Raw genomic sequence first — 72,089 nt, 5'->3', positions numbered from 1 at the left:
TTACTATAATTAACAGTGGCAGGATTTAATCATGAACCGAACTGAAAGTTAAAATATAAATATATAAGTATAGACACACACACACACACACACACACACACACACACACACATAAATTAAATTTAGAAAATTGATGACCGTTGGATCGGCTGAGATTTAATCTTGGTTGTCCAATACCTTTCTCAGCCCTAAATCAGACTCTCTCTTATTCTCGAAGGCTTAAATTGAAGTAGCATCTCTCCCTCTTTTAATGAACTCCTGAATCTCAGCCTCGAACCATAACTCCGGCTAGCCACGAGTCCACAACCACCCTCTTAATTCTTGTAGTAGTGTATATTGATGTTTTTTTTATTAGGCTCTTATTTAGGAATATGTAGTACTTAACAACAAATGTGTTTTTATATTTTGAAGTAATATTTATGTTGCAAAGTGGTGTGTGCAAATTTAGAAAAAAAAATATTATTTTTCTTAATGGGCCGGGTCATTTTACTTGTTGGGTAAAATGACCTGACAAGTTAAAAACCCGTTAAAATAATGGATGTCACACGACATGACTCATTAAGATAACATATGTTATATGAACTTAGCAAACATGGTGCTGTTTGCTAGGCCTAAACATGGTGCCATTTGCCAGGCCTAGCTTGAGTACAACATAAACATTAAGCTAGTGTTAAGCATGTCACATAAGAGTCCTAGATGCAAAAACAATGAATACATTCTAGTACCCATAATTGACCCAATGTTAGTGTAAAGATGCGACGTGAATGTACACGTAAAGGTGGTCTTGGCCAGGATAAGTACTATACATACCACTATAAGCATGCATGATGATCAGGTACAATATTTTTGACCAACCATCATAATTTTACAAATCTCAACATCATCACTAGCACTTGTGTCTATGAGTAGAAGAATGACATGATATATAAACATTCCATAAAAGCCATTATGTAAACTATAACTATATAATATAGGTTTGAAAACAAAACTCACTCACTACTACATCACCGAGTCGTAGCACCTACCTTGCTTGGCCTCTGATATCTTCAGGGCTGGCCTCTGATATCTTCAGGGCAAGTCTCTCCTATACGTGGCACCACTATACTAATCAATAAACTACTCAATGCTCACAATTACTAAGGAAGGACTTGAAATTCCCTTTGTTTGCTTAAAACGAGGGTTGAAATTGTTTAAACTGGGCTCACGCGTTGCCACGCACTAGCTATGGAATATATCATCATCGTTGGCTAGAATATACTAGATTTCTATCATCGGACATCTGTCGACATTAATGAATTTTTAGACAAGCAATATACCTTTAGTTAACGTAATATGTTGACGCTATTCGAGAATATTTCGTCACTGTTATGAAATATGTAGTCTTCTTCTTCCTCTCGCCAATTCCAGAGTCATTGACTACTATCGTTTATCGGTCGAAGTTTAGCCAGAAACTAGGTTTTCACCAGAATTATTCACAGATACCTAACAAGGTCAAAACTAAACCAATTTTCACGATCTTTATGTTACAATGAAGCTTACGAAGAGAAGAACGCGAACTTACCTAACCCAAGGTCAAAATGTGACCAGAAATAGCAAGAAACCACTAGGAGAATTTTGGCTTGAACTGGAGTTACGGGATCTCCTTGATTTCGAGATAGATTTAAGCATACAATGCTCAAATCTTGCTCTACAAATGATGATTAGTTGATAGGTGACTTTAAACTCGCCCAATTTGATGGGAATCGACCGAAAATCGTTGCCGATTTGTTACACTACTTCGCTAGAAGCTGCAGAAAATATGATCTTTGTAAATCTGCTTGGTAATGAAGCCAATCAACGCAACCCAAATATGAATCTATATCTACTCAATAATATAAAACGAATGGTGATGGTGGTGGAGCTTACCTTCGCCAAAAGCGGCGCAAATTTCACCGTGAAAATGGGATGCCGTTGGAGCCTCAAGATCGGAGTTTGTGGCTTAATTTTCACATAATTAAGGTTTAGTTCGATAGAGAACAACGATTACTTCACCGATTTCTGTGTTTTTATTGAGAAGAAATAGAGTGTTGAGAGGGACCAAGAAATAGAGTGTTGAGCTGAATGAGAAGAGAGAATAAACTAGGTAAGGGAGATCTGTGGGAAAAGAGAGGGAACTGGTCCTGGTGGCAGGCAAACTAACGCAAAACTAAAATAAAATAAGAAGCATACAGAAAAAGAATAGAATTACCAAAATACCTTTGATGACAACATTTTATAGAATCTTCGATTAACTCTAAATTTATTTCATTTGCGCTCAAGTGCTCATGGTGACGAGTACTTTAAGAATATGGCATAAAAGGAGATAAAATATGAAATGTGCTCAAATGTATGTGGGACCATGATTTTCTAAGACTAATCTAAATAATGTTATCTCAGAAGTTCGATCATGGATTCACCAGCTCTGAGTGGAGCTATGTCAGATAGAGTAAGATGCCACCATTATCCTACTTCAAGTTAATAGGTGGAGTCCAAACGACTTCGGTGGATGACCTTGATTGTTCCACAAGACACGTGATTTGATTTGGAAATGGACTTAATCAAGTCCAATAAGTTTTGGAGTCCTTACAATCTAGGGATAGGCAGTGATCAAGTCAGACACTTCTTAAGACTGGAAAAGTATTTGCACTATGAGGAAGGTCATCAATTCGGGCTCTAGATGGCAAATCAGCAGGGGAGATTCGATCCCTTAAACCTCCTTCATGTGGGGTGCATTATGTCAAGGATCTTATCGATCATAATGGGTGCTGGAAGGTATCACTTGTTAAGAGTCTCTTCACTGATACTGAATCTGATACGATTTTGTCTTTTCCACTTAGCATCCGTTATCGGTTGATCTGGCATTATGACAAAAAGGTTCCTTTATAAGTAAGAGTGCATACCATGTTGCACGGGATTCTTTGCAACAGCAAAGGGAGGCTCCTTCGATGTCCCCTAATGCAAATTCCTCGGGCTTACTCTGGAAGAAAATATAGGTAGCCAGGGTACCTGCTAAGGTTAAAATTGTTGCTTGGAAAATTGCTAGAGATATTATCCCCACCAAGATGAACCTAAGAAAAAAGAGGGTCGATTATGATCTTCTTTAATCCTTTTTTAGCACCCCTAAAGAATCTACCCTCCATGTGATGTGGGATTGTGCTTTTGCCAAATGCATGTGGTTAGCCTTACATGTTGGTCATCCCCATGTGCCTCACCTTTCGAATGTGTTGAGTCGTATGGTTCTTTGGGCTAAGCACCTTTCGCCTCTAATTTCGAAATTTTCCTCATGGTGTTGTGGGCTATTTGGGGAGCAATGAATGAAAAACTCTGTAATGATAAGGTCGAAAGTTCGGATATTATTTTATCTCGCTATCTTTGTTGGTGGCAGGAGTGTAATTGTTCCTTGCCTTGTCGACCCCCTTCATTTTCCTCTTGTTAGTTGCCATTGGTCTCTCTCTCCCACTTCCATTTTTAAAATCAACACTGATGGTGCATGGAATGAGGGGTCCAAACGGGGAGGTATTGCCGTGGTGATCTGGGATGATAAGGGTGTTTTTGTGGCGAGTGTGTCAAAAACTTTTGATCATATTGGCTCTCCTATGGTTAGTGAGGCATTGGCTGCTAGAGAGGGTGCTTTGGCGACTCAAAGGGGTTTTCAAAACTTCATATTAGAAAGCGATTCCCTCCAGATTGTGGCTGCGCTCAATGTTCCTTCCACTAATTTGTTTATCATTAGGCATATTATTGAGGATTCTAAGGCGCTTCTTACCTCGGTCACTAAAACTATTTCTACTCATGTTCATCGTCAAGCAAATGGTTAGGCCCACTGGCTAGCGCGTTATGCTCTTCTTTCAAATTCTAATTGCACCTGGAATGGGATCCCTCTGGATCTTATTCTTGACCCCCTTTTGAAAGATGTTTTGTTGTACTGTTCCTTGGATTTGAATGAATGAAATACTATTGCCCTTTCTTAAAAAAAATAAAAATAAAAATTGGATTTGAATGAATGAAATACTATCGCCCTTTCAAAAAAAAAAAAAAAAAAACACTTCCACTGGCAAGGTGGACGGTAAAATTCAATCGATCAAGAATAATGCACTCCTTTTTATTTTAATATAGATTTTGGTAACTAGCTAGTAAGACATATGCATGCTACGGTCAAAGTTGCATAATTACTTGCCTAGGTTGAAGTCCTACTATTGCCTTAACCAAGAAAAACCTAATTTGCATTATTTGGCTGAAACGATAAATGTTTGTGGAAAACTCCTCCTGCCCATCTACTACACATATTCGAAAGTAATTATAGGCTTATGATTAGGCAATCATTTCTTGCTACTTGTTTTTTTATAGATATAATGTCGATTGTGCAAATCCATATATTTAAAGAGTTCATAATGACTTTTAAATGCTAATGATTTTAGCACCTCAACTTTGAGTTACATAACAAACTCATACTTGAACAATTTAATATTCTACATCAGCGTACTAATTCTTTACAATGTCAGACATCCATTAAAAAATCCGTCAGTTTAACTATTAATTGATGAATTGGCAAGTACATGTCTCACATATTAGCCAACCATCAAATTTGTTCCACGTGGAAAACATTTAAAAAAAATTTATTACTTAAAAATGACAAAAAAAACTAATTGCAAGATATAATTACTTCTTTTTAAAGAAAAGAGAAATATAATTACTTAATTAAATATAAATTAGCGAAGGTCACACACTCCATACATGAGAAATATAATTTTTCGTTTTCCCAAATATTTTTTTTTTATGGTAGGAATTATGGCAGACATAAAAAAAAGGTGTTGCCAGTTATGGCTAGAGAAAGAGAGAGGGTTTAGAGGGTAGTGACAGAATGGAGAAAAACTTGTGTGGAGCTCAACTTGCCACTATACTGTGCTGACATTCACTCAAAACTTACCATTTGTTAAACTAAATTAATAAAGGACTCCATACTAATTCTAAGTAAAAATTAAAAAAATAAATTAGTACATAATTAATTAGTTATTAAAATTGAATAACAAACATAAAGGCTTAATTTTCTCGTGCACCTCCTCCCTTCTCCTTGCCATTCCCACACACTCCGATCATTAAATCAATCCATAGTGTGGAGATAGGTAGACAGTCATTTTCGATTTCCATCGCGTCGCCTGTCAAATTTCTAATGAAATAAAGAATTTATTATGCAACAACTTTCCCCTCGTTTGTTCGTTCCTTTGCTTTTACGGTAGTGGGAATACTGTAAAAACCCACAAAACACACAACTTTGAAATTTTGCATAATTCCAAGTCTAAAAATTCAAAGATAATGTCAAAAGAGTCCTCTTTAGCCCACTTCGTATTATTTGGTTAACAGCTTAGGAGTCTTCAACTGTATTAAGCACAATTACGATTGGCAAACTACGGGCACGGGAACATGGTCCCCAACCAAATGTCCAATACACCATTCGGCTTCTGGACAGATTATACAACCTAAGGATTGTGGGTTATGACATTCAAACCTGGCCTCTACGTCATTGGAAGGAATGATCAAAAGGGCGATTCAAGAATCTTTCAAGGGGTGGCTCTGAGCCTCGAACCTGAGTATGATTAATTCTATCTCGGACCGTGTTTTAAGTCAAGTACGTTCTACAACACAATGTTAAGCAGGTTCGAAAGAGGCATCAAGACTGGCAAGAGGAATTTTGTTCTAATGGAGCTTTGATACTTAAAAGTGCTTTAGCCAAGCCAGTTAAGCAAAGTCTGATAGAAAACATTTAGGTCTAGCGCATAGGTTCTGGAAAAAAGGATTTTAAAGGTGTTTCGGACCAATATACAAGCGACCAAGTCCTCAACGAACTTTTATTTAAGATTCACTAAAGACAAGCACGAAATTCGAATTGAGAAGGAAGTCCTCTTAGTAACACGCAATCTTTAAAATTCTAAAACCCAGAATGGGACAAGGTGAACGGATAAGCATGTGAAGACCTACACGTTGCAATCTTATGCAAAGACTAAATCCCCACATAGGCATCTTAGAAGTACTCATTCAAAAGAGCATTGGTAGAGTGTTCCAGGCTTGACTACAAGACAATGCACGACGATGGTAAGGTCAAGGCCGAGCATTTCTTTGTAGGTCCAAGCAAAAACATATTTGTACTCTAAGAGCAGTTGACAGTACTCCTCGATCTCATCCGCACTTAGTAGTGCACTTACGAAGATAAGTTTTAGTTCCTTGCTTATGCCTAAGTTGAGCTCCTTGAGATCATCAACTGTGGCTTGCCCTCTATCCTCGAGCTATGGTGGCGCAACAGTCATTACCTCCTCAAGGATTTCATCTTCTTTGTTTTCTTGGATTGTGATCTAGAAGACGTCTTTGATCTCCTCTTCAGTACCATCCCCTTAGGCTTGTTAGCGTGATGATTGGTGATGTGTTATAAACTAGCACTCAAATTAAACCTTCTTATTGACAATTGTAGTAAAGATGTAAGTAGGGGTCGTTCTAGGCTGAGGATTAGGAGGGATTACTAATCTACTTAAAACTAACTCAAAAACACAAAACTAGGCTTGAAAACACTTAACTAGACTAAAAAAACTCAAAACAAACTAAAGACACTCAAAACAGCACAAAATAATCAAATAGGCTCAAACTAGACACTAAAGGGTGATTTGGACGACAATTAATTTTAACTTGACTCAAAACACTTAAAAACACAAGTTTGGACAGATTCTAACTAATTTGACACAACAAAGTAAAGGGGATTGGGTTTTTGACGAATTTAAAGTAAAGACAAGTAGATTAAAGACTTAAACAAGTTTGGCACGAAATTGGGGGGAACTTTTGGGTGATTAGCTAGCTAGAGGGTCATTCTCCACACATAATACACTTGCATACAAATTGATTTCCAATTGCTTTTCAATAAACCATGAACCTCAACGCCCCAGATTAACCGTGAATAGCACTAATTAACCCTCATATTTTCCTTAAGTCATTGAATTGGATGGAATATGCATCGGCAACAAAATTATTCTTTAATAGTTCCCTGCATGAACAACATAATAGAGATACAATCAAAGATCATTAAGCCTTGTGAAAATCATAAGCATTGACAAGGCATTCGTAACTATGAACACCATGATACTTATGCCAGGAATTTACTTAACACGATTGTGACTAGTAACCTGCACTACTTATGAATATAACTTCATAACAATTAGGTGAAACTCCCTTATATTCTAGCATCAAATTCATGCATGCAAACTAAGTATGCATCCTTAATCAACAAACAAGAATAAGTTCTGAATCAAACAATTAAGTAAATTGCATTCACGATTTATGAAATCACAACTGGAAGTAATCAATTCATATTGCAAATATGTTCATGGCTTTGAATTCTCCTCCAGCTAAAATGAGTTTAGCTCCTCATGTTTGCAATTAAACAAAGAAAACTTAAATTAAACATTGAAAACAAAAGATGGATTACACCTAAAAACGATCCAGCAATCCAACAATATTGAATGGCAAGCACGGCTCCAAGCTATCATCTCTCCTTTCTCTTTGCAAAGTTGAGGCACATATGGCTAAAATTGGGTTGTGATGTATTATGGATAGGTGGTGCAGATTTGTGTGATGGATGATGGATGAATGAATGAATGAATGGTTGTGTGAATGGGTGAGTGAATTATGCTTATTTGTACGACAAAATATATAAATTATATGGAAAGGGGCATGGCTTTAATTAATTGTTTTGGGAAAGATTTGCACTCCAAATCCTCAAGGAAAAAGGCTAATTAAATGTCAGAATCCAAGAGAAAAAAGGAAAGAGAGGTGCAGCAGATCCTAGAGGAAAAGGGAAAGGATTGCACAGCAAGGGAATTGGGTATTCTAAAAGGAAGGGTGTGGCACCTTTTAGGAATGGGATTAGGACTTCTAGAAACATATATTTGGGTGTCCTAAATTAATTAGGGATTCTCTTGGCAACTGGAACATAAGTAGGAAAAGATTAAGATTGACTAAGTCAAAATAAAGTGGTTTGACTCATGTTTCCTTTTTTGTAGCTGATTCCTTGATTTCTTTTGTCTTGAATTTATTTCCTTCATTTCTTTGCTCATTCCTAGCCTTTCTTGAACTTCAATTTCGTCCATCCACCTTGCTCCATGTATGTGCTATCCATTCCAAGCCCAAAATTGCTCCAAATTGCCTTTTCTTGCCACTTTAACCAATTGAACCTACAAACACACGAAAATAACTTAAATTACTATAATAAATAGAAACTAATAACATAAATGCAAGAAAACAAGCTAACGAAGTCACATAAATATGCTTCTATCAATTGGCAAGTGTGGATGATGGTGCGCCCCTTTATCTTCAGTTGTCCTTTTGTGTCAACTTTCAAGGTTGCTTGGCTCTTCATCCTTGAAGGAATCGAGCTTCAAACATCGTCGTTTTCTACTAGACCGTCGAGCTTTTTTCCTTGGGCGTTGTCTTCCTCTTTCTAGAAGGCTTCTTAGTTTCTTCAAGTCTTTCCATAGCCCACCTTCATGGATGAAAGCCAGTTGAGTTGCTCTGTTTCTTAGGTTTTGACAACCATTCAAAAATAGAGCTTTGGGGTGTTGGCATGTTAAGTCACTTGAAGACAAAAGTTTAGTCTTAACCACCAATGCGATCAAGTGCCAAAATTTTGGGTTTTGAATAATTCAACCTATCAAAAGGCGAGTTTGCTTTTCTTGAAATGTTCACGGGCGTGTTTGGTGTGAAGCCAAGTCTAGCTTTGTCGTTAATGGTACTTGCATTCTTCTTTCTAAGATTTGAAGGGGAAGGGAAATCGTACCCAACCTTTGACATGAGTTTATAGGCGTTTGGGAGAAAACCTTCTCTGGTCCTCTTGGTTGGAAAAGAGCTTGGTTTCGCCCTTTTTGGTAGAGGTTTTACAAAACCTTGTGGTGGTTCTGAAACTTTAGCGTTGCCTAGCTATGTTAGAGGTAAAACTACATTTGTCTTGAGCAGCTTTACATTGTCCTCGTGCAGCTGTGTGTTGGCTTTGCTTGTTCCAGTTTTGAATGGGGATTGCCCATTATTTCTTCTTGACATTGGGATGTCAGAAGATAAGTGTGTTTGGTCCTTTTGAGGGCATCACACTCCTTTTTGTTGTTGTGGGTTTGGCAGGTTCATCGTCGTCTTTGTTTGAAAATGGCATGACTTCCCATTTTTGCTCCTTGGGCATGGCTTCCCACTCCTGTTTCTTAGGTGTGACTTTACCTGTGGATTTGATCTATTTTGGACGAGCTTCAAGCACCATGTCCTCATCCATGTAAAACTTAGCATCCAGGAAGTGTGATGTGACTTTAGTGAATAGCTTGGTGTCGCCTTGTATCACCTTCACTCCTTCTTGGTAGAATTTTAAACATTGGTGGAAGGTGGATGTAACCACTCTCCATTCTCATGGATCCAAGCCCTTCCTAAGAGCAAGCTGTAGGAAGTTCTCGTGTTAATCACATAGAATAACATGTTGGACTTGAGTTCACCAATGGTCATTTTGACTCGGATCATACCCATTGCTCTCTATCCTCTTTGGTTAAAATCTTGATTTACAAGGTGGCTTCGGGACAGTTCATCCACCTTAATGTCGATTGTGGTCATTGTTGACTTTGGCATGATGTTTATGGCTGATCCATCAACCACATGCATATGGTTGACTTTGTGCTCCTTCACGTTCCTAGAGATGAAGAGAGAACGATTATGCGGCTTTGACCCTAGCAGCAAGTCTTCGTCAGTGAAGTTGATTACGTCATGGACAGGCACAACATGTGGTCAAAGCTTCAAGCCTTCATACTTGATTTCTTACACCTTGTGGTCGTCAGGACTAGCCAAGACCGCTATTAGTGCTCTTCGCATCTCCTTAAGCGTGAGGGTCTTCTCTTCCTCGACGGCAATATCTTTGCCTTTTAAGGGCTTTGCTATCTTTCTTTCAACCATGTGACAGCAACAGTAGTGCACGGTTGAAAGAAGTTATTCAGGAAGTACTCGTGCAAAGAGACGGGAATGCGTAGCTCTTGCTCCATAGGTTCCTCAGAGTACGTTGGCTTAGCAGCTCTTACGTCTCTTTTAGGCTTTCTATTGTTGGGGTGGCGTGTTTTCTCCCTTGTTCCACCTTTGGTTGTGTGACTTGTGGTCTTGGCTTCCTTGTCTTTTTGTAGGTCACTAATTGATGCGAGATTTACTTGACACTCAAATTAAACCCTCGTTTGACAATTGTAGTAGAATGGATAAGTGAGGGATCGTTCTAGACCGGGGATTAGGAGGGCTTGCTAAAACCTTCTAAATTGACTTAAGAACGTAAAAACAATATAAAACACTAAACTAGACTCAAAGAATGCAAAACTAAAATTTAAAACATTAAGACAAACCAAAAGACTCAAAACTAATTTTGGACGAATTTAAGATTATGGCTTGATTCAAAATACTTTAAAACATAAACTAAACAGATTCTAAGCACTAAAGAACAAGAAAGTAAAAGGGGGGGGGAAGTTTTGATTTGACGAAAATTGAAATAACAAAACAAAGTAACAAACTAAGCGGAATGTAAATATGAATTTGTGATGGAATGAATGGAATGAAGGCTAGCTAAGGGGTTCTTCTCCACACATGTTATACTTGCATACAAGATTGATTCTCAGTTGGTCTTTCGATAAATTATGAAACTCAACACTCCAGATTAATTAGGTCCGCTTAAATTAACCGTCAAGTTTTCCTTAAGTTAATGAATTGTATGGGTTTGCGCAACGCAATTCACAACATTCTCCAAAAGTCCTTTACGTGAACAGCACAATAAAGATACAATCAAAGATCATTAAGTATTATGAAAACTATAAGTGTTGACGAGGCATTCGTTACTATGATGAGCATGAAACTCGTGCCAAGAATTCATTTAATGCGATTGTTTATAAGCAACCTCCACTACTTGTGAATATAAGTTCATAACGATTAGGTGAAAATCACTTATATTCTAGCGTCATATTTATGCATGAAAATTAAGCGCGCATTCTTAATAAACATTCATAAATAAGTTATCAATCAAACGGTTAAACAAATTGAATCCACAACTTATGAAATTCCAACGAAAGTTAATCAATTCATATTGCAAATATAAACATAGTTTCGAATCACCCCCTAGCTAAAGGGGGTTTAGTTCCTCATAACTTTGAAATCAAAGAAACACCTAAACATTCCAACAACTCAAAACTTGAATTGTATGAACGTTTAAGCACTCTTCTCTTCCATTCCTTATACGTACAAAACAAAGAGAATTAAAATGAAACTTTGAAATCAAAGAAACACCTAAACATTCCAACAACTCAAAACTTGAATTGTATGAACGTTTAGGCACTCTTCTCTTCCTCGTTGTTGTAGCACAAGGTTTAAGAATAGGTTGGTTGGGGGGATGGAAGTGTGGAATGGAGTGGAAATGGAGAAGATGGAGAAGGGGAAGTGTTTGTGTATTACAATGGAAAATGAGATGATTTGGTGAATGGAATGAATGGGTATTTATAGGAAGAGAATGGGTGTTAATGGATGTTTGGTGGAAGGGAAAAGGTGTGGCTGTTTGTGATATTAAATGGGATAGTGCGTAAGGTGGCTGCATGTTAGAGTTATAATGGGAATTATGGAATGGAATGGTGGGGGGACTGCACTAATGGAAATTATGGAGAGAATGGAATGTTATGGTGGCTGCGGATTGGAATGAATTATGGGATATGGTGGATGTGTGGCTGATTATTGTATTAAGGTTAATGGAAAAATGCACGGATTGATGGAGTGAATTAGGAGAGAAAAATGGAATGGTGGGATTAATGAGAATTAGGATGCATCAATTAGAATGCATGACGGCTAAATGGAAAAGAATGGGATAATGGCTGAATAATATATATGGGATATGATAAGGTGGCTGCGTGTTAAATAGAATTAGGGTATGGAATGCACGGATGAATGAATAATGGGAAATTGGTGGCTGATTAATGTTTTTAAAATGGATGCACGGTTTAGAATTAAAGGGAATTAGGGTTTATGGATGATGGATAGGAATGGTGGGATGGGAGAATGGCTTGATATTTTATTTAGGGTTAGTGGAATAATCATGGCTTAGCAAAATTAGGGTGAATGGATGGTGTGGACGGATTGATTGAATGGAATGGGAAAAGTATAAAATATGGAATCAATGGGATATGGTACGGATTATGGAGGGATTTGAGGGTTAATATGTGAATGATTAATGGGAGAAAATAAAAGGCACGGCAAAGATGGATAAGGAGCCTAGGGTCTTCGTTTTGTGTCCTAAGGTTGCGTTTGGTACGCGGGACGGGACGGAACAGAGTGGGACGAGGCGTTCCGTCCCGCGTTTGGTGCGCCTAAAATGAGTGGAACGGGCTGTTCCATGGAACAGATTTTGGATGATTTTCTGTTCCACACCCCCACCCTGGAACGGGTTGTTCCACGCCTGTGGGACAGAAATTTCCAAAATTTTAAGACAAAAATGCCCCTTGTCTTTTTCAAAATTTACATCAAAAATCATATAACAAACCCTAAAAACTATCCCTCTTCTTCTCAGCCGTCGTGTTCCTCCCTCTGCATCTTCCCTTTCCTCCTCATCTTCTTCCCTGTAGCCTCTTCACCTCTGCATCTTCCGTGTAGCAGCTCTGCGAACCTTCCTCCTCATCCTCTTCCGTAGCATCTTCAGCTCTGCATCTCGGTTCCAGGTTCGATCTGTTTTCGTGTAGCTCTCGGTCTCTCTTTCTTCGATTGTTCAAATGTTTTTTATTTGTTCTCTGTTTGTGTTTGATATTTTGTATCAACTAGAGTGCAGCAAAATACTAGTTTTTTTTGGCGATTCTCATCTGGGTCTGGTACATTTTTTTCTTTGGTTTCTGTTTCCGCTTTCAATCTGTCTTTCTGTTCTCAAATTCAATTTAGGAAATTAGGCATCTTGCAAAATCTCAAACTTTTTGGGGAATGTCATAAAAACAATGATATTGGAAAAATACAGAGGCTGCTTTGTGCTCTTGTGATTCCCAGTCGACCAAATACATTGGGGAGCCTGCACCCCGAAATCTACGCACCTCTGTCAAAGTTTCAAATGTGAGTTTACTGATTCATTTTGTTTTTGTGAATGAATGTTTTCATTCATATCTTCTTTTCAATGGCGACATCATGGGCTGTGAGAGCCGAGCTCCCCAAAGCTCCTGATCTGTGCGCTGACCGCTCCATTCTGCGAAATGGGTCTTCCTCCTCTCGCCGCCGCGACCTCGTTTTCGTCGTCAATCCCAGCGGTCTCTCTCTCTCTCTTTCTCTCTCTCTCTCTCTCTGTTTCTGTGTTTTTATAAGTTTTGTGGGTGTGTTTTTATGATTATTGTGGGTTATTGAAATGGGAAATTGGAGCAGGTGCGAATGGGAGGACAGGGACGGAGTGGAAGAAGCTGCTTCCGTATCTAAGGTCTCGCCTTGGCGCTGATTGCAATGTGAGTTTCTTACCCAATTTTCCTCTCTTTGGTTTTTTACCCAATTATCCAATTTTGGTTTCACAATTCGTTAGAGGTTGGAGATTGAAACCCACTAATTTATGTTAATTTTGGTTGTACTTGCGTTGCTTGTATTAATCTTTTGGATTAATTAATCTTGCTTGGCAAGACAATTGGAAATCCTATGTTATCTTAGATCATATGTTTTTTTTGGTTGAAATCTTAGATCATATGTATATCCATGAAATTCATGCTCTTTTGTAAAGCAGTTTACTATGTTATTGTTTTCACTGTTATACCTGGGAATCGTTTTCAGTGTTTGTCCCAAGTGCTCTGCGGTTTGGAATTTCTTCGCTTTTTGTTTCAATTTTTGGGTCTTGCTGTACACCACAAGTTTTAACCAATCACTTCACCAATTACTATTCACCACGCTTGTGTAAATTTGTAAAAATGTAGAACCATTGAATTAAAGGCTTGCAGTGGATTTGGTGATCTCCTCTCTGTCTGTCTTCCCCACGCTTGTGTATGCAATTGAACAGATCACTCTTTTCCAATTATTTATTTGAAGTCCTTGTTGTATCTGTTTTGTTTCCCCATTGAAACACACATGTTGAACTTGTCTAATTTTACTTTCTCTTCTTATCGGCAGATATGTGAATCTTTGACATCAGGTCCTTCTCATGCGATTGACATAACGAGAGAGGTGGGATTTTGTACTCTTATGCGATTGTCAATGGACTAATCCATCTGATGCATTTTGTTTTCCAGATTCGGAAAACCGTCCCTTTCAGATTTTTGGCCAAATATGGACTCAATGGAGGGATGATCTTGCAAGAGAAATATATGATGAGTGGAGAGGAAGGAGGGCTTGAAAATTGGTTAACATGGTAGTTGTTGTAATTGTCTTTTAGATGTGGACTCAATGTAGTTGTTGTAATTGGCTTGAAAATTCGTAACATCAAGACTATTGAGATGTTGGTTATTGTAATATGGTAATTGGGAGTTATCTAGATATTATGGCTTATTTGATATGTTTATTTGTTTTTTAAGTCAGGACGGATGTTTGATTTCGGATATTTCATGTTTAAGTTATGCATATTTCATTTTCTTTGTTTAAGTTCTAAATGTTTAAACCCTAAAATGTTTACGATATGCATTATCATTAAACTTATATATTTTTCAACATTTGTCATGTGCTCTTATGTGGTATGCCTTGTTCCTACAATGAGGAATATTTAGAGGGGTGTCCTTCTAAACAAGGCCAATTCTAATGTTTCTAGAACCTAACCCTGAACAACAACCCACAATTGAAAGGACCAAAATTAGGGACTAAAAATTGAATTGGGGTGTGGGTTTTGCAATTTGCACAATAAAATTTGATGGGTTTGTGGTGAAAATTCGAATGAAGGTGTAGAAAACGGGAAAAATTACAAATTTTAAAGGGGTTTGCATGTGAAACACAACATATACCTATTAAAATTTGGACCAAGAAAAACAAATAATGGATAATAGTGTTCAAATTTGAACAACTTATTTAAAAAAAAAAAAAAAAGAGTTATGTCCCGTTCCGCCCATAAAATTGTACCAAACAAGTGACGGAACATGGGTATTTTAGTCATTTTAATCTTTTGGTTCCGTTCCGTCCATGTGCTACCAAACACAGGACGGAACAACCATCTTGTTCCGTCCTGCGCGTACCAAACATAACACATAACATCTGTTTCGTCCCGTCCCGTCCCGTTCCGTCCTGTCCCGTCCCGTCCCGTCCCGTCCCGTCTGCGTACCAAACGCTACCTAAAGTACCTACAAGGTCTTCAAAGTGGCTAGAAAATACGGACGTTTAGATTAGGAAAGGTTACCAAAACGGGAAACTTAGGGTTAACTTTCCTAAAATAGGAAACCTTGTTTGAGTAGGATTCCTCGTTTTGGTAAGAATTCATCGTTGGCGTAGGAATTCGTCGTTTCTTCACGTCTTCAACTCATTCATTCCTCTTTCGCTCCAAAAGGCTCCAATTTGCATCTTCTTGCACACTTTGGCCTTATAATCTGAAAATACACAAAAGTGACCTTAAACACTGAAATAGATAAGTAAACACAACATAAATGCACGAGAACAAGCTAATTAAGTCGCATGATCATGCTCCTATCACTAATGTCCATATTTCTTCATTATCGATAAGTGCATTTCGGTCTCTTGCCCCCAATGATGGTAGTGCAAAAGGTGTTGTGCGGTGTGAGTTACGGCCATGTCTTCAAGGTCAAGCTCAAATTGCCCTTGTTGTGCCAGCTTCATGATGAGCTCTTTGAAGACAAAACACTTGCCAATAGGTTGGCTCATGATACGATGAGCTCTTCAAGGTCAAGCTCAAATTGCCCTTGTAGTACCTAGGATCTTTAACGCAATTCATCTTTTCAGGCCGCTTGCATTCAGGTAACTCAATCACCTTCGTTTCCAATAAGTCATATAACATTGTAGCCGCGTCAGAGTTCGGAAAAAGGTATGTCTTCTACTCCTGTTCCCTTAAGGTGTTTTTGTACTTGTCTTAGGTGTGAAAAGACTCACCTTTTTTCATCTCCTTTGCTTTGTTCTTGGAGGAGATCTTGACGGGCACAGAGTAAGTCTTGATGGGGGTCATATTGATGGTAAAAGCTTCATTGGCGGGCTTTTTCCCAGTCTTGTCTAACTTTACAGCCAACACCTTATCCTTCTTGAAGTCGGTGATCGGCTCCTTCTTCCCATGATTGGAGATACTCAACTCCATGTTGTGGGAATGAGTTGGCAACTTCTCAAATGTTCTCGGTTTTATACCTTGGAGGATGTAATGTAACCCCTAGTGCATGCCTTGAACGCACATCTCAGGGCGAAGGCTTCAGAAAGCCAATCTTTGCAATCTAGACTTAATGAACGCCATCTACTGATGTACTCGACGATAGGTTCATCTTTCCACTACTTTGTACTCGTTAGCTCCGGTATGCTTATGGTGCAACTAGTGTTGTAGAAGCAGCTAAGGAATTCTTTTTCAAGCTAGTCTCAGCTATTAATAGACTCGAGCTCAAGGTCGGTGTACCAATCAAAGGCATTACCTTTTAGTGAGCACACAAACTGCTTGACGAGGTAGTCTCTATCTGGGCCAAAATTGTTGCAGGTTTTAATGAAATGGGCAATATGGCTTTTAGGATTGCCTTTTCCATCGAATTGCATGAATTTTGGCGACTGATAACCTTTTGGCATCTTTAAGGTGTCAATCTTCTTGGAGTATGGCATTGAGTACAGCACGAAGTTGTGTGAGCTTCCTTCATACTACACCTTGATCGTGCTAATGATCTCTCCTATAGCTGTTGGATAGAGAGATCCCATTAGCATCGTTGCTAGTCCGGCATCTCCTCGAGCTTTTCCATCAAAAGCTCATTGTCCTCATTGATTTCCTTCTTTTGTAGATCAACCTTTAGGTCGGGGTCATCTTTTTCGTCATGCTCCTCCAGTCAATTGACGAGTGCGGCAATTTGCAAGTCATTTTCCTCCATAATCCTTGTTAGCCTTGTAATTGCTTCATTCTTTTGAGCTAGCTGCTCCTCAATGGAAGTCGCACCAGTAGTCATGACTTACATGGCTATAGGATACGAGCCACTACTTGAGTCTGCATTAAAAGTCAAGGACTCGGAGTACCTCCTCGGGCTTTCCTCCCTTGGCGTCCTTAGTGAGGCAAGGATGATCACGGGCATATGCCTCGTGTGCTCTTGCTCATTCGACAGAGTTGATGTAGGGGTAAAATGCACGGCAGAGAGAGCTCTTGCCTTGTTTTGGGTTGTGAAGCTGAAAATGCCACCACTCACGATGACTTGATCTCGGACAAATGATTGAACAATTGCTTAAAGTTTTGAGCTTGAACCAACGCTTGGATAGTCTTCATGTCAAGGTGCGGCAAAGATAATGTTGACGTGGGATTTCGTTGATTCAAGGGTCTTGGCGACTTGATTGTGAAACGAACGTCGTTACAAGTTTTGAGCTTGCAACAAACTCTTGAAGAGATTGGCACAAGTGCTTGTTGATTCTTCAAGGGAATGCTTCGGCTTTGGTACACTAGCTCTCTTAAAGCCTTCCATGCAATCTTTTTACCACTCATTTTGCAAATTCTCACTTCAATGAGGCAATCTTTCCGCAGTTAAGGGAAGATAAGAATGTCAAAGTTCCTGTAAAATAATGCGGATTTGTGTGGATGTTGCTCACTATGTCTCATCTCAATCCTCGTACCGTACAAGTGTGATGAGTAAGTGCGATGTATTCTAGCTGTCAAAATGTTGTTCTAAACACAATCATTTGATTTAGCTAAAGTGACAAGATCATATACCAACTGCAAACATGCCTGTAAGGATAGATAACAGAGGTCGAGTCAACATCCCTGAAGGGTGTGCCGCCTTTTTGGAAGGTTTGGCTGCTTCTGTTGGAAGGTCCAATACACTGATGTTTATCTAATCAATATGTCTCGGCCTGAAGCATAACAGGTCACTCGGTTTATAGGATTCACTTTCCTCGAAGAGGAATCCATACTCGAATACTATCTTAATCATTTCCACCTTATGAGATTAATCCAGATTACTCTCGAGACTTGAAATTCTTGGTCTAGTATACTAGTTTGGATGAGATATGGAATTGGAATGAGATTATCGTCGATGATGTTTTCACTTATACGATAGCTACCGACATAAATGAAAAGCGATGATATCAAACCGTGTTATGTTGATTAGTGACAACGTAAAACTGATTAGACAACTGAAACCACAATCTAGGTTTAAATTCCTTATTAAAGTATGTTTAGACCTATCATTCCTACATTGCCCAAGGTAACCCTATTGTGTTACAAATGGGAAAGAAAGCGTAATGAGATGAATGAAATAGTGCAAAATAAAGCACACCTTACGGCGCTAGATTTCTCTCAAACATTATGTGATTGATTGCAACATTATGAATGTGGTTAGTGTTTTTGTGTAGGGATACTGATATGAAAATTGACATTTAAGTTCTCGAAGAATTACATAGACTGGTTCAATTAGTTCCAAACCATGGATTAAAGCAATCTGGTGGATGTGTTCATTTACAGATTGAAGCAATCTAGTGGATGTGGTATACCCGCATCTGAAGACAGAACTTAAGATGAATGATCTTAAGAAAACTCATTTATGCCTTTACTTGAAGTTCAAGCGTTATTCTGACGGTACATTGGTCCACTAGCCGAACTACACCTTGACGATGTTACCTGTGAGTATACCAATGATCTTCCATATGCGATTTGCAAATGAGACCCTTGAAGAGGCTATAGAATCCAAGGTTCCATATTTGAATTCAACTTTGCACTTTGTTGTACTTAGCTCATTGCGTTCGACATGACAACTCATTCGATGTTAATCTATTGGTAAAGATGCAACACCGCACCTACACACAGCCACTGAATTGGTATTAAACCCTTGCAACGCACAACCCCGAATGGTTATGTCTTTACCATTAGGGATATCGCAATATCTTTGAGGTCCACAATATGATCTTAGTTACAAAATCTTTGAACCGTTCCAAGGCTCACCTTGCTTCACTACGCTACACATGAGACATGATTAAGAGCTCTTATTGAGCATATTCGAAGTACTTGCTAATTTCATCCATCATTGAGTCCCAACGATGATCCATGAAGACTTTGCCACATGTATCAACCCAACAAAGACATGATACATCAACGAAGTCAACGCGAAGACATATTACACCTTCATTATCACATCAGCAAAGCATCAGGAGATTGAAGTCATGCAAGTCGATCCCAAACAACCTTGCAACCTCTACACAAAGTTATTGCCGAAGTTAACTTTTCAGAAGCTCGTCCGAGGAATCTATATGCCTAAATTTTCATATCCAATGCTTGTAGTCCTTATTTAGAAGTTTTGTCAAACTCAAGGAAAGCATCCAAAAGTATACTCACTTAATCTCAATGTACTTTTTTCCCTACGATTAAGATCACTTTACCCACTGGGTTTTTGCTACCTAACTAGGTTTTGACAAGGCACCCATCATGGGCCTGATCTTATCCTTGTGAGCTATTCTACTTACGTCCAGAAGATGTTTAGCTTTGACTTAATGCAACTTCTCACTTTTCTTCTTAGTTTATAGGCTTTTATCCCACCTTGGGTTTTACCATAGCGAGATTTTATGTGTTTTACTTTTTATGCATTCTTCCATTGATCTCAGACTCACATTCGCTCGTTGTGCTGACGACTTCATTTACTAATCTACTTCATTTGCTAAAGACCTGATGCGATGCTTTCTTTGAGTATTTACACACTCAAAGGGGAGTGATATAATCCTATTAGTTTAGGAATATGATTGTATAAATCATTTCATATTTGGGATATCCTTATCGGATTCTATCATATCTCTTAGACTAGATATTATCCTATTAGAGTTCTAATCCTAATCGGGTAAGGAAATTGCCTTCTCGACTACTATGAATAAAGGCACAATGGGATGAGATAACACACCTCACAATTAAATCTCTTGTCTCTCTCTCTCTCTCTCTGTGCCACTGGTCACCCCCTATTTATCCTCTATAATTGTTCAATAAAATAGTCCTACAACAAAATGTCCAAAATAACCGTGATATATTTTGTTTTAAATAACTCCAATATGTTTAATAATATTTAAATAAATAAATAAATAAAAAGGAAAAAAATGCAAGACTTAGACATCCAACATCTTCAGAAAGCCCAGTATTCACACTTATCGTCGCTCTACAAAGACCTGAGATCCCAAACCACTCTTCTTCTTCCTTTTCTATCAAACCCGTATATCTCACTGCCAAGTCTCTTTCTCCTTCATTGAAGTTTCTCACCTCCGTCTAGGACACACTTATTCCTTCCTCTAACCTTTCTATGGATTGTAGCTCAATCTTTCCCAATCTCTCTACCACAAATATCACACCCCACCCACCACTATTTATTTATTATTTTAAATTATGTTTTGATTTTTGTTTCAAAATTTTAGTAATTAATAAAGTAGGGGTTTATGTGTGTGACAAATTAACAATCACTATTTGCAAGCAAAGTTTTTCACCCTCTTCCCCTTAGTGTATAAAATATCGTTTGTTAAAAGTTAAAAAAAAATTAAAAAATAAAAAAGAAAAGAAAACATCAAGGAGTCCTATGTGAACGTCCAACTTTGTTGGTCATGCAAATAAATTTCCATATTCACCGCTACTATAGATAAATAAAAAATAAAAAATAAGAAAAAATAAATAAAAGAAAAGGTCAAGGAGTCATGTGTGAACGTCCAACTTTGCTGGTCATGCAAATAAATTTCCACACCGCTACTATAAATGCTCCACGGTACCATATATAGCATCACTGCTATCATAAATACTCACACACCATAACATCTCAACTTCCCATCCACAACCTAATAATTCAGTATAGCAAAAGGAACAAACTATTAACATGGGGTTGTGCAAGATTTCCTTATCCCTCCTTTACATTTTAGGCTCAGCCCTAATCCAATCGACTCATGCCCAAGACACACCCCAAGACTTCCTCAATTCCCACAATTCCGCTCGCGCAGCAGTAGGCGTCGGTCCCTTGATATGGGAGGACAATATAGCACGCTTTGCACAAAACCACGCCAACCAACGTACTGGCGACTGCAATCTCACACACACCTATGGGCAATACGGTGAAAACCTTTCCACAAGCACGGCTGACTTGCCGGGAGCGGAGGCTGTGGACAGGTGGGTGGCGGAGAAGGTTGACTACAATTATGAGTCAAACTCGTGTGTTGATGGCAAGATGTGTGGGCATTATAGGCAGGTGGTTTGGAATACGACAGTTCGTGTAGGGTGTGCAAAAGTAAGGTGCAATAATGGGGGTACCTTCATTGGGTGTAACTATGATCCCCCCGGCAACTATCAAGATGAGAAGCCTTACTAACCATGGAAGAATCAACAACCACTCTGGCAGTTTTTGCTGATTAATATATCTATTAATTAGAAATTATTCGATACGATCCATATTTTTATGGAAATCTCTAAAAAAAATCTGAGAAAAATAAAGAAATCGACAGATATTGTTGTTATTTCTAAAAAATTTATTCAATATCAGAGAAACTCTCATATTTTGTCCAAATCAATGTTTGAAAATTTCTAAAGTTTCCTTTTAAATTTTCATTATTTCCATTTAAAGCAACCGCTTTCGATGTTGATATTCAATATATCCGTCGATATTTACACAAATTTGCACATCAATATTTTTATCGATATTGATATTTTAAACAACAATTATATCTAAGAAGATAAGCTATATGTTATTAAGAATAAAATGAACTAAGAAGCAATGACCGATCATTTGTATATAGCTTCCACTGGCAAGGGTGATCTTGTCCGGCGTCCAACTCCCACCTACACAAGGCATATACAACATGGCATCTTACTCTTCGATTTTCCTGAGTTTTCTTTGGCATAATTCAGGCTACTTAACCATGATAGTTTAAGGGTGATCCTATCTGGCGAGCTTTGGTGACGGCTCCTGGCGTACCAAACGTGGGACGAGGGAGTTCCGTCTCACCACGTTCTGTCCCATCCCATGTACCAAATGGTACCTTAACTAATGATTGAAAGCGTTTTGGATAAAAGTGTTTTTGTGTTCCAAAAGCACTTAAAGTGCTTTTTTCAAGCATCAGTTATGTGCTTCTTGCATGAAACAAGTGCTTTTTCCAAGATTCACTTGCATAATAAGGATTGATTCCAAAAACATTTTTATCAAAAGTGCTTTTAATCATTTTAAAAGTACTTCTACACATTGCCCTAAAATTGGTTGGTTGCCAAAGACATGGGATCGTTAGGCTTTGGGCTTATACCCTTTCCATACCAGTATTAAGATGGATGAATGGTCACGACATTTTTGGGCGCGTCTATTTTGCGGTCAATTAGCGCGGAACAGAATCCCCTCCTAAGCATGGGGACTGGAGCCTGCTGAGCAGCCCAACTGGACCCTTGAAATTTGATCCAACGGTTACAAATAAGTGGCCCCTCTAAAAGTTATAATAATTACAACTGTTGGATTAAATTTTAAGGACCCCAGATGGGCTGCTTAGTAGGCTTCGATCCCCATGCTCAGGGGGGATCCAGTTCCAATTGGCGCGGACCATCCGTGTGGACCGTATGAATCATTAAGAATGGTTTGAAAAGTCATTTGTAGTGGGCTATATTTTTTATAGTCAGTGTAATATGTCTAAGGGGATGAACTTTTGGTTTGCAGTGGGCAAACTTGCAAACTTGTATGTTTAGAATATATCTTTCTGCTACGAGACTAATGGATTGTGTGATACACTAAATGTGGCTCGTGATGAATGTATATAACTAAATGTGACAAGTTATGAAAGATTATGAATGAAAATAAATACAATCACTAAATAAACGTTTAAATGAGATACTGACTTTATAGACAAGCATACCAAAATACATATGGATTTGAAAACGATTTCGGAGAGATATGCTACGATAGACTTAATCGGATGATAAAATGTACAAATTAATGAGGCAACTTCGACCACTGCAACAGGAAGGCAGATTCCACCTTGAGGATCCTGGAGGCCTATACGAGCAGCCTTTGTGTGCTCGTGCTCCTCATACTCACCACCATTTATAATGATGTCTACCACTTGTGAAGGCAAAATGCAATCTCAATCATAGCCCTTGTGGTTACCATGGAAAAACAAATGAAATTTCTCAAACCCATATGGAAAGCCGAGTCACAATCTTCTTGGAGCTTCTTTACCGCCCATAAAGTGATTGACCTAGCACTTGAAAATTCCTTTTCTTTCATAATAATTGATTATACTTACGTTTTAGTCTATGTATTTGGCATTTGTACTTGGCTGATTTCTACTACACCTCGTTCAACTTATTTTTTAATGTAACCAATGTGGACTCTTCTTTCATGCACTTTTGATGCTAGACACTTACGACAAATGAATTCGCACAAAATTTGTTCTTCACTAAGCAATTTTATTGGTCTTTGTAATCATAATCACTTCCCAAATCACATATGACATATAAGCTTGGCGTGGTGGTAAGAGTGTGATTTATGAAGTTTTCCACAGGAGTTTTGAACAAGTGAATTTTTGTTATGGGTTTGTGAACTAGTTGCTTCCAATGTAAGTGCTCTTTCTCAGTCGGCCCAGTTTATTCCTATAGGTGTATCATGTAAAAGTGATTAAATGTCACACCTGCAAAAGCTAGATGGAATTAACTGACAAATGATGCTCTAGCGTGGATTTATGTTTGATGTTTATAAACTCTTTTGACACTATATAACATCGAGTAATATTTGCACTAACCTTAAAATCGGAACATGATATTAACGATCTAAACCGTTCATCTTTTTACATCCACTACAACATCATATTTTCAAAAAAGAAATTCTGAAAAATGCTTTCTGGTGATGAAAAATTAAAGCATAACTGTAAATGAGAATCGGACGGTTAGAGTTTCTGGCTAAGATTTATGGATTATTATGGTGTCGAGTTGTGGAGTTGACTCATTCACAATTGTAAATTAATTATTTCTAACTTTTTATTTGTTCTTAACTCATATAAAAAAACACTACTCACGAGGGTTTGGAGGGTTTAAAAAATCCAAACGATGAACCAACCATCATCAAAGCCTAGAGGAAGGGATCCTGAACGTCGGCATAATTTTTTTTTATATTTTTTCTATTTCTACGTAATTTATTATGAACTTCTATTGCGCTCTGGTATTTAGGAAGGCTTTGCAATAATTCGTAATAATTTATTTAGCAGTGCAAAAAATACGAAGCCGGGTGGCTCGTGATTTGGAATATGATATTTTTGAATTGAACTTCTCATATTTCATTTGAAGTCGTAATCGAGGTTTTATATAGGATTTTACACTTAATACATTATTTTATCCTCATTAGAGTTTAGAGTTAATTTCAAAGGGTGTCACAATGCTTCATCCAAAAAACACCAGCGATGGAAGTAATGGAATTTGGATTACTGAAGGCATCATCCAAAAAAGCTATAATTCTGGAGGATAATGCTCAGCATGCGAAATAATAATGAAGCGGTGAACATATTCGGATATTTAGATATCGACATTCGACAGTAAATGGATGGTGTAATGTTTAACTATCTATCCAGATAGTTTTCATGCACAAAGAGAAAAAAAATAAAAGGAAAAAACATGAATAAGAAATCAAATAACATATACGGAAATCATAGATACGATAACATATCAAACAACACACCTAAAACAGTATGAGGCTGATGATAGGAGCATATTCATGCGACTTAAATGGCTTGTTCTCGTGCATTTACGTTATGTTTCTTTAGTCATTTTAGTCCTTTATGCTTCTTTTGTGTGTTTTCAGGTTCTAAGGGCTTAGGGAGCAATGAAGTGCATTTTGAGGCTATTTGGAGCATTTTTGGGCATGGATTGGATAGCTTAATCATGGAGCAAAGAGGATGGACGAAATTGAAGCCTTGTATGCTCTTTGGGACATAAAACAAAGGGCCTAGCCCAATCAAACAAATCCTTTGAGCCATGGAAAACCTCTAGCCCAATCAAACAATCCATCAAAGCCATGCAAAACCACCAACACATGCACTCACATGCATTCACATGCATTTCAAGCACCAAACATTCTTCTTTGCCGTGCCTTCCCCTTAGATTTTCAACCCACATGCAACTCTTCATCATTGCACCACAAATCAGCCACTCACATGCATTCACACACACTTCACACAATTCCACAAGCTTTGCCAACACATTCAACCCATCACCCATTCACCTTGTGCCGTGCACATTCCCTAAACATTTCCAGCTTTTCTTCATCATTATTCCCCCTTTGTTCCAGCCATTTTCAACCCACATGCACCCTTTATTCTTCATCATTCTAGCCATGCACATTTAATCATTCATTTCATCCCTATGCCGTGCCTTTCACATGCAATTCCAGCATGCATTCACATGCATTTTCAGCACCATTAACATCTAACCCGTGCATTCCCCCTAATTCCAGCACCTACACACCTTGCATTTCCACTTCCTACTTCATCATTTCAGCCACATATTCACCCACATGCACTTTAATCATTCAACACATGCATCAACACACCAACAACAACTCAATGTCGTGCACTCCCATTGCCTTTCCAGCTCCCTTTTGCATTTCCAGCAAGAAAACATCCTTGCCATGGTCTTCACATGCAATTCCAGCTCTCACTTTTCATCATTGCAGCCACCTAAATGCATTATTCATTAACCTTTCATCATGTAGCCAGAAAATAAGCAAGAAAACATCAATGCCGTGCCTTCACACACCATTCCAGCACATGCCAACACCTTCACATGCAATTCCAGCTTTCACATGCTTTCCTAGCTGTTTTTCCATCATTAATTAGCCACTTGCATCCTAAACAAACAGCCATATACACCTCCATTCCTCCTATAAAAACCCTTGCATTCTCATTCATTTGTCATTCAATTCACTCTCCATTCTCATTACCACAACACAACACAAACACTCCCCCTTGTGCCGTGAGTCCTCCTTCCATTTTCCAGCATCCCCCTTTCATTTCCACCACTCCCCCATCCATCCAAAACACTTCCCAACCATTCCTCCGTACAAACACCAAACCAACAACATCCCTTAGACCTTATACTACAACGAAGAGGAGGAGAAGAGTGCCTAAACGTTCATACAATTCAAGTTTGAGTTGTTGGAATTTTTAGGTGTTGCTTTTCCTCGATTCCAATGTTTAATTTCAATTCTCTTTGTCTTGTACGTATGAGGAACTAAACCCCCCTTGGCTAGGGGGGGATTCGAAATATATGCTTATGCGTGCAATATGATTTGATTACTTCTAATTACGTTTCATAAGTTGTGAATCAATTTGTTTAACTGTTTGATTGATAACATATTTATGTATGTTTATTGAGAGTGCACGCTTAATTTTCATGCATGAATTTGACGCTAGAATATAAGTGAGTTTCACGTAATAGTTATGAACTTATATTCACAAGTAGTGGAGGTTGCTTATAAACAATCGCGTTAAACAAATTCTTGGCATAAGTTTCATGCAATCATAGTGACGAATGCCTCGTCAACACTTATAGTTTTCATGATGCTTAATGATTCTTGCTTGTATCTCTATTATGCAATTCATGAAGGGAACTTGTGAGGAATGCTTTGGGTTGTCGTATGCAATCATCCAATTCATTAACTTAAGGAAGACTTGACGGTTAATTTAAGAGGACCTAATTAACCCGGGGTGTTGAGAATTCATGGTTTATTGAAAAGCAATTAGAAATCGTTTTGTATGCAAGTATAACATGTGTGGAGATGAACCCCTTAGCTAGCTTCCCATCCATTCATTTCCGTCAAATCCGTATTTACAATTTGTTTTCTTTGCAATCTATCCATTTTAGTTTAATCTCGTCCAAACCTAAATCCCCCCTCCATATTTTGTTTAAGTCTTAGTCTTAATCTTTCTTATTTTTAGTTTTGCATTCTTCGCATTAAATAGTGTTTTAAACTTGTTTTTACGTTTTTGAAGTCAAATCCAAGTGATTAACAATCCCTCCTAATCCCCTGTCCAGAACGATCCCTACTTATACTTATACTACAATTGACAAAAAGAGGGTTTAATTTGTGTGCGTATAATTCTCGCATCAGCTGACATATTACAAGCATTGAAAATTTTGTTCTAGCATTACAATGCAAATTCTGCTACTTTACCAGAAACTAGTCATCCACATTGGTTTTCACCACTGACCAAACGCTGAAGCTCGTGTTGATGCTTCCTAAAAAATGTTAAATTAGACATTGACAAGAACGTGATCCCAAGCTTCGTCAGTCACTCCATAATATATATATATATATATATATATATATATATATATATATATATATTAGTAACTTATATTTGTGGGTAGCCAACCTTCTGGCTCGAGGATGCTCCTCTTTTGTGTCAAATCGACTGGACAAGCTCAAAACAAAATCCAAACGAAGTTCAAACAAGGTATGGCGCCGCCAATTTCGAATGCCCGGCATGGAACGCCTTGTTGTAGAAGACAAACAATAGAGAAGTTCGACTGTATTTCGAATGTCGGGTTTGGAACGTGATTGACATTTTTAAATACATTTTTTAAGACATTTTTTAACTGTTGTTAGGGAAGGGGTTCATTTTAGTTAAAAAAACTGTTGTCGGCTGTAATGGGTTGAGAGGCAAAGAATTTCAAAAGAATTTTCTTGTGTCCCGTGAGCAGACTTCAAACACAACGTTTCATCATTGCAAATTTTATGGCACTCTACATGAAGATACACACCCAAATCCAAAATGATGGCACATCAAAGTTAAAGTCACCTCGCATTCATGAAGTCCAAACGGTACGTATTCCAGGTTACTTCGAAAGGCGTGGTTTTTGGTAACAATCCATCCTAAAGGGGAACATATTGTCTCTCAGATAAATAGTTACAAGCAATTATGGGACCATGATTTTCAAGGGCCGGAGTAAGGTTGATCCGAATACTATTACTTCAGAAGCCCAGTCATGAACTCATCAGCTCCAGGCGGAGCTATGTCAGACAGAGCAGGATGCCACCATCATCCTACTCTAGGGCAATAGGCGGAGTCCAAGACACACAATTTGATTTGATTATGGACTCAATCAAATCCTATAAGTCATGGAGTTTTTACAATCTAGGGATAGGAGTGGGCCACAAGTAATTACACTTCTAAGAGGATGCAATATCTACTACAAGATATCCTCACGGATTTTCCCAGCTTAGAACAAGGATTCTATCCTAAAAATGTCTCTTTCCCACAATATAAATATACCCATCTAGGGTTCAACTTCGCTAATGCAATATGTACACTTAAATTCTCTTGCCCACTGCTTGAGTCTCAAATCATTTACTAACTTGACCGTCGGAGAGCCTTTGACCAGCATACACACCCTCCTCCCCAGCCAAGTGTTTACTTATGGTTGTTTACTATTTTGCAAGTTGTTCCAGACTACATGAATTTGTGCTCAACCATCACTTAAGGAGGTGCACAAATTTGGTTCTAACAATGTCCACTTAAAATTTCCACTTAGTCCGTCCAAGGGAATTTTGGTCATTTCAAAACTTTGGGGAATAAAATACAACAAAATTTAGGGACGGATTGTAACACTATCTCTTCGAAGGACTTGAGAACGTCATGGTTTCTGTCACCAATAATCAAGCACTAAGCATATACCAGCTGCATGAACCCATAACAAAAAGAAGATAACCAAAAAAGCAACACAACACTTTCTGCCAAAGCTTGCAATCAACCAAAACAAAGCCCTAAAATTGCCAAAAAGAAGAAGCCCAAAATTCTCCAAAGATACAGTTTGAGATCAACCGACCACTCCACACTTATCAATTAAAAAATCATACTAATGGTACTGCAACCATGAAATAGAGGAAACCAATGAGAATAACCAACCCATAAGTAATAGAACCAACAAAGCCATGCACATAATGAAGTCCCTCAGCGCCTGAGTTTAAATTCTACACATTTTCAAAGAAATGTGTGATATTACAAGTTTGAGATTAGAGGAAATAGAAGACTGAACAAGTGAGAATTGAGGAAAATGAGTGAAGTGAGAGGGATGGGTATTGGAGTGATGAGAATCAAGGTGGTGGAAGGAAAGGAAAAAACGAACTGTAGGGCTAATGATTTGTTTGAAATCAAGAGAAATGAGGAGATATGGACAAAGCTCAGCTAAGACAGAGCTTAGAAGAACTAACACTAAAGCCCAGAAAAGCTGAGACAAAGCTCAGGGAAGTTGAGACTAAATCCTAGAAAAGTGGGAGAGAATAGGAGATAAGAGAAGAGATGAGGGTTGTTTGCCCAAACCCCAAAGTCAAAGGCAAAGGCAAGGGCCCACTACTAGATGTGGTCTTCAGTATTTTCTCTTAGGTTTGGCCGAGTGAGGAAATGAATAATAGTTAAAAAAAAAGTACATAAGTTGAATTTTTTTTTATTTGTTATTTTTTTTTTCAATTGTTATGTCTGAAGTGTTTTTCTAAAGTGTGCTTAAACGAGCACACATTGAAGAGTAATCATGCATGTTGAAATTATATAAACAACCTAATGCAAATTGTACTCTACATTATAGGGACTAGGATCATCTTTGGATCCTTACCATCGGGATCTTCTAATCCTGAGCATTCAATACACTATGAACGGCCACGATTCAAGTATGTGAGTGAAGGAGAAGTAAATTGTCAGTGCTGGTATAGTAGGTACATAGCTTTGATATGTGAGGTGTTTGAAAAGATGCAACAAATTGCCAATATCGATGGACGGCATGGCGGATGTGGTGCTACGGCGATGTAGGGCAGCAGGTGGATGTAGTGATTCGAACGCAAGTTAGTAGGTGGATGTTGCAGCGATGTGAGGTATAGGTGATGTAGGTAAATCTAGTGTAGTGGCGATGTGGGTTTTTGAGAAGTCAACGATGAAGCCCAAACATGATAGCAGTTGTGGGATTACGATCTACGGGCAAGATGACAGCGATTTTTTTTCCGACTTGAATCTTGACTGTTCATTATCTATTAAATGCTTAGGATTAAAAGATCTTGAGGGTGATGGCAATCTATCACTTGGAAAATATAATCGCTTAATCATCAAGATTTAGATAGCCTTCTAACACTCCCCCTCAAGTTGGAAAGTAAATGTCGAAAACTCCCAACTTGCTTATCATAACTAAGAAGTCATCTTTGCTCAAAGGCTTTGTAAACACATCTGCTAGTTGTTGGGATAAAGCAACATACTTAGTACTAACTGAACCATCCTGAATGTTGTCTCGAATGAAATGACAATCTATTTCAATATGTCGCGTTTCTTGTGGAAGACCGGACTGCTAGCTATATGTAAAGTTGTTTAGTTGTTATAACATTCCCTCATCATTGCTCTATATTCAGCTTTCATTGAGGAAAGACAGATAATCTTTTGCCTTTTCGTTCTCCATGAAATTAAAGAGTTTCCAAGGAACACACAATCTAGTAGTTGACCTCCAAGTATTCAGGCAACCAACCCAATCTAAGTCGCAGAATGCACTCAACTTCAAGTTGTTTTTGTTTTTGGTTTTTGGCATTATACCAAGCTTGTGCTTGAAGTGTCTACACAATGCGGGAGAAGAAATAATTATAATCAAAGTAGCTAATGTAAATTTGGGTATAGTACAAACAAATAAATAATATATTGTTACCTGATCCACGAAATTTTCCGCACTTCAAATATTACTATAGCTTGTGCCAAGGCATCTCTCTAATAACTAAATGATTGGCTAAGTATTCTCCAACGACTGGACAATGATTCTTTCGTTCTTTTCCCACCAATTTTCTCAAGACAAAGGGTACGAATAAGACTCCACATTTCTCGCACCTACATCTCATTACCTGTAATAAGATCATAAGTAACTTCAACCTAGCTAGAACACAACTTAACATCTTCAATAAGAGTCCAATTCGTACCTGCATAACTTGTCATTTTATTGGAAACCAATTGGATTGAAGCTTTGAGAGAAAGATTGGAATGTGGTTGAAAATATTTGAGAAAATATGAAATTGTGATGTAAGGTAAAAGATAATGAGAATGTATTTATAGAAAAGTAAAATCATTTTTTTTTAAATTTTAAAATTGTTTTTCAGATTTTTTTTATTAATTTTTAACATTTTTATTAATTTTTTATTAACTTGATTAATTTTTGCCGTTGGATTAAAAAAAATTTGAAATCCAAATGGTTACATATATGAATTTTTTTTTTTAAAGGAGAATAACGTGGACTGTTGATTTTAAATCTAGCGGCTGATATTGCGGAAGGTTTGAAATTTTTTTTAATGTTGGAAATCCAATTGTCCAGAAAAACTATCTGTTGAAATCCAACAGACGAGAATGTGCCACATGGCCCACCAATGGTAACATTTCAGACCTCTGGATCGCGAGCCCCACCGACTGAAAAGTTGTCCGTGATGCGCCACCACATGCACATGTGTGACATGCCTGACACAATTTTTTTATTTTATAACTTGGCTGACGTCATCCTGATGTTAGCCATGCACCATTTGACCTCAGGCTCTCAGGCCACTGATTCCAACCGGGCCTCTCACTCGAGCCCCTTTTAGATCAATTGTCTGCATGGGCTAGAGTAAGGAGCTGGGGTTATTGGGTAAGACATGCGGCCGGTCCATCAGGCTGGAGCTCCCGGTGGAGTTGCTCTTATACTCTAGCCACACCAGCACATGACTTTCAATGAATCTTTGGATTTGGGTGGTGGGTTAGGGTCTGGCTATTGTGGTCTAGTTGGTGGTTTGTATTTTCTCTACAGGCCGTTGGTTCTCAACTTTGGATTCAAAATAACCCATTAATGACTTTCAATAAGGTTGTGAGCTTCTTGGTGTTGGAAAGATGGAAGCATTTTAGGGAAAATTCTTAGCTTCCAATGGACGTCTAGGTACAGACTTCGACACTAGGGCATGACAGAACCTCTATGCTGAGCAATCCTATCATCAATCATACTAGCCATCTTCGGTATGGTAGACATCACAGGCTCAGATCTATCAGCCTCATTTTTCTTCCAATTGGAAAAAGTCAAGTTAATCACAGGCCTTTCTTCAGCACGTAGACCGTCACGAGTAGCGGAGGACGCCTTCAGTTTTTTCTCAACCAACATCTCTTAAGCAAGCAGGGAAGACCTCTTCTTTCCACCTTCATTCCTAGTAGGCTCCGCGACAATGATTGGACAAGGCAATGTATCTGCCTTGATACTCTTCATCTTCTCTCGAGAGAGCAGCCCACTTTTCTCCTGGCAGAGAGGACTAAGCAGTTAACGCCAATCACGGTATTCAGTAAGGAAGCTCAACCCATGTTGGCTTTTCTTTCATTTTTTCTCTCAGACCAGTAAGCAAGAGGCATGCATGCCCAGTATTCTAGTAGCCCATGAGGCCCGGAACCGCCACATTTCTCTCAATTGACGCCCTGACCCATGTCAAGTCCAAGAGCCCAATGGACATAAGCCGTATGACTCATCTAGCACTGTGCCCTAGCACCTTAATATGCGGCCCCAGTCGCACAACTGCCACAACACCTCCTCAATCCGACTCCTGGTCCTTGCCAGCCGACGTGTCACACCACCTTGATAGATGCCCCGTGACAGTACTATCCAAGAAGAAGACAAGGAAAATTAATTTTTCTTACCTCAATGCGGCGCTAAGAAGACAAAAACAGCAACGAAAAAAGGTCCTTTGCACAGGCAGGTGTAGAAGATTGCTAGGGGAGTGGAAACAAATATCCTCTAGCTTTCTCTCTCTTGTAAGGTTGAATAAATTGCTCTCTGAAGTTGATTTGATCATCTACTTAAGGTAGACTTAAATAGACTTTGGAAGTGATTTATTTCCCTTTCCTAGAAGGATCTAATTTCTAATTAAAGAGGGAATCTACATCAAAATAGGAAACAATCATCTGTTTCCTAAAACAAGAAGATCTCTACACCTGTTGCCCTTTCTAGTGAGCAACCCAATAAGTGTGGAGGCATTTGTGGATCCAAAAATAATCAAGGAAAATATGAAGGCGACAAGTGGACTTTTGGGTAAAAATACAAAATTACCCTTGAAGCACACCGGGACTCCCACGCGCATGCAACGGACAATAACGGGTCAATCGAGGTCAAAGGTGATCAAAATGGTATTCTTTTAAACCCTCTCATCACTCCTCATCAAATCTTCACCCACAAGGTAACTCCGAATTATTCTTTTCAAATTGGGATTAAGTGTCAAAATTAATTGATCAATTACCTAATTGATTGCAAAATATTATTTAGCATAATATCTTGCAATTAGAGCCAAATTATCACCATAAGTGGCCAGTCCCCATTTCCTCAAATAGGGTCAGCCATACCCTTATGTATAGCCCCTCATTTTCTTCAAAAACCTAAGTCCAATTCTCTTCTAAAATTTTCTAAACATTTTTCCCTCAAATTCTAACTTTGGCATCAGAGATTCGTCGGCCAAAGCCCCTCATTCATCGTGGGCACGTGAGGCTCTTTGCCTTGATCTCATGTGTTAATTGTTTTGCAAGTGCATTTTCGTCCGAGAAGAAGAAGGCGGAAATTTGCATCCACAATATTTAGTTAAGACAATAATCATATTTTAATATGTTAGATGAAGGTTTAGTAACTCTAATCTGTTGGATGAAAATGATAGACCATAAGGTTTACATATGTTTTATAATACGAAAGCTGATATATTCATACTCCAAAAAATCATTATACACTTTGATTAGTGTAAATAATTAAAAAGATGAATACTGTTACTAGGGCATGATTTTTTTTAAGAGTATATTTTTATGCTTCGTGAATATAAGAGGATATCATTAATGCACAATGCCAAATTTGTATTATTCAAATACATCAAAAGGATGTTCTTTCACAAAAGCTTAGTAAGAAAAACGACAATCACTTCTTAGTTTATTTTATTCTTGAAAACATAGCTATAGCCTTACATGATACCAGAAAATACTTAATATAACAGAAAATTAAGTGATTGTTGGATATTATTTAATTAGTAAGGTCTCTGCCCAACGTAGTTGCCCGGGGGATCATGCACCTGCTTTGGCGCTTCCAAATGACAACGGTAATTTTGAGATTTACAATGATGCTTCCTTAAATCGCTTAGGTTGCGTATTAATGTAGCATGGTAGGGTAATTGCATATGCCTCACAACAGTTGAAGCCATGAATTACCCTCTCCATGATCTCGAGCTAGCAGCCATTATTTTCGCCCTGAAGATTTGGAGGCATTATTTGTATGAAGAAAAGTGCCGAATTTTCACAGATCATAAAAGCCTCAAGTACCTTTTCACCTAGAAGGATTTTAACCTTCGACAGGAAATGTGGATAGAACTGCTCAGTGATTATGATTGCATGATTGAGTACCACCCTGGTCGTGCAAACTTGGTGGCTGACGCACTTAGCAGGAAATCACATGGCCAACTTAATGTTTTATATGGTTGGCATATCCTTCTCCTTACGAAATTGAGATTTACTGGAGTTGATTTGGGAATGATAGATCGGGAAGAAGCTTTGCTTGCTAGTTTCCAGGTCAGACATATTTTAATTGATCGTGTGCTCGAGGCTCAAATGAATGATGAAGAATCTCAGGAGTTAATTCAGGTAGTGTCAGAAAGGAAGAAGAAGGATCTTTGGATTCGGGAATCTGATAGCATGCTTATGCAGGGAAGTCGGATGTACGTGCCGAATATTGCAGAACTAAAGAAAGATATTCTCGATGAAGCACATATATCGGCATATGCGATGCATCTTGGGAGTACCAAGATGTATCACACTATTCGACCTTTCTAATATTGGCCTGGCATGAAAAGAGAGATTACTGAATATGTGAGTCGATGTGCAATTTGTTAGCAAGTCAAAGCTGAAAGGAAGAAACCTTTTGGATTAATGCAGCCATTTCCTGTTCCCTAGTGGAAATGGGAAAATATTACCATGGATTTCGTGTATAAGCTTCCTCGTACACGAGATGGTTATGATGGCATCTAGGTAATAGTGGATCGGCTTACTAAGTCAGCACACTTTATACCAGTTTGATAGAACTATTCTTTAAGCTGATTAGCTAAGTTATTTATATTAGGGATTGTTAAATACCACGAGGTTCCAGTTAGTATTATTTCTGATCGAGATCCTAGGTTCACTTCTAAGTTTTGGGTGGCTTTTCCGGAAGCTCTTAGTACGAGATTACTTTATAGTACAACGTATCATCCACAGACAGATCGACAATCTAAGAGAACTATCCAAGCACTAGAAGATATGCTGAGATCTTCGGTACTGCAGTTTGGTGATGCTTGGCATAAGCGTTTGGATTTGATTGAGTTTGCCTACAATAACAGTTACCATTCTAGTATTGGTATGTCACCTTTCGAGGCACTCTATGGTAAATCCTGTCATACTTCTCTATGTTGGTCTGAAGTTGGTGAGAGGGTGTTAGTGGGCCTAAAGATTTTTGATGAGATTACCCAGAATATTCAGGTAATTAAAGCTAACCTGAAAGCGGCCCAAGATCGACAGAAAAGCCTTGCTGATAAAAACACCACTAATAGCGTGTATAAAGTTGGAGATTGGGTATTTTTGAAGCTATCTCCATGGAAAGGCGTTGTATGGTTTGGTAAGAAAGGTAAGTTAATTCCTCGCTACATTGGATCATACCAGATCATTGAGCGAGTCGGTGAAGTTTCCTATAGGCTTGAGTTACCCCTAGAGTTATCAAGAGTGAACAATGTTTTTCACGTCTCTATGCTTTGTCATTATGTCTCTGATCCATCACATGTGATACCACCTTAACCATTAGAAATTAATCCAGACTTAAAATATGACGAGGAGCCAGTGAGGATTTTAGACTAGAAGGATAAGGTTCTTAGGAACAAGACTGTGCACATGGTGAAATTTTTGTGGAGGAACCACTCAGTGGAGGAAGCTACATGGGAGACGGAGGATCATCTGAGGGATATGTATCCATGCCTATTTTATGAGTATTGATATATTATTATACTAGTGCATAGAAATTTTGGGGACGAAATTTTCTTAAGGGGGGTAGGTTGTGATGACCCATCCCAATTTATGGTTTCTATTTCATCCCCGAGTATGTAAAATGATGATTATGCCCTCGTGGGCTTAGTGACATGGATGTATGTTTATAGTTTTAAATTATTTTTCTAGCTGACGTGATTAAATTATACATGATCTTATGAGAACGTTGATGCGAGTTAGGCTTGAACTGGAATTGTGATGAGGAAGTTACGAACGAATAGGTATAATTGGGTAGAGTTATAGTTTTGGGTTGTCCATAACCTATCCTCCAATTATCTTCTTTTCCTACAACATTGGACCAACTAGAATTTTAGGCTTGTTTTACTTCTTTTGGACCAATTGTTAGGCCCTAAATCACATAGCCCAATCAGGGCTTATGATCCTTTTATGCTGCCTAATCTTGTAACCTACATGGACACACCCACACACACATGTACGTAACTCTCACCCTCACCAAATCTCTCGAATTTTCTATCATTCGTATGGTCGAGCCTTCCAACCTTCAAACACCATCAAAACGTCACGGATTGAACCCATTGAGGTTATCATCACCCTCTTCTTGACTTCACAAGCTTGGTGGTACTGTTGGTTCAAAGAAAGGACTTAAAAACCCCGAGAACACATGAGCTCCGACGAGGTGGAAGTTTACTCCGACGTGATCATCGAAGTTCTTCAAGGTTTTAAGGTTCTAAAGGGGTCCTAGGTTAGTTTTGGAGTGATAGAACTTCGGGATAAAAAGGATTCATCGAGTTGCAGGTTTAGCCGGAGGTTTCAAAGGTTTTCCGACCACTTTTTGTCAGTTTTAGGACTTCAAATAGATGGTTGTGTTCAATACTTGAAGAGCTTTGAATCCATATGAAATTCGTGAATTTTGGTTGAGAAATGAGAGAGATATTGAAGTTTTAGATTTTTCCAGAAACCAACGATGCAGTGGCATCGGTGCAGGAATCCGGGAACCACTAGAGAATAAATAAGAATTTTCCGTCAACTTTGACGGAATATACTAATGGCGTCAGGTAAATATAACAGTATATGCTTCTATTTAATGGAATATTCCCTAACGCCGTTAGGGATTCCATCAGTATGCCAGGCACGTGCCTGCGCGTCGCCAGCGTGTATAGCATTGCCTTGGCCGGTGCTTGAGGGAGCATGGGGCGTCGAAAAATTATTCTAAAAATATGGGGATGCTCGTGGTGTTGAGTAGGCCATGATGGCATATTCAAATACCCCAATTGAGCAATGTATGAGAAGTTGTTACATGGTTTTGTTTATGTGCTTAAAATTAACGTTAAAATAGCTGTTTCACATATAGGTGAGACGTTTTTGGAGGACGAGTTTAGCCAGGCGAGACTCGGGGGTTACGACCCTGAGATAGTGACATGGCATATACTTGATTTCCATTGCTTTCGTGAATGATTTCTATATACGTATGTAGTATTATTTTCTGGGAAATTATACGGGTTTTATGGTGTTATTACATTTCTAAAGGAAAAAATATTTTCAAAAACTTTGCTTTTGCTCACTCACACTTTTTGTTTTGTGCCCCTCCAGGTTCTAGGTAAAAGTTCGTGTTGGTGGCTTATGAGGATTGTACAGCGGTTTTGATAGACTTCAAATAATGTAGGGATTTCTTTCATGTCTTGTATAATTAATACTTAGCTTGCTAGATTGCACTTAGATTACTTACGCTCTGAGTACTTGCATTACTATTTTAAACACCTTCACTCGTACTTTTATACTTACTTAGTGTAAAGTAGCTAGTTTGGTTTTTATTTACCTACATATTCGTATCACTATCACTTTCGCACTATGCACATGGCTACGTCACCCTTACGTGACGGCCAACATGCCTCGATTTAGGTCAGGGTGTGTCAATTTTCCTATATCCTTAGTACAACTACTCTTATACTTTTGCTTTGGGTTTTTCATACACGACTGTAGTATGATTTTGAAAACTATACGGGTTTTACAGCGAGTGCTTACTATGTTTTGAAAATCAAAGGTTTTGATAAATCTTTATTTTGCCCGTCACACTTTCTCTTTTGCGCCCCTCAAGGACTTAGTAGTTAGATTCTGTGGTGGGAGGGGTCATTGGTAGATTCTGACATCCATTTCTGACAATGTAGGAAATTTATTTCCAGGTAGTTGTGTAATACCATCCTAACTAGGATGGGAGTATACTTCTTTTTGCTGCACTTTTATTTATGCTCAAACACTTCATGCATTTGTAATAAGTGTTATTCCTGCAACGTGCACCCTTACTCTTAGTTTAAATTAGTTCTCGATTTTGGTTTTAATTTATTCGCACTTTTTGCACACTAAATGCATATCATGGCTTTGTCACCTTCTAGTGTCATGTAGCATGCCTCGATTTCAGTGTCCACTTGGATGTCTGGGTCGAAGTGTATCGGATTTTATTATTTGGGCTTTATTTTCTATTTTGGGCCATTTTCTTAGTTTGTGAGGCCCGTTATTTGAATGAAATTTCACTTGACCCAAAAAATATACTCAATTGACTTGATAATGAAGAAAATTTCACAATTTAGAATCAATTTGAGAATGACAATACGGGTAGCAAATCACCTTGTGTAATCAAAATAATAGATAAATAATTTCTTCTCTAATTGAACTCTTCAAATACTTTTGTATAAATATTTAGATGTTAAAGTATCTTCTTCTTCTTTTTATTTTTATTTTTATTTTATTCTAGTTTACTATACTGAATTATAGTATGAAATAGGTTACAATCCTTTTACACCCAATGTCAAACCCATGCAAACCATTGCACATTTTTTGCTTCGTGTGCACATGAAACTCGGTAGCTATTTAAGCGAAGGAAATCTCACACGTGAGGTGATTTGAAAAAAAAAAAAAAAGGCCCAAAGGCGTCCTCCTTATATAGGCTCAAGGCATATCTAATCTTAACCTAGAAATGTACTTGTTTTCTACTATGCAGATCCTTTTTTAAAGTCTATTAGCGTAGACAAACATAGGTTGTTGGATCTAATCTTAACGACTAAAAAATAAATCAATCAAAACAAGTTTACTGTAAAATCGGGTCATAAATGACCTGTAAATAAAACCCATTACAGCCGACAACAATTTTTTCAACTAAAACAAACCCCTTCCCCGACAACAGTTACTTGCATTAATCATGTCGTCTCCTAAGACCAAAACTCTCCCGTAAACATATTAAAAAATGTCAATCAAGTTCCAAACCCGACATTTGAAACACAGTCGAACTTCTCTATTGTTTGTCGTCTACAGCAAGGCGTTCCACACCAGGAGTTCGAAATTGGTGGCGCCATACCTTGTTTGAACTTCGCTCGGATTTTGTTTTAAGTTTGTCCAGTCGATTCGACACAAAAGAGGCGCATCCTTGAGCCAGAAGATTGGCTATCCACAAATATAAGTTACTATATATATATATATATATTATGGAGTAACTGACGAAGCTTGGGATCACGTTCTTGTCAATGTCTAATTTAACATTTTTAGGACGCATCAACACGAGCTTCAAAGCGTTTGGTCAGTGGTGACAACCAATGTGGATGACTATTTTCTGGTAAAGTAGCAGAATTTGCATTGTAATGCTAGAACAAAATTTTCCATGCTTGTAATGTCGGCCTCACACTGTTTCAGCTTTGTTGTTTAATATGTTATCATATCTATAATTTCACGTATATGTTATTTGATTTCTTATTCATGTTTTTTCCTTTTATTTTTTTCTCTTTGTGCATGAAACTATCCAGATAGATAGTTAAACATTACCTGTAATCCAAATTCCATTACTGCCATCGCTGGTATTTTTTGGATAAAGCATTGTGACACCCTATGAAATTAACCCTAAACTCTAATGAGGATAAAATAATGTATTAAGTGTAAGATCCTATATAAAACCTCGATTACGAGTTCAAATGAAATATGAGAAGTTCATGTCAAAAATATCATATTCCAAATCACGTGCCACCCGGCTTCGTAATTTTTCTTCTAAATAAATTATTACGAATTATTGCGAACCCTCCCTAAATGCCAAAGCGCAATAGAAATTCATAATAAATTATGTAGAAATAGAAAAAATATAAAAAAAATTATGCCGACGTTCAGGATCCCTTCCTCTAGGCTTTGATAATGGTTGGATCATCGTTTGGAATTTTTAAACCCTCCTGAATAGTGTGTTTTCTATGACTTGAAAACAAATAAAAATTAGTAATAATTAATTTACAAGTGTGAAAAATGTTAAAAAAAAATCTACAAACGTTCATAATGACAAGGCCTAGAACTTTTGTGAAGGAGTCAACTCCACAACTCGACACCATAATCCATAAACCTTAGTCAGAAACTCTAACTGTCTGATTCTCGTATACACTTAAGCTTTAATTTTTCATCACCGGAAAGAATTTTTCAGAATTACTTTTTTGAAAATATGATCTTGTAGTGGATGCAAAAAGATGAACGATTTAGATCGTTATCATATTCCGATTTTAAGGTTAGTGCAAATACTACTCAATGTTATATAGTGTCAAGAGAGTTTTTAAACATCAAACATAAATCCACGCTAGAGCGTCATTTGTCAGTTAATTCCATCTAGCTTTCGCAGGTGTGACATTTAATCACTTTTACATGATACACCTATAAGAATAAACTAGGCCAAATGACATAGAGCACTTACATTGGAAGCAACTAGTTCACAAACGCACAACAAAAATTCACTTGTTCAAAACACCTGTCGAAAAATTCATAAATCATACTCTTACCACCACGCCAAGCTTATATGTCATATGTGATTTGGGAAGTGATTATGATTACAATGATCCGATCGATAAAATTGCTTAGTGAAGAACTAATTTTGTGCCAATTCATTTGTCGTAAGTGTCTGGCATCAAAAGTGCATGAAAGAAGGGTCCACATTGGTTGCATTAAAGAATAAGCTGAACAAGGCGTATCAAAAATCAGCCAAGTACAAATGTTAAATACATAGACTAAAACGTAAGATGATCAATTATTATGAAAGAAGATGAATTTTCACATGCTAGGTCAATCACTTTGTGGGCGATGAAGAAGCTCCAAGAAGATTGTGACTCGGCTTTCCATATGGGTTTGAGAAATTTCAATTTTTTTTTTCCATGGTAATCGCAAGGGCTATGATTGAGATTGCATATTGCCCTCACAAGTGGAAGACATCATCATAAATGGTGGTGAGTACGAGGAGGACGAGCACACAAAGGCTGCTCGTATGGGTCTGCAGGATCCTTAGGGTGGAATCTGCCTTCTTATTACAGTGGTCGAAGTTACCTCTTTAATATCATCTGATTAAGTTCATCGTAACGTATCTCTTCGAAATCGTTTTCAAATCCATATGTATTTTGGTATGCTTGTCTATAAAGTCAATATCTCATTTAAACGTTTATTTAGTGATTGTGTTTATTTTCAATATCTCATTTAAACGTTTATTTAGTGATTGTATTTATTTTCATTCATAATCTTTCATAACTTGTCACATTTAGCTATATACATTCATCATGAGCCACATGTAGTGTATCACACAATCCATCAGTCACGTAGCAGAAAGATATATTCTAAACACACAAGTTTGCACATCCCCTTAGACATGTTACACTGACTGTAAAAAATATGGCCCACCACAAATGACTTTTCAAACCGTTCTTAATGATTCATACAGTCCACATGGATAGTTCGTGCTAATTGAAACCGAATCCCTTCCTGAGCATGGGACCGGAGCCTGCTAAGCAGCCTATCTGGGCCCTTGAAATTTAATCCAACAACTGTTATTATTATAACTTTTAGAGGGGCCCCCGGTTTGTAACCATTAGATCAAATTTTAAGGGCCTAGATGGGCTACTCAGTAGGCTTCGGTCCCCATGCTCATGAGGGGATCCCATTCCACACTAATTGACCACATAATAGACATGCCCAAAAATGTACTTACCAATCATCCATCTTGATACTGGTATGGAAAGGGTATAAGCCCAAAGCCTAACAATCCCATGTCTTTGGCAACCAACCAAATTTAGGGCAATGTGTAGAAGTACTTTTAAAATGATTAAAAGCGTTTTTGATAAAAGTATTTTTGGAATCAATCCTTATTATGCAAGTGAATCCTGGAAAAAGGACTTGCTTCATGCAAAAAGCACATAACTGATGCTTGAAAAATGCACTTTAAGTGCTTTTGGAACACAAAAACACTTTTATCAAAAACGCTTTTAGTCATTAGTTAAGGTACCATTTGGTACGTGGGACGGGACAGAACACAGTGGGACGGAACGCCCTCATCCCACGTTTGGTACGCCAAAGACAGTGAGACGTTGTCCCACGGAACGAGTTGTGGCTAAATTTTCGTTCCACCTCCCCTCCCGAAATGACTCGTTCCATCCCTATGGAACACAAAATTATAACATTTTAAGACAAAAATGTCCCTTATCTTTTTCAATATTTACACCATCCAAATCATAAAACAAACCCTAAAACTCTATCATCTTCATTCCATCTTCTCTGCCGTTGTCTTTTCCGATAGCCTTCCTCCTTATCCTCTCCCGTAGCAGCCGCATCTCTAGGTTCGATCTTGATCTTCTCCCGTAGCCACTGCATCTCCAGGTTTGAGCTCGATCTTCTTCCGTAGCCGCTGCATCTCCAAGTTCGATCTTGATCTCTATATATCTTTGATTTTTCTTTTTTGATTGTGTTTTACTTTTTCGTTTTCTTGATTTTTCCATATAAAATTTCAATTTTTTGGGAAAATAGGATGGTTATGAGAAAATAAATTAGGATGATTATCAGAAAATAAATTAATTTTCTTGGTTTCTTTGGTTTAACTTCTGCTTGGGAATTGTATTTGATTAGTGGTATGTTTGTGTTCTGGTTGTAAATGTACATAGTGTAAATGACCTAAGAGTACAAACTTAAACTCAACATCCATTCTTTATGGTTTGAACAAGTATTTGTGTTCTGTGTTTTTGTTTCTTGTTTACGTATTAATATTTACCAACTACATCCGAGTGTGCATATTTTGAAATGTTAGCGGCTCATTACTCGACGATTTTCTTTCGTAAAAGAACCCCTTATGCTTCACCATGTGTTTCATCATATAATTGCTAGCTGTGAGAAGGAACCCGTAGTGAATTATTCTTTTGAACTTGTTGAAATATAGAAGGGTCTTTTTAGTAATCACCAGCATTTAGGTTGTATGACTCAGTTCTCTCTATTTGCAGAGGATGTGTTTATTCGTTTGAGCTCAACATTATGATATGTAGTTGTTGAATGTTTTGAACAACTCTTTATATGTATATAGAGTTGTCAACAACTACTATATATTTATGTAAATACTTAGTACATGCTTATGTAAATAATTTCTCCATATCTACGCACAATGCTTCCAACACATTTAGCCTCTTATTCTGACACTTATAATTCTTATATGCTATACTCATATTTCATTTGATATTCCCGCAGCAACGCACTGGCTAAAAATGCTAGTTGTATTCTATTGGTACTCAGTACTCCACTCCTTTCTCTTCCATTTTTCTATAGATGGGGGTGTACACTTTTGTATAAGATAAAAGATATACAACCCAAGAGAATTCATCCAGCATAACATATCTTCAATCATGTGCTAGTGTAAAGAATATGTCATAGATAAGCATATATGTCTTCAAATATGAACAAGTTCCAAAAAAAAAAAAAACTGTCTTGTCCCGTCTTGTCCCACGCATAAACATTATACCAAACAACAGACAGAATAGGGGTAAGTTAGTCATTTAATCTTTTGGTTTCGTTCTGTCCTGCGCTTACCAAACGCAGAACGGAACAACTGTCCCGTTTCGTCCTGCGCGTACCAAACATAGCACGGAACCTCCGTTTCGTTCTATCCCATCCCGTCCCGTTCTGTTGCATCCCATATGCATACCAAACGATATAAAGGCACTTACAAACGAGCACTTAGCAAAATACACTAAATACGTAATTACGTGATTCATCATCAAGAGAGCAGATAATGTATTTTTCCATGTGCCTTGACTTATTTTATGACATGTGGAATAACACTTGAATACTCGGAACATTGAAAAATTTCGCCATCATCAATCACATGAATTCTTTTATCACATGGTTTAGAAATCGTTTAAGTTTGATTAATGTTATTAAATTTTAGCATTTAAGTGGGTAACATGATTTGTCTATATATTTGTTCGATAATCATTGGATGACTAATGATTTTAAATTTTCTTAATTTTCTGTAAAGATGATTGTTAAAGAGTAGTGTTAGGAAATAGATGATTCAACTCATTATACAACATTACACGATGAAAAAGAAAGTCAAGAAAATATAATAAGAATGTCCGTATCAACGAATGTGGTTAGTATTCCCAACATGGTTTGCCAGCATGTAATTGGGGCTCACAAACCTTTGTGACTTAGTAAGGCACGAGATTTTTAATCAAATTCCTATCTTTATTGTTTTTTTCTTTAAAGAAAAGTTTAGTAAGGCTTCTCTCCAGCAGAATTTCCAGCCGGATCATAGTGGCACACAACATAGGAACTTCCGTCGGCACTCTCCGCTTTGCCACACCCTACAAGATCTGAGTCACGCCATACCACCTGCGTGTAATGGCCACACTGCTTGCCCGGGGCACAAGCGTTGGTACTGTAATCATAATCCGCCTTCTCTCTCACCCATCCTTCCACAGCCATGGCAGCGGATAAGTCACCGTCAGGGCTTACTGCAATATTTTCACCAAGACCTATACCGGAATGCTTAAGTTCACAGCCGCCGGTGGCCTATTTGTTTGCATAGTTTTTGGCGCTCTCTGCTAGCCCCTCGTCCCACTCTATTAGCACAACACCCACCTCCGCTCGAGCGGCGTTGTGGGCTTTCACATAATCATCGGGTGAGTCTTGTGCGCAAATTAATCCTAGCAGGCAAAACAAAAGTAAGGCTAATGAAAGACTGTTCTTGCACAAACCTTCCATGTTGATTAATATTTAATCGTAATAATCTTCGGATTATATCTGCTGGAAGAGATTTTGGGGCGATTGATTGATGGGAAATCAATTGAGACGTAAGTCTGTGTTGGTGTATTTAGTTATGATAATATTTATAGGACGAATTTCTTTATTTTTGTGGATTTCAAAAATAAATTTTTTTATTTTTTATTTTGTATGACCTTTGGCCATGGAAGAACCCTATAAGTCTCCAAAACACCCGGACCATGCAGAACTAAAATAGCTTAATGTGCCAATTGTAACACGGCCTTAAATACATTTAAAAGAAACTGAAACTAATATTAATCACCTTAAAAAGTAACTGAGCCTAATTATGATTACAAATTCCGTCAAGTTGGTCAATGGTAATGACCATTGATCACCATATTGAGGCCCTTCTTACCAAATGAATTTATAAATTTTCGAACTTTTGCCGTAGCTATATATGGAGCTACTGATGATAGTTGATTATCCCACAAAATGCGCCCATCCCAACGTATGGTTGTAACTTACAGCCGACATTTTATGATTCTAATTATGCACGGCACAAGGCGTTACTTCTGACATCTAAACAAACACTAAAGAGTCTGCACGCAAATTAAGGGTTGGCTTGATAATTACTTTGAGAGTAATCTGGGGATTTAGTCTTTACATAAGATTGCAACGTGTAGGTCTTCACATGCTTATCCGTTCACCTTGTCCCATTATGGGTTTTAGAATTTTAAAGATTGCATGTTACTAAGAGGACTTCCTTCTCAATTCGAATTTCGTGCTTGTATATTGGTCCAAAACATCTTTAAAATCCTTTTGTCAGAACCTATGCGCCATACCTAAACGTTTTCTATCAACTATGCTTAACTAGCTTGACTAAGGCACTTTCGAGTATCAGAGCTCTATTGGAACGAAATTCCTCTTGAGGATTTGCCCCTCTTGATGCCCCATTTGAACTTGCTTAACATTGTGTTGCAGAATGTACTTGACTTAAAACGCAACCCAAGATTGAAGTAATCATACTCGGGTTTGGGACTCAGAATGTACTTGTATAATATGTGCTGGATGGTGTATTGGATATTCGGTTGGTGACCATGTCCCCGTGCCCGTACTTTGCCAATTGTAATCGTGCTTAATACAGTTCAAGACTCCTAAGCTGCTAACCGAATAATACGAAGTGGGCTAAAGAAGACTCCCTTGACAATATCTTTGAATTTTCAGACTTGGAATTATGCGAAATTTCAAAGTTGTGTGTTATTTGGGCTTTTACAATATTCCCACTATTGTAAAAGCAAAAGAACGAACAAACGAGGTGAAAGTTGCTGCATAATAAATTCTTTATTTCATTAGAAATTTGATAGGGACACGATTGAATCCGAAAGTGATTGTCTACCTATCTCCACACTATGGAGATTCGTTGGTTGAAAAGGTCTCCCATAAATCAAAATCCCCGATGCAAAATTAGAAATAGCAGGGGAAGTTTTTCACGGTAAAATTCAAGGTGGAGGAGGGTCTTAATCTAAACTACATATTAATAGAACTCTCTTTGTCATCTAAATTATATATTAATAGAACTTTCTTTGTCAACTGGCACTCTTTTTTGGGTGTTCCGGAAACTCAAAATGACCTCAATGTCCTTGCCCAATCCCCAGTGTTCAACGATGTCTTGCAAGGAAAAACCCCAAGAGTCACGTATTGGGTCAATGGACATAAGTACCACAGGCCATACTACTTAACAAATGGCATTTACCTAAAGTGGTCATCATTTGTCAAAACAGTGCCACATCCATGAAGTACAAAAGAAAAACACCTTGTAAGCTATCAAGAAGGGTGTAGGAAAGATGTGGAGCGTTTTTTTTTTTTTGGTATACTCCAAGCTCGTTGGGCGATTGTCAGGGGTGCTACCAGAATGTTTGATTTAGAGTCACTTCGATCCATCATGATGACATGCATCATTCTTCACATGATTATGGAAGATGAGTATGATTATGATTATGATGTCGTTGATGAATATAAGCCAGACACGATGAACAATTCTAGAACACAAATATATTGTGCTCATGACGCCACCGAAGAACCTGTGCAACACGAGCCATTAGAAAGGGATGGATGTTACAATGAAAGGCTCATTCAACGATATACTTCAATTCAAGACGCATATATTCACAATGCTCTGCAAATTGACTTGATAGAGCACTAGTGGAAATTGAAACAAGCTCAAGAAACATAAGTTCATTTAGTGCGTTTGTTTTTATTTGGTGTGTTTTTTAAGTTCATTTAGTGAGGGTTTTTTTTTTTTTAATTGGTGTGTTTGTAATTTTATTTGGTATGTTTATGTAATTTTGTTTGGTGTGTTTATGCCCTTTGAATGAAGATTCTTTTAGTTTAAATAAATTACCAAATTAAATAAATACACTCATAGTTTAAATAAAATACTAAATTCAATAAATTGGAAACAACATAAAGTACTCTATTCAATAAATAAGAAATTACAACCCAAAGTGATTGGAAAATTATGGGCTCCAATTTAAAACAAATTCCCTAGTCTTTCGTGAATGGAAAATCATCACCTAACCAATTTGTGATGCTAGGACCATCTCCTCTTGTGGTGCTAGGACCAACTCCTCTTGTTCTCGCTTCTCTTGCATGCCTCCTTCGCACCACGTCTGCTTTCTCCGAATTCCAAACATATTTAGAATTCAGAGACATCACCTCTACAGGTTCCTTCATAATGTCACAATCTTGTTAAGCCCTTCTTTTTTTCTTTAAGCTCTTCCCTTTCTTGCCTAAGTAGCTCTCTTTCTCTTTCATTAGCTTGAAATAATCTCTTAGCAGCTATAGCTTTTGCCTCACATATAGTCTTATTAGCCTCAAATTTAGTCATTTCCCACGCCAAAGTCAATTCACCTTGGCGAGCAGTTCTTCCATATATTTTGCATAATCATTCTTGGAAGCACTCCCTTTTCTCTTTGAAGCCTTCTTACCTTGAAGCCTAATTCAATAACCAGTCGACCCGACCTTTGTTCAGGGGTTGCTTTCGGAACTTGTTCTGTGTCGCTTTCATGAACATGCGAGTCATGATCGGGCGTAGAGTGTAGAGGGGTGTTGTTCATGACAACTTTTGGACCGACAGGCACAACTCTGAATTTAGGACAATCTTTGACAATATTCCAACATTCTCGCCGGGTGAATGATTTGTTTTTGTTTTTGGTTTTTGGCATTATACCAAGCTTGTGCTTGAAGTGTCTACACAATGTGGGAGAAGAAATAATTATAATCAAAGTAGCTAATGTAAATTTGGGTATAGTACAAACAAATAAATAATATATTGTTACTTGATCTGCGAAATTTTCCTCACTTGAATATTACTACTAGCTTGTGTCAAGGCATCTCTCTAATAACTAAACGATTGGCTAAGTGTTCTCCAACGACTGGACATCGATTCTTTCATTCTTTTCCCACCAATTTTCTCAAGAAAAAGGGTATGAATAAGACTCCACATTTCTCTCAACTGCATCTCATTACCTGTAATCGAATCATGAGTAACTTTAACCTAGCTAGAACATAACGTAACATCTTCAATAAGCGTCCAATTCGTACCTGCATCATTAGTCATTTTGTTCGAAATTAGTTGGATTGAAACTTTGAGAGAAAGATTGGAATGTGGTTGAAAGTATTTGAGAAAATATGAAATTGTGTTGTAAGGTAGAAGATAATGAGAAGGTATTTATAGAAAATTAAAATCAATTTTTTTTAATTAAAAAAAAATTTGGATTTTTTTATTAATTTTTAACATTTTTATTATTTTTTTTACTAACTTGATTAATTTTTGCCGTTGGATTAAAAAAAAAATTGAAATCTAGGCCTTTAGATTGTGCCACGTGGCACAACGGTAACATATATGATTTTTTTTTAATTTTTTAAAGGCGAATAATGTGGACTGTTGATCTTAAATCTAATGGTTGATATTGCGGAAGGTTTGAAATTTTGTTTGACCGTTGGAAATCCAACTGTCCAGAAAAAGCTTCCGTTGAAATATAACAGAAGATAATGTGCCACGTGGCCCACCAATGGTAACATTTCAGACTTTTGGCTCCCAAGCCACCGATTCGAGTCAGGCCTCTCACTCGAGCCCCCCCTTAGACCAATCGCCCGCATGGGTTGGGGCAAGGAGTTGGGGCTATTGGGTAGGAAATGCAGCCGGTTCATCGGGCTAGAGCTCCAGGTGGAGTTGTTTTTATACTCTAGCCACACATCCACATGATTTTTAATGAATCTTTGGATTTGGGTGATGGGTCGTGGTCCGGCTATTGTGGTTTAGTTGGTGGTTTGTATTTTCTGTGCAAGTCGTTGGTTCTCAACTTTGGATTCAAAATAACCCACCAATGACTTTCAATGAGGTTGTAAGCTTCTTGGCGTTGGAAAGATGGAAGCATTTTAGGGAAAATCATGAGTTGGTGCTTTGCTGCTGTCTTTCTTAAACTTAAGTGCATCTTGTCGAATCCATCCCTAGTTGACACCCAGACCCTTCACACCTGCCTCAAGTTCAAGCCTTACCAATATCCACTTTTGCATATCGATGTCACTGAGGACGATGGGAAGTGATTACTTAATAATGGCAGGTCACCCCGTTTTCTCTTTTCCCCCTCTTTTATTTCACCAGCCGTATGATCAAATCCACTTATTAGACGATATGGGGTGACTGATGCTGGATATAGATATTAGACGATATGGGGTGACTAATGTTGCCAGATTTTATGTTCCCTTTTTTCATGGGATTCTCTATTAAGTCTAATCCCTTAATTTGAGAAAGATTGACATCTAGATGACTTGTTGATATTTATGCGCTAGCTACTTGCTGCACTCCTTTAATTTAAGGAGTGATAGCTTTAGGGTTTACCAAGTTAGCAGGATTTGCCAAGGTAAGGTTGCTTATAACCTTCAACCTCATTATATATCCCCTTTTGTACATTCAATCAATCTATGAAAAATACATTTAAACAAACTTAAAATTTCCACATGGTATCAGAGCAGTGTCATCCTTGACCTGTCTCTGCCTTTTTTTTTTTTCCGCTGTTGTTCATCTTCAAGCTCCATTTATTGCTAAAGAAAGTTCAGTAAACCTTGGGGGAGAAAACTCATAAAGTTCTCCCTCTTTTGTTCTAGATATGGAGATAAATACGAATATGCGTTTATGCTCAGTTTTGTTGAATGAATTCAACTATCTCCCATGGTCTAGAGCAGTGTCTCTTGCTCTCGGTGGAAGAGGAAAGTTAGGGTTCATCAATGGAGGAGTTGATGCATCCGAGCCTTCTACCCAAGCATATAAAGCATGGTTGTATAAGGACTAACAAGTCATGTCAATGCTTTTCAACTCAATGGAGAAACATATTGCTGAAATCTTCAGCTATTCCGAGTCCTCACACGATATGTGGAAATCTGTGAAGGACATGTACGAGAATCAAAATAATTATGCACAAGTGTTTCAGCTAAAGAGGGACATTGTTAGTCTTCAACAAGATGGAAAAATCTTTGTGCAGCACCGGGGAAGTCTCAAGACTACGTGGAATGAGTTAGATGTTTATGTACCTCACACCATTGATACTGCAGTTTTTTTGAAAAGAGCTGAAGAAAACAAGATATATCAGCTGCTTGTGAGTTTGAACTCGGACTATGAGGATCTCAGGAGTCATATCCTAATGAATGTCAAACTTCCTTCTTTCAAAACTGTGTGTGACACGGTTCAACGTGAGGAAGCTCGAAGAAGGGTGATGAATTTGGAGAAGAATTCCAAGATTTCTGAGTTAAGAGTCTATGTTGCGAAAGATAAACCCTCAGACAACAAGCCTTACAAGGGTAAAAATCCACACTTGATGTGCATTTACTGTGATGTTGTATGTCACATGGAGGAAAGGTGCTGGATTTTGCACCCCGAACTGAAACCTAATTTCAACAAGGATCACATAATGATTCCTTCAAGGCAATTCCATACTGGCTCATACAAACCTTAACATGCAACAAATCATAGCTATACCTCATTCCTTGAGAGCATTCAGAACTTCACTTCAAATTCTGTCTCGCTTATAAATGACTTTGCAACATACATGCAAACCAAGGGACATAGAGAAGTTGTAACAAGCTTAAGGGGTACAACTGAAAATCCCATTGCGCTACTGAGACAGTTCGCAGGTTTCCTTGCTGAAAATGAGAATTTACCAAGGAGCAAAGCTCCAAGTATATTTAGTTCATTCTCAATTGCTCTTCACACTGGTATTGAACATTGTTGGATTATTGACTTAGAAGCCACTAACCATATGACAAACAAAGCCTCAAACTTAAAAAAATTTCAAACTTTTTCAAAACCCTTTCACGTGTCAGTTGCTGATGGAAAAAAGGCCATGGTTTTGGGAGTGGGCAAAGTAAAGTTGCTTTCAAACAACCTTGACTCTACTGCATTGTTTGTTCCTACCTTTCCTTTTCAACTTCTGTCAATAGGAAAGATCACTAGAACCCTAAATTGTCTTGTCACTTTCTCACCAAGTAGTGTTATGTTTCAGGATTCTCTCACCAAGAAGACGATTGGTGAAGGTTTCTTCCTGAATGGTCTTTACTATCTATGCAAGGAACCTTGTTTAGTCAAAGCAACAAATCTGGCATAAAGATTAGCCCATCCATAAGAGATTGTTTTGCTTAAACTCTTTCCCAAAAAGTATCAATCATCTGTAATGTGTGATACATGTCAGTTCTCTAAGTTTCCTAGGCTCCTTTTAGTTCCTTAATGTATAGTTCTAGCAAACTTTTCAAACTTGTACACTCCGATGTTTGGGGTCCAACTATTGAATCTTTTGATGGATATAAATATATTGTTATCTTTATGGATGATCTTTCTAGAAGAACATGGCTATATCTGTTAAAATAAAAAAACATAAAAAAATAAAAAAAAAGGATGTCTTCACTATGTTCAAAGACTTTCATCAACTTGTCATAACTCAATTTAGTTAACCATTCAGAACCTAAGAACCGACAATGGCATTGAGTTCTTATCCAGCAATATGAGTCAATATTTGAGCTCTTATGGTATTGTTCACCAGACAAGTTGTGAAGGAACCCCACAAAAAAATGGGATCTCTAAAAGAAAAAACAGGGATTTACTTAAGAAGACTCGTGCATTGATGTTGCATATGAACATACTAAAGAAATTTTGGTCACATGCCATTCTCACTACAACCTATTTAATCAATAGATTGCCCAATCGTGTTTTAGAGTTTAAGTCTCCTTATGAAACTATTAAAGGAAGACATATAACTTTATCACATTTGAGAGTCTTTGGCTACACGTGCTTTGTTCATGTTCAAGCATTGCACCATGACAAACTGGATGTCAGGGCTGCAAAGTGTGTTTTCATGGGATATTCATCCTCCCAAAAAGGTTACAAATGTTTTCGTCATATTACTAACAAGATGCTTGTGTCTAGGGATGTGAGATTTAAGGAAACATTTCCCTATTTCTCCAAGGAGGCTGCTCACTCCCAAGAAGAGGAGCTAATGTGTGATTTATTTCCCTTGCTTACATGCATTGATGACTCAGCGCACTTGGATCTAGAAGCCACTAGCAATCATGAACAAGCAGAGATTGTGAGTGAAACTACTCATGTGTCTTCTCAACCAAGAAACCTGGAGGATGGTACTGAGTCTACTCAAGATGAAAGTCACGAAGAGGCTCTTACTTTACCTTTTACAAGGAGTAATCCTGTGCGTGCTCAACAACCTCCAGCAAGGCTCCGAGACTATGTCACCTTTGCTTCCAAACACCCCATCAATGAGGTGCTGAGTTATAGTCGTGTTCACCCCAATCATGCCACATTCCTGGTTGAAATCTCTCATCACATTGAACCACGAACCTTTCAAGAGGCTCAACTAATCCCTGAGTGGAGAAATGCGATGAATCTATAAAACAAAGTTCAAGGCTGATGGATCAATTGAATGTCACAAGGCCATATTGGTTGCACGTGGTTTCACTCAAATGTTTGGGGTAGACTACAAGGAGACACTTGCTCCTATAGCCAAAATGAACTTCGTTAAGATTATTCTTTTAGTGGCTATGAATTGTGGCTGGCCATTGTATCAAATGGATGTAAAAAATGCGTTCCTTCATAGGGATTCACAAGAAGAAGTATATATGCAACTTTCACCTGGTTCTTCTCAAGGTAAAAATGATATGGTGTGTTGATTGCACAAAGCAATCTATGGTTTGAAACAATCTTCATGTGCATGGTATGCTTAGTTGAGTTCAATGTTGGAAGCTACTGGTTTTGTTCAAAGTAATGCTGACTCATCCTTATTCACTCATAAAGGATCAGCTGGTATATTGGTGGTTCTTGTCTATGTGGACGATCTCATCACAAGTGAAAATGAAGTTGAAATTGAAGCTCTCAAGAAATCTCTCAATCACACCTTTGCCATAAAGGACCTGGGGAGACTAATATGCTTCCTTGGCATTAAAATGGAAACATCTCAAAAGGGTTTGTTTTTAAATCAATGCAAATATGTTGTGGATCTTCTTACTGAGGCTGAATTACTTGATTGCAAGCCTGCTATCACTCCCCTTGATAGTAAGCTAAAGCTTGAGATGGATGGAGAACCTCTTACCCATGTAAGTCACTACCAAAGGTTAGTTGGAAAGCTTATATACCTTACCATAACCAAACCGAATATCACCTATGCTGTGAGACTGGTTAGCCAATTCATGCATGCACCATCTGTGAAACATCTTCTCATTGTTAAAAGAATTCTACGCTACCTCAAAGCTTTAGGTAGAGGCATTCTTATGAAGAACAATCAATCCACTCAAATCAGTGGCTACACCGATGCAGATTGGGCCGGAAATGCAATTGATAAGAAGTTTACTGCTGGCTATTGTACGTTTATTGGAGGAAACATCGTCACATGGAAAAGCAAAAAACAACAGGTTATTGTACATTCTAGTGCAGAGGCTGAATATCGTGCAATGGCATCGATAACATGTGATTTAATTTGGCTCAATGGGTTACTTTGAGACTTGGGATTCTCTAGTTCTACTCCAATGTCACTCATGTGTGACAATCAAGCAGCCATGCATATCACTGCTAACCTCATATTCCATGAAAGGACCAAACATATTGAGGTGGAATATCACTACATTAGGGCACAAGTTCAATCCCATGTTATTCAAACCATTTATACTCGCAGTCATGATCAACTGGCAGATGTATTCACAAAAGCATTTTCCTCAGTTCCTTTTCAGCATCTCCTTGACAAGTTTGGCTCAATCAATATCCTCAATCTAGCTTGAGGGGGAATATTAAATGATATGGGGTGACTGATGCTGCATATGGATATTAAACGATATGGGGTGACTGATGCTACCAGATTTTATGTTCCCTCTTTCCATGGGATTCTCTATTAAGTCTAATCCCTTAATTTGAGGAAGATTGACATCTAGATGACTTGTTGATAGTTGTGTGCTAGCTACTTGCTGCACTCCTTAATTTAAGGAGTATAGCTTTAGGGTTTACTGGGTTAGTAGGATTTGCCAAGGTAGGGTTTCTTGTAACCTTCTACCTCATTATATATCCCCCTTTGTACATTCAATCAATCTATGAAAAATACATTCAAACAAACTTAAAATTTTCACACCACTCAATCATGGTCGTTACAAAAATAGTAGCGTTGACTGCTACGTAGGACTACATAGGGGTTTAAAAGTCTTTTTGTAAAAGAATAAATATGTCATTATATGATGGGTTTAACAACACTCTTTGTCAATATAATCCTTCAATCATCGGGATTTAGATTGCCTCCATTTAGATCATGACGACATTGCGCACAAAGAGAGAAAAATAATGTCATCATACACTGGTGTTTATACGACGTCATCATACACTGGTACCCTACCATTAGAATGACTTTTGAAGTGATAATAAAATATATGTTAACTAGTTGAGTCCAAAACAAGACTTATATGGGATATTGATAAAATACTTCTAATTAATTAAATATAAATATGAAATTGATACGTCACATCAACACATTATATCTTGATATACCATATCAAATCAACATGGTTGGAATTTTGGTATGTCCATGGAAAATGCAATCCCCTTTCTCCTTTTTCATTATAAATACTACATGCTACACTTCCCATTTCAAATATTTGCAGTGTGAGTAGCAACCAATATTATAAGCTTAACCTTACTCCCATCCTCCCATGCCCAAGACTCACCACAAGACTACCTCAATGCCCACAACGCCGCTCGAGCACAGATGGGCGTTGCTCCCTTGTCATGGGATACCAACTTAGCCAATTATGCACAAAGATACGCTAACTCCCGCATCAGTGGCTACAATCTTGTGCATTCTGGTGGGCCCTATGGCGAAAACATAGCAAAGAGCACCGGTGACTTGTCGGGCACGGCTGCCGTGAACTTATTTGTGAGTGAGAAAGCTAACTATAATTACAACTCTAACACCTGTGCTGCTGGGAAGGTGTGTGGGCGTTATACTTAGGCTGTTTGGCGTAGCTCAACCTTTCTAGGGTGCGCATTAACACCGGGGTACAGGACAATGAGCTTTACGTGCATCAACTCATAATCAACTACCATGCAACCATACCGTCAATATAAACTCACCTGAACTTACCTGGACCTCCACAACATCATGCAATATTACGCAAAGCTATACTAATGCATATGCTAAAATGTAAAGCAAACATGACATGGCATTTTAAACAAAATTTTGTTTAAAAACAAATTCTGGGAAACGCATATATATATATATATATATATATATATATATAAACCAAAAGCCCACTCACTCGTATGTAGCAGGGTCGTAACCCCCAAGTCTCGCTTGGCTGCGCTCGTCCTCCGAAAACGTCTTACCTATATGTGAAACAACTATTTTAACGTTAATTTTAAGCACATAACCAAAACCATGTAACAACTTCTCATTAGTTGCTCAATTGGGGTATTTGAATATGTCATCGTGGCCTACTCAACATCACGAGCATCTCCATATTTTTAGAATAATTTTTCGACGCCCTATGCACCCTCACGCGTCAGCCAAGGCATGACCACACGCACCGACCACTCGCAAGCACGTGCCTGGCACACTAACAGAATCCCTAACAGCGTTAGGGAATATTCCGTTAAATAGAAGCATATACCATTATATTTACCTGACGCCGTTAGTATATTCCATCAAAGTTGATAGAATATTCTTCTTTCTTCTCTGGTGGTTCGTTGAATTCCAGCACCAATGCCGCTGCATCACCGATTTGTGGAAAAATCTAAAACTTAAATATCTCTCTCATTTCTCAACCAAAATTCACAAATTTGATATGGATTCAAAGCTCTTAAAGTATAGAACACAACCATACCTATTTGAAGTCCTAAAACCGACGAAAAGTGGTCAGAAAAACCTTCAAAACCTCCGGCTAAACCTGCAAGTCTGTGAATCCTTTTTATCCCGATGTTCTATCACTCCAAAACTAACCTAGGGTCCCATTAGAGTTGATTATAACCCTTTAGAACCTTAAAACCTTGTAAAACCTCGTGTGTTCTCAGGTTTTTGAAGTCCTTTCTTCAAACCAACAGTACCACCAGGCTTGTGAAGTCAAGATGAGGGTGATCATAACCTCAGTGGGTTCGATCCATGACGTTGGTATTTAAAGGTTGGAAGGCTCAGTCATACAAACGATAGAAAATTCGAGACAAATGGTGAGGGTGAGAGTTACGTATGTGTGTGTGTGGGTGTGTCCATGTAGGTTATTGGATTGGGTAGCATAAAAAGATCATAAGCCCTGATTGGGCTATGTGATTTAGGGGGACAATTGGTCCAAAAGAAGTAAAACAAGTCTAAAATTCTAGTTGGGTCCAAGGTTGTAGGAAAAGAAGATAATTGGTGGATAGGTTATGGAGAACCCAAAACTATAACTCTACCCACTTACACCTATTCGTTCGTAACCCCCTCATCACAATTCCAATTCGAGCCTAACTCGCATCAACGTTCTCATAACGTCATGTATAATTTAATCACATTGGCTGGAAAAATAATTTAAAACTATAAATGTACATCCACGTCACTAAGCCAACGAGGGCATAATCGTCAGTTTACATACTCGGGGATAAAATATATACCATAAATTGGGACGGGTCATCACAGAAATCGCAAATATCTCAACAATATAACACAATTTACTCATAAAAATGCAGACAAATTCATGCAGAAAGTAGCTACATGAATAGGCTGGATGTAATAATCTATGCTCGAGTTCGGCCTAGAAATTTCTAACACGGCTTGTTAACGTGACATGAAACGACACAAAATTAACAAGTTTTCGGGTTGACACGATAATAAATCGAGGTCATTTTCAGGTAACCCGATAAGCACTTGTTAAGATAACAGGTCTGTCCAGGTATACATGTAGGTAACCCGTTATTCTATAAGAAAAATAGTAATTTAATAATTTTATACCATTAAAAAAATTACTATAATTAATAGCAGTAGGATTTAATCCCAAACCGAACATAAAGTTAAAATATAAATATATATATGTATATATAAATTAAATTTAGAAAATTCATGACCGTTGGATCGGCTGAGATTTAATCTTGCCAATATCTATCTGAACCCTAAATCAGACTCTTGCTTATTCTAGAAGGCTCAAATCGAAGCAGCCACTCTCTTTTTCTTACTAAACTCTTGAATCTCAGCCTCGAACCATAACTTCGGCCAGCCACGAGTCCACGGCCACCCACTTCATTCTTGTAGTAGTGTATACTGATATTGTTTTTTATTGGGCTCTTATTTTGGAATATGCAATACTTAACAACAAATGTGTTTTTATGATTTGAAGTAATATTTATGTTGCAAAGTGGTGTGTGCAAATTTAGAAAAAAAAATATATTTTTCTTAATGGGTCGAGTCATTTTACCTGTTGGGTAAAATGACAGACAAGTTAAGAACCCGTTAAGATAATGGGTGTGACACAATATGACTCATTAAGATAACATGTGTTACATAAACTTAGCAAACACGGTCCCATTTTCCAGGCTTAGCTCGAGTAAACATACACGCTAAGCTAGCGTTAAGCGTGTCATATAAGAGTCCTAGATGTAAAAACAATGAGTACACTAGTACCCATAATTGACCCAATGTTAGTGTAAAGGTGCGACATGAACATACACATGAAGGTGCTCTTGGCCAGGATAAGTACTATACATACCAATATAAACATGCATAATGAGCAGATACAATATTTTTGACCAACAATCATAATTTTACAAATCTCAACATCATCGCTAGTACTTATGTTTATAAGTAAAAGAATGACATGATATATAAACATTCCATAAAAGCCATTATGTAAACTATATAGTATAGGTTTGCAAACAAAACTCACTCACTACTACATCATCGGGTCGTAGCACCTGCCTTGCTTGGCCTCTGATATCTTCGGGGCAAGTCTCTCCTAAATGTGGCACCACTATACTAATTAATAAACTACTCAATGCTCACAATTACTACGGAAGGACTTGAAATTGCCTTTGTTTGCTTAATTTTTCACCCTTTGAAATTGGCATTTCAGTAGTGCCACAAGAAGCCATGTTGAATCTTTTTAAAACCTTGTCGATGTAACCCTTTTTCTTTCATTTCAAAGTTTTCTTGCAACAATTTCTTGGTTTCATCTAATAAGCTAGCTATGTTCGTTGCAAGTAGTCTATCATCCACATAAAGGACCAATATTACTACTCCCACTAATCCTTAAGTATATGTAGTTATCAGAAAGATTCTCAACAAAGCCATTCTCTTTAACAACTCTATGAAACTTGAGATACCATTGTCTCGATGCTTATTTTAACCCATATATTGACTTTTTCAATCTACAAACTGAATTTTCATTCCCTTCTTCTATGAATCCATCTGGTTACTTCATGTAGATGCATTCTTCCAAGTCACCATTTAAGAATGCCATCTTAACGTACATTTGGTGCAAGATTAGATCAAAATATGCAACGATAGCCATAATAACTCTAAATGCATCTTTTGTTGAAACAGGACTGAAGGTCTCTTTATAATCCACTCCCTCTCTCTAAGTAAACCCTTTTGCTACAAGTCTCACTTTGTATCTCTCTATGTTTCCCTTCAAATCCCTTTTGGTCTTGAATACCCATTTGCATCCTATTGGCTTCATGTTTTCTGTTTTCTCTACAAGCTCCCAGACTTTGTTATTTTTCATCGATCCCAGTTCACTTCCAATTGCTTCTATCCATTTGGTAGCATTTATACTTGAGACTGCTTCTTTAAAAGTTTTGGGATCATCGAATTCTGAGAAATCAATGTTGTTGGCTACTGCTTCAGCCATGTACACAAAATTTTCTAAGGCGGTTAATCTCCTTACCCTAGTTGATTTGCTCAGGACCATTGGTTGATTTTCAACATGCCACCCTCTTGTTGTTGCTGTGTTTTCATGTTTAGAGCTTCGGTGTCCATAGGCTCATTGACACCATTGATATTGACATCATTATCAATCGGTGGTGTGGCTCCCACATTATTTCCTTGCTTAGAATTCATGTTCCTTTCAACTTCATTTGTGTCATCATGCATGTGACTTGGAAATTCAATTGCCACTGTTGGTGCCTTGAGAGAAGAAATCTTTGCATGTTCTATGGTAGTGCCAGTGTTTCTTTCCTCTTCAAACATAAAATCATTATCATTTGTCGCAGACTCATTGTCCAGACTATGCTCCATAAATATTGCTTTCTCTGTCTCAACAATTTTAGGACCTTGATTGCTAGAACAATAGAATCTAAACCCTTTTGATCTCTCAGCATAACCAATGAAGTAACAACTAACTATCTTGGATCAAGTTTAACACTACTGGGGTTGTAAATTTTGGCTTCTGCTTTACATCCCCAAACGTGTAAATGATTCAAGCTCGGTCTCCTTCCAATCTATAATTCAAATGGAGTATTTTATACTACTTTTGAAGGAACTCTATTCAACAAATAATTTGCAATTTTTACGGCTTCTCCCCTTAAATATTTAGGCAAGTGAACCCTACAAATCATGCTTCTTACTGATAGGAGCATATTTATGCTACTTAGTTATGTTGTTTCCTTGCATTTAGTGAGTTAATCACTATTTATTTTGGTCTTCTAAGCTATTTTCGTATGTTTTTAAGTCCTAATGGAAAAAGGAGCAGGAATGGGCATTTTCAAACTAAATGGAGCAGTTTTGGGCATGGATTGAATAGCTTAACCATGGAGCAAAGAGGATTGACGAAATTGAAGTCAAGAAGGGCTAGGAAAGACTAAAAATCTAGAGAAAAGAGTCCAAATGCAAAGAAGATAAGGAAAGAGCAAGAAATAATGAATCTTATCCAACCTTATCTTATCCTATCCTAACCAACCTTATCCTTTCCTAAATCTAACATTATCCTATCTTATCCTATCCAAATCAGGTTGTGCCTTAAATCTAGCTATTTAGAAGGGATTAGATATACATTTAAACACATAAACTCATATTCTAGAAGCCTAAGCCTTTATGTGCCGCATATATGCCATTCCTTGGACGTTTAGGAGTTGTAATCCCTTTCCTACACCTATATCATCAGTCTTTATCCCTTTAGGTCTAGAAATATGCCCTTTATCCCTTCTAGAAGTCTAAATTCTGCCATAAAATACCTAGTTTCTAGAAGCCCTTAATTTCTGGCGAAAATTCCCTATCCCTTTCCCCTTTGGTTTCTGCCAAGACTTAACCCTTTTACCATTGGATTGTGCAATCCTTTTCTTTCACTAATTGTGCATAATTAGCCTATAAATACAACCCTTTGCCGCACCATTCAAATCATCCATTCACTCATTCATTCATTCATACTTTCAGCCATCAAACACCACAATTCACCCTACACCACCATCTACCCCAAATTCACACCACACCATCCACCACACCTCAAGAGCCTAAATTCACAAAAATCCCCATTGTGGGCAGCAAGGAAGGAAGGAGGAGCCACCTGGAGTGTTTCTAGGTGTATTCTATCTTCGTTTTTAATGTTTAAGTTTAATTATCTTTGTTTTGCGAACATGTGGAACTAATTTCTTTTTAGTTGGAGGTGAATTTGAAGCCATGATTATATGTTTTATATGAATTGATTCCATCCAGTTATTGTTTTTTTTTAAGGCATGAATGTGATTTGCTTATCTAAGTTATTAAAACTTGTTTATGTATGTGGGTTGGGGGTCGACACTTAATTTGCATGCATGAATTTGATGCTAGAGTATAAGGGGGTCTCACATAATAGTTATTCACTTATATTCACAAGTAGTGGAGGTTGCTAGTCACAATGTAAATCCTTGGTATGAGTCTCATGCGTTTCATAGTGATGAATACCTTGTCAATGCTTATGATTTTCATAGAACTTAATGACTTTTGACATGTATCTCTATCATGCGTTTCATATAGGGAACTTGAGAAAGATAATTTGGTTTAGATGCGTATTCCATCTAATTCAATGAAATAAGGAAAATCTGATAATTAGTTGTGCGATGCAACTAACTTGGGGCGTTGTCAATCAAATTGGACTCAAAATGAGCAAAACATTTGAAAAAATATTTTTACCTTTCTTTGCCTCTTGTTTGGCAAGCCATGACTTGTATTTAGGACAATTTCTCTTCATATAGTATGTCTTTTTGCAAAAATAACATTTAAAAATTGATGAGTTATTAACTTTGAAGGTCTTTTTAGAGGGAGGAATGTTTCTGGCAGAATTCCTTTTGGTAGTATCCGAGTTGTTGTTATTGGCATTCTTTGCATAACCATGAAAAAAATTCACCAACTCACCCTTCTCTTTTTCAGCCCTTTCCTTATTAATCCTCATTTCTTCACCCACGCATATAGATATTAATTCATTGACATCCCACTTTTCTTGCAGTGCATTATAGGATACTTTCAACTGAGTGTAAGAATTAGGCAAGGAATTCATGATGACATGGACCAAAAATGTTTCAAAAATGGGTACCTCAAGTGTTCTAAGCTTCCCAGCAATGTTGATAACCTTGAGAATGTATTCACGAACACTCCCTTCACCATCGTATCTAATGGTTGTCAGTGAGTTCATCAAGTTCCCAGTTTTTGTCGTTTCAGATTCTTTCTACTTCTCTTCGATCAGTTTCATGAACTCCTTTGCATTAGTTGCCTCTAGGAAGCCTCCACAAACCACATAAGTCATGGACCTTTTGATTATCATGAGGAATATTCTGTTCGATTTCTCCCAGTTTTCAGGCTTGAATCTCTAGCTAGAAGTGCTTCATTCATTTGGCATTGGTGGTTCTTCAGTTCTAAGCGCCAAATCCATATCCATGACACCAAAAACTATCTCCAAATCCTGTTTCCACTTCTTATAGTTGACACTTGTGAAAGGTTCAATTGTGTTGAGGTTCATGGAACTTGGGTTCATGGCTGTATTCATATAGAATGAAAATATTAATCTTTAATCCCCATCTTTATTTCACAGACTCAACAATTTTATATTGAGGAGCATGCTAGTAGCGCGTTTATGTAATGGTAATGAAAATAAAAGGAATTGAATTAAGGAGGAATTGGAATAAGGAGATGTCAAAATCGGATTCCTGTTGAAGCTGTTTTCTTAAATGTTCTAGAATCGGAATAGAATTTCATAAAAGTTGTTTACTAATTCAGCAGAATTGGAATATAAACCAGTATGATTACTAAAATGTCCTTGTCCCAACTCAAATATTTTATATACTTTAATGGGTTTATAAAGAATAGTCTTGGAAATAAAAAAAAGTAAGTGAGGGCATAAAGGGAACACAAGTGTCATTTCGATTGCCCAAACAAGTAGGAATTGGATTACCACCTATATCTAGGAAATCCAATTCCACCAATACAAGGAATTGAATTCCAAAATTTGTGTGGGCCCCACTGCTTTTTTTTTTCCTCCATGTTTAGTAAACACCGGAGTACTCCGTAATCGGAATTCAATTCCACATTTTCATTCCCATTACGAATACGTAAACACATCCTTAATCATACCAACTTCATATCCAACGTATGAGTTTTCTATAGTCATGAATAGAAACCTTTATGATTTATAAATTGACTTGATTCACACGTTGATATGTGAAGTGTTATGCCACTTCGAATCCAAGGTATGAACAACTTAACCTTTTTAGATGATCAGTGTCTATGTTTCGAATCCTAGTGCCACTACTGATGTATATATATTGGTATTGATAACACTTTTGTCAACACAAACAACTTCAGTTGTCATGCGACGAGAAGGATGTCAGTGAACACATGACATCTGAAGTTGTCTGGAGCTGCTCTAAGGCCTTGTACCCGGGGCGTTTGATGCCACTTGCCAGATGACTTGCACTCGCAGGAGGCCCACCAATGGTTAATGAGAGCTTGTTTTTACTGAGCTTGCTGGATAATGGGAAGCAAATTAAAAGGATCTGAGCTTGTGGTTTGTGCTTTCGCTGCAAGAAGGAATAAATTGGATTTGGTGCAGCCCACTTGGTTGATTAAACAACTCAATAAGGTTTGGGGGTTGATCCGGCACAACCATGGTTGGTATAGGCCCACCAGGAGGAACACGTGCCGCATGAAGTGGGTTAGAGGTATTTGGGTTCAAACTGATGGGACCCAAGTCCACAGGCCCAACTTCCCCAGGAAAGTGAAATTCATTTGCCACTAAATTGGCTCCAAATTCAAATATGGAACTAAAGTTTCCAGGGGCGCAACGGGATCTTCCATATCTGTCTCCTCCATATCAGGGCGTGCCTGAATCTCAGAGGGCGGGGATTGGGAAGGATCCCGTTAATTGGGCCAGAGTTGTTACCCGGACAGTTTGGGGTTGTCGCCGCAAAGGGTTGTTGAGCATTTGAATCATCGTCGGAGAGATTTAACTCCTCGTCTGCGTTAAACCCAAACCTGCGACGTTTGGCTTTCTTTCTAGCATCATGACGAGTCTCAACCTGTAGCCACGACCCATATGGGGCACCAGCACCATCAATTGATCCGTTGGAACAAAGATGGCAAACCTTCCCCGCATGAGCCACACAAGAAGCAATAGGCTGGGAGATTTTCGTAAAATAGCTCAACCTCGAATCTCTTCCCATTTGGTAAACGCACTTTGAGAACACGACGGAGAGGTTGGTGGACATTGATCGAGACCCGCACTCGCATAAAATCTCCCAAGCAGTCACCATTACGGTTTCTGTCGACAGTCACTACTTCCCTAGACTCGTTGCAATGACTAAACCCATCTCCTGTTTCATGTAATCAAATAGAATGCCAAAAATCTGAATCCAAAAATTTTGATTCCTAAGAGTGATCTGACGTGGGACATCACCCTCGTTCACTGGTGTTAGAAGCACAAATATTTCTTTTGAATAAATTACACAAAACTACCTCAACTATTGGTCTTTAACAGTTTCATACCTCGTCTTTAAAAAGTTTCAATGTCATACCTTATATTCGAATTTGTTGCAATGTCATACATTCTGTCAGTTGTCTGTCAATTTTTCTATTAAATGCTAACGTGGCTTAAGACAGGGTCTACTTTCTTTTAAAAAATTAATAAAATATTATTAAAACTAAAAAAAATCATTTAATATTTGGGCTATGGGGTTTTTTTTTTTTTTTTTTTCTGGGTTGCATGTAGGGGGTCGGGGGAAGAAGATGAAGATGAGGGAGAAGAGAGGAGGAGGAGGAGGGTGGGGGGAAGACGAACTTAGGGGTTTTTTTTTTTTTTTCTAGGTTGCAGGGGGAAAAAGATGAAGATGGAGGGGGAGGAGGAGGAGGGAGAAGACTAACCGAATGGTTTTTTTTTTTTCTTTTATTTTCTGGGTTGCAGGGTGAGGGGTCCAAGGAGAAGAGAGAAGGAGAAAGAGGGGGGATGAACAAAAGGGTTTTTTTTATTTTTTTTAATAATTAATTATTATTTTAATATTAAATGATTTTTTTTTTATTTTTAATCATTTTTTAATAAAAATTAGACCTCACCTCAAGCCACATCAACATTTAACAGAGGAACTGAAAGACAACTGATGAAAGGTATGACATTGCAACAAAGATTACACCAAAGTAAACGTTAAAGAAGCATAACTGAATACAACATAAATCATCCAAATACAGTGCAATTACATGTATATATTAAATTCACAAAAATAAATAAATAAAGTGAGGAAAAATCGACCATACGAAGTGCCGATTTCGTGGTCTTGCTCCAGTTCTGGCTGTCGAAAATGGGTGTGTTAGTAGTAGTGATTATCTTCGTCCTCCTCCCCAGCCTGCGAAGTGCTTAAATGTCATAGCGGCAGCGACAGCAACAGCACTGCCTGAAGTATCCCTACTGGTCGAAGCAACAGCAGAAGAAGATGAGGAAGAAGACGATGAATGTTCTTCCATTGCAAAGAGAGAGGGAAAATGGGGGGAAAATTAATTTCAGAACCCTAACCCTAATTTAATTCTGAGCATGGATTTGTTCATATGGGGACGATGACAATGGTCTCAGCTAGTATATGCGACGAATCTGGAGGCAGAGCATAAAGCTGCAAGGGTACGCGGCTGGTGAGACTAAGAATGGCGATAGAGAAAATCGGTGAGGAATCTGAGCGAAATTACAAAGTGAGAAAATGAAGGGGTGGAGGATTTGATGAACGGTTATTGGTTACAGAGAGAGTGTCGGGAGAGAAAAAGAGAAAAAGAGACATGGCCTCCTATATCCCCGAAACCCTCGCTGAATGACAACAAACCTAAACCCGCCCTCATGCGTCTCAAACGCACAAGACAAAATTGCCCTTCCAACCCAGCCCCAATATCAGCCCAAATATGATGGCTTTGTTGTAAATAGCGTGAAATTAAGTGGCAAATATTTGATTGTAGCTAAGCTACAGTCAGATCTCCCCTCAACTTTAGAATAGATAATGGCATGGCTTTTAACACCTCTAAATCTTTTGTTAAAAAATAAAAAATAAAAAAATCTCTAGATCTACATCATTACATGACGTCAATTAATTAACTCAAAAATAAGAACTTCAATTTTTCGTAAAATTAACACGTAAAGTATTAAATATTGCCATATATTGTGGCTTCAACGATTCACGTATTACCAGTCTAATATGGAAAAAATAAACTCGTAAGATTCGAGTGTTCGAAGTGACAAACGCATGAATTTGCATTATATGATTTTCCTTGAGGTCACATTGATCACCAAAACTATGCCATATCATCATTTCAAGTAGGTTTTTATCACAAATGATTCCTGAAACTGATCCACACCATCAAGATAGTTCCTGAAATTAAAAATCGACTAATGTAGTCTCTAAAAATAGGTGTCGCAAATCTATGTGGTCCTTCTGTCACAATTCTATTAAAAATTATGTGCTGATGTGGCACATAAATGGGTTCCACAAGTTGTTTTTATCACAAATGTTCCTTGAAATTGACCTACACTATCAAGCTGGTCCTTGAAATTGAAAATCAATTAATGTAATCCTAAAAACAGTGTCTAAACTCAATGTGGTCATTCCATTATAATTATGCCAAAAATTTTGTTATGTGTTAATGTGACGCATAAATGGGTCTCATAAATCTAATTAAATTAAAAGCAAATTAGAAATAGGTTTAATAATTAATTAAAAAATTTATCAACCTAGAAACTTGGTCCTGCAATCACCTCTAATCCCTACCCACACTCCTCTACCCTCATCGTCTCTTCTCTGAAAAGAGAATTCTCAAGACACCCATCTTTACACCCTTTGGCAGCCTTCACCAAATTGGACCAGGATTGAGACCACTTTTGGTGACGACTTCTATGACGTCACCTCAACATTTGGGCAATCGACAGCCTCATAACCTCAATCTTGGAAAGTTTGTTGGGCGCTCCCCTTATGATCTTGGTGACGCAAAGAACGGCGAGCTCTGCATTGAGATAATCTGATTATGCAAAACGGTATTTTAACAACCTTTTAAATTAATTATTAAATTATTAAAACCACATCTGCACATAACAAAATTTGTAATATAATTGTGATGGAAATACCAAATTGATTTGTAAAACTATTTTCAGGGACTACATTGATCAATTTTTAATTTTAAGGGCCGTCTTGATGGTGTGGATCAATTTCAATGACCATTTGCATAAAAACTCGTAAATCTTGTAGGACCTATTTATGTACCATATCAGCATATAACATAATTTTTTTATGAAATTTTATGGAATGACCACATTGATTTGCAACACCCACTTTCAAGGTCTACATTGATCGATTTTTCATTTCATCTTAATGATGTGAGTCAATTTAAGGAACCATTTGTAATTCCCTTTCAAGTAAATATACAACAAAAGAAAGTCCTATTGTTCTAACCGCGCAACCTCCATATTGTCCGACCCACTCAAATTTTGGCCCTCCACAAACTCTTTAATCAAATAAGGATCAAAATTCTCCTCAGGCTCCCACGTGGCCTCATATATATATATATATTTGTCCATTTCACTAAGTACTCCATCTGTGACAGCCTATCCCTAAAAAATTATGGTTTTTATAATTTTAAAAGTGTGAATTTACGAAAATGCCCTAAAGGTGAAGCTGTTGACTTTCGTTGACCAACGTATAGTGAGACATACGAATTATTTCTCTAGCGTATTCCTGAAGTACTCGATAATAAGGGCGCGTAAGTGCAAGTAGAAGTGGATTTGGAATAATGGTATTACCATTTATTAGTTTATATATTTTCTTAAGTACTATTATATTATTTAAAGATTATCTTTCGTAAGAAATGAGAGAAGGAGAAGAAGAAACGGGGGAAGATGGGAGAAAGAGGAAAGGGTATTGGTTGCCCAATCAAAGAAGAGAGGGACAAACCAATTGGGAAGAGAGAATGATGGGAGTGACCAACCAGAAACAGAAGAAAGGTGGGGAAAAGAAGAAGAAGAAGGGGGAGACACGGGTTGACTCGTGCAAGCCTTCGGACTCGACCCGTTCGGCCAACTTCCTGACGGTTTACTGTCGTTTTTCCAACGATTCAAACTTTTCCACTACCTACAACCTACTCAATAACCTTCCCTTTTCCTAATATTATAATGAATTTGGTTGTATTTTAGGGGAGAACATCTAGACGGGAACCATGGGTGCAGTGAGGACTCTCAGTCGAAATCCTCCAAACCTAAAACATTTCCATTCAATTAATACCACCCATGTACTTCCCTCAATGCCCAATCATTAGTTGAAGCAGCGGAGTTGAGTTCAGGACGAATCAAAGCACACCCACACCTAGGGTTCCGGCGGGCTTTTACGAAATTGGGGCTTTTCCCAGCCAATTTGGCCTTGGGTATAAGTATGAAAGTTACTTTACTCATTGAGATCTTCATTCCTGTAAATTTTGGTGATTTTTAGAAATAATTGATTTTTTCGGCAAGTTAGGGCAACGCATGACCAGCGGACTAACAGTGTCATTCTAAGTCCTATTAGATGCCCTGAGTTCATATTTGAGATCCATATGATGTGAATTGATTATTTTGAACCTAGTTTGGTTAAGGTACATCATTTGATTATTAGAGCAATTGACGATCCAACAGTTGGATCGCCATCAAACTTTAATACATTATAATACATAATATTTAAGGACCATAGAAACTTATGGATCGGGAATCCGATGTACGGATCTTCCCAAATTGAATTTGTAAGTTCATAGAGTAAAATGTTGACCGTCACTTGGTTTTAGCAATTGGCGGAGATCCGACCGTTGGATCGTAATGAAATCTTAGGACATTGTTCTAGAAACATACTTTAGATCTTTGAAAGTAACGGATTGGAGATCCGTGATGCAGGTCTTCCGGATTGAATTACGTAGGGATGTGTTTTATGTAAATTATGTATTCTATCAATAAGAACTCTGAGACGTGATTTGATAATTGGTCATAGGCGACGATAGTTCATGATGTCTCGATATTTGTGCGAGGGAGTCATAGCGCGGGCCTATGGTGAGTGGGCCTTTTCCTTCAATCGTATATGCATATATGATTGATAATTCCACAAACGTTTTTAAATTGATTTATGCATATTACCTGCATATAATTACTGTGAATGCTTTGAAGTACTAATGCGAACTACGAATGGCTTGATCCCTGTTTAGGGTACGTAGGTAGTCTAACGAGACATTAGATGCAGCCATATGTTAAACGAGAATAATTAATCGGGACAATAGCCTTGTTTGCGGAATTGAGCAATGTGAAGGACATTGGTGGAAAATGTGAGATTTAACCCTATGATTTGGTGGTTAAATGTTGGTCATAAATCAATATGTGAAGAATCAAGAAATTGAAGTAAGGAAACGTAAGTAATGATAGTTAATTAAACTATTGTCTAGTTGGGCTTATCACCGATAATTATTCCTGAAAATAAATAGTTTGGAAGTGGGGCGTTACAGATTATGCATTTCACGCCATGTTATATTTATATATTTGGAAACACTATGTTATGGTTGAGTTTTAGATTGCATCATGACATATCCATATGTATATTATCTGCACATAATTACTGTAAATGCTTTGAAGTACGAAGAGGAACGCAGGACGCACAGGTAAGTTCAGGTGAGTTTATGGTGTTACTCGAAATGATTGAGTTATGGCATGACTATATTTATGTTTTAGGCAACTCCGACACTGTCGTACAGGTTGCCCATGAGTAATACATGTTATGTTGAAATGCACTGAGAGCTGATAAATCTACACCTCAGTGTTAGTGCTTCCGCCCGTGGCCAGGGCACAGTCCTTCACGTGATGTTCACCTCCCGCACCTTACACTCACCTTGGATCCAAAGTAGGTGCATAATCCTGTCATACAGACCACAATAGGTGGTTCTGACTTGTAAGTGACCCTCGATTTTTCGCACAGTCTTCAAGTGATCGCAGCACTTGAGCGTATTTATATACACCCAATCATATCCTACATACCACTTTAGGTGGTTCCGACTCGTGTGCAGGTATACTTATTGAGCTATTGATTCAATTGTACAGGTCACTATAAGTGATTCCGACTTATGTGTTAGCATTGATTGATAAGATATGGATAAGTCATACAGGTTACTATAGGTGACTCCGAGATATGGATAAGACGTACAGGTCACTATAAGTGACTTTGACTTATGTGCTAGCATTGGTTGATGAGATATAGGTGCAGTCATACAGGGCACTATAAGTTATTCCGACTTGCGTGCTAGTATGAGTTATTAAGCACATGATTATTTATATTGCTAATAAGATGCTAAATTGTGGTATATTTCGGGATTTCGGGATTTACTGTTAGTATACGTTTGATTTCATACTTTTACGTAGTATAATTTTATGGAAATTAAACAGGTGTTACGGCAAAAAGCTATTGCCTTTGGTAATTGAAATTGGTTTGAAAAGTTCTGTTTCACTCACTCACATTTTCTATTTTTGCACCCCTCCAGGTTATAGCAGTAGAGTTCCGTATCGACGAGGATTCGTGGCACTTTTTAGTACATATGTTTTCTTATGATGGTATAATCATTATCTTACCTTACTATACTATACCTATGCTTTGTATCACGCGTGAAATGGGTCCAGACCCGCTCACCACACTCTCGTGTACTTAAGCACTTTTAGATTTTAATTTATTCACATTTTATACATTATCACACTTTATGGTTTCGTCACCTTTCAGGTGTCGACCAGCACGGCTCAATTCGAGGTCCTAGTGGACATTCCGGATCGAGGTGTGTCACCATCTTCCCCTTATCCCTGACTCTCTTCCCCACGACCCCTTTTGCCACCGCGTACTCGAGCCCTGCCTCAAATATTACCCCCTCCAACTTCGTAAGCACACTCTTCAACCTCAACCACCTTGCGAAGTGAATCAAGTTTCCCTATGCCATTGTTTTGAGTATCTCCTTAGCCAAATCCAACAGCTTTCGTCTTATCTCGTCTTCTACCTCGAGATTCGCTCCCATTGCACCAATAATTTCACAACACCTGGCCAAACATAATAAGCCACCATGTGCAACACGGTCAATCTCCCGCAGTTATCATTATGATCCAAGTTGGCACTTGCTTCGGTTAAAACTCGAACACACAACTTTAACCCGAGACTAGAGATGAATATGAGAGTCGTGCAGTTGTCCCTATCCACGGCGTCGCGCGAGTCGTTCTCAGATGCTATAAGCTGGTTTAGTGCATATTTGTCAGCTTTTTTTTGCAGCGGTCCACCACAGGCTCTCATACTTGGAGATCATATCCTTGGTTTTGGAATCTGATGGGACCCACGACGGCGTATAGCCTTTTTTCTAGGAAATCAAGTATTGTGTTCCCTTGATGCCCTTCAACACTCTACCTTCGATGATTTTGTCTACTTTGTTGTACGACTCGTTGATATCTTCAACTTCATTGTCATCCGAGAGATGAAGTGGGTTTTGGGCTTCAATGGATTGGATTCCTTGTTGGTCATGGATGACGAAAACGGTTGTGCAGGTGGTGGGCTTGGTGGCAGTGTAGATGGTGAATTTAAGGCGGTGTAAGGATTGGGGAAGGAAGGAAAAGGTGGTGGTGAGGTTTGGGGAGTGTTTGAGGCCGGAGATGGAGTACTAGTTAACGAAGAGAGCATCCATGGAGTTTTGGTGGTGGTGGTTGTTAGAGGAGTGAATGAACTTTCATTGGTAGTGCTCTAAGGAGTGTTTTGGATAGTGGTAAGTGTTGGAAAGATTGAGGATAAGAAACCCCATCAATCCATGTGTCATGGGTTGCTTTTGCTTGCTTTGGAGTGAGAGTGGGACATTGTTGGTGTTTTCATGTGTTGCTTATGAGGTTCAAATTTGACACTA

General features: G+C 38.0%; 3 protein-coding genes and 2 pseudogenes across 5 annotated transcripts; 3 read left to right on the top strand and 2 right to left on the bottom strand.

Annotated features, from left to right (window-relative positions):
- Positions 1 to 12,442: 12,442 nt before the first annotated feature.
- Positions 12,443 to 14,545, top strand: LOC125472339 (sphingoid long-chain bases kinase 2, mitochondrial-like). Of its 3 annotated transcripts, XM_048573639.1 has the most exons (4): positions 12,472 to 12,755; positions 13,043 to 13,325; positions 13,438 to 13,514; positions 14,283 to 14,545. In XM_048573639.1, the coding sequence occupies exons 2-4, from the start codon at positions 13,166 to 13,168 to the stop codon at positions 14,403 to 14,405; spliced, it is 360 nt and encodes a 119-aa protein (XP_048429596.1). In that variant the 5' UTR covers positions 12,472 to 12,755; positions 13,043 to 13,165; the 3' UTR covers positions 14,406 to 14,545. The 3 variants fall into 3 exon arrangements, with proteins under 3 accessions (XP_048429597.1, XP_048429596.1, XP_048429595.1); XM_048573640.1 differs by having other exon boundaries at positions 12,443 to 13,325; positions 14,164 to 14,545; XM_048573638.1 differs by having other exon boundaries at positions 12,472 to 13,325.
- A 5,626-nt stretch (positions 14,546 to 20,171) lies between these two features.
- LOC125472601 (pathogenesis-related protein 1-like) lies at positions 20,172 to 21,677 on the top strand. Its single transcript, XM_048574257.1, has one exon. The coding sequence runs from the start codon at positions 20,988 to 20,990 to the stop codon at positions 21,471 to 21,473; it is 486 nt and encodes a 161-aa protein (XP_048430214.1). The 5' UTR covers positions 20,172 to 20,987; the 3' UTR covers positions 21,474 to 21,677.
- Positions 21,678 to 44,616: 22,939 nt separating this feature from the next.
- LOC103967079 lies at positions 44,617 to 45,180 on the bottom strand (annotated as a pseudogene).
- Positions 45,181 to 53,475: 8,295 nt separating this feature from the next.
- LOC125472440 (uncharacterized mitochondrial protein AtMg00810-like) lies at positions 53,476 to 54,237 on the top strand. Its single transcript, XM_048573900.1, has one exon. It carries the CDS (start codon positions 53,476 to 53,478, stop codon positions 54,235 to 54,237), a length of 762 nt encoding a protein of 253 aa, XP_048429857.1.
- A 13,365-nt stretch (positions 54,238 to 67,602) lies between these two features.
- On the bottom strand, positions 67,603 to 71,876 carry LOC125472405 (annotated as a pseudogene).
- Positions 71,877 to 72,089: the final 213 nt, after the last annotated feature.

The sequence above is a fragment of a genome, unplaced genomic scaffold, assembly GCF_019419815.1.
Source record: "Pyrus x bretschneideri cultivar Hongxiangsu unplaced genomic scaffold, Pyrus_bretschneideri_v1 Contig7, whole genome shotgun sequence".
In the NCBI taxonomy this organism is placed as follows: domain Eukaryota; kingdom Viridiplantae; phylum Streptophyta; class Magnoliopsida; order Rosales; family Rosaceae; genus Pyrus; species Pyrus x bretschneideri.
This window is presented reverse-complemented; position numbering and strand designations above follow the sequence as displayed.

Bases quoted from the DNA above. Each gene is read 5' to 3' on its own strand.
- LOC125472339 (XM_048573639.1), top strand. From the start codon at position 13,166: ATGAATGTTTTCATTCATATCTTCTTTTCAATGGCGACATCATGGGCT. The intron at 13,326-13,437 runs GTCTCTCTCTCT...AAATTGGAGCAG, and splicing joins TTTCGTCGTCAATCCCAGCG to GTGCGAATGGGAGGACAGGG. The intron at 13,515-14,282 runs GTGAGTTTCTTA...TTTGTTTTCCAG, and splicing joins GCCTTGGCGCTGATTGCAAT to ATTCGGAAAACCGTCCCTTT.
- LOC125472601 (XM_048574257.1), top strand. From the start codon at position 20,988: ATGGGGTTGTGCAAGATTTCCTTATCCCTCCTTTACATTTTAGGCTCA.
- LOC125472440 (XM_048573900.1), top strand. From the start codon at position 53,476: ATGTTGGAAGCTACTGGTTTTGTTCAAAGTAATGCTGACTCATCCTTA.